This window comes from Polypterus senegalus, chromosome 18 (assembly GCF_016835505.1).
Source record: "Polypterus senegalus isolate Bchr_013 chromosome 18, ASM1683550v1, whole genome shotgun sequence".
In the NCBI taxonomy this organism is placed as follows: domain Eukaryota; kingdom Metazoa; phylum Chordata; class Cladistia; order Polypteriformes; family Polypteridae; genus Polypterus; species Polypterus senegalus.
In genome coordinates, this window is record NC_053171.1 from 40975796 (window position 1) to 41047884 (window position 72089).

Here is a 72089-nt window from a genome sequence, read left to right on the forward strand (position 1 = left end):
AAACATTCAATAAACAAAAAAATAAACTTGAGCCAAGGGAAATACCCTGCAGTACCATAATAAATATAATGTAGAACCCACACGTGATAAATCTGGGAAACCTTGGTCATGAGTGATTGCTGATGTGAAATGTTTTTAAAGTGTTTAATATGGTGTAGCTTTGACAAGAAGATCATTTTGCTCTAGCAAGCGCAGAGTGTGAAGCAGGATTTGCTGATATTAAAATAAGGTGCCACCAAGCACTGACTTCTAAATGCTGTAACTCTATCATATGAGAGTTTGAGTATGAGAGTCAACTGACAGCATGAGAAGCTGGAATGACAAATATATGGGGGGAAAAAACAATGAGGAAGAAGGGCAGCTGCTCTTACTCAAAAACATGTTTAGGGAGGCCCAGTGGTGGTTTGGTGAACATAAGCAGCACTCACAATTTTTTCAGAAGATCATACTACATCAGTGTCAGAGGAGACTATCCAATCCGTGTAGCTCATTTGGTTAGCTAATCATGAAGTTGCCCCAATATATCACTGACCTTGAAATAGTCTGAAACAATACTCGACATGCTTATGTTTGAAATGTCTGACTTTTGACACACTTCTGCCCAGCTTTGTCTGAACCACTCCTCAACAGCATCACTATCCTTCCCACCTAGATGGGCCTGCATCTCCCATTTACGTGGAATTTGTAACATTTGGATTTATTACCCAAATTGGTTGATATCCAGCTTGCCAATTTTTCCATTGGATGACAATAATGTCTGTTTCTGAATAATCTATATCTTTCAGTAGGTTTAATGAAAGGAGTATTTAATGATCTATTTTTAAATAACCCACATGTTGCACCTTTTGCTTTTTCATGATATTCTATGCCACACATATCACAGCACTCATAAGATTCTTTTTATAAAGAATTCCAGCTTAGCTTTTCCACAGTAATCATTGTCATTAATTGCTAGAAACATTTAAAATGGGTCTAGTTAAGGGAGGTCTTGGACACAATTCTTCTCTTTTTTCTTGTTTTCATTTTATGATATTCCTTAAAATTAATTTTTATTTATGTCTTCCTTTTAGGGAGTTGCAGATTGATGACGCTCTTCTCAGTGAAAAGCGCTATACAAAAATAAGTTGTATTGGCATGCATTGTATAATTCTTGCACTTTGTACATTTTGCTTTTGATGAAAGTTCTGAATGAAATTTTGCCTTTGGGTGAACAATAATCACTGTTATAATAATGAAACTCTGACTCAAGTCTTGTTTCTTTTTTATTTAGACAATGTTTATATGACATTGTTCATTCAGTCTGTGGTTTTGTTTTCTCATTATATTTGTATTCTTATTTTTATATTTTTTGGATCAACATGCACAATGTCTTATTATTCTTCTTTGTCTTTGGCATGTTGTGGGTCAAACCCCAAGAGGCAGGGCCACCAAATCACACCCACAAATATATGAGCTGAAGTCATCACAGCAGTTTTGGCATTGTTGGATGGTGGGTTATGTTTTATGTATTATTGTGTTCTTTTGAATTAGATTTCTGGCATTTCAAGCCCTGCTTTTGAAAAAAGGCCACTTTGTTCGCTTTGAAATAGCCTATTTTTGTTGTCAGTCAGTCAGTCATTTTCCAACCCACTATATCCTAAGGGTCACGGGGGTCTGCTGGAGCCAATCCCAGTCAACACAGAGCGCAAGGCAGGAACAAATCCGGAGCTGGGGCCTCATGTATAACGCCGTGCGTAGAACTCGCACTATAACATGGCGTAAGCACAAAAGCCGAAATGTGTTTACGCACAGAAAAATCCAGATGTAGGAATCTGTGCGTACTCCAACTTCCGCGTCCTTCCGCTACATAAATCCCGATCAGCGTGAAAACTAACGCTCGTGCACGCGCATTTTGTAACGCCCCAAATCCTCCCAGAATTACGCCTCTTTGAATATGCAAATCAATATAAATCACCCTTAAGCTCAGCCTTCTGTGAAAAGACAATGGGAAAAGCACGGGGGAAAATATAAGAATTTCAGCGAATACCAAGTGGAGGCAAAGGAAAAACATACTATTTGTTCAAATAAACCGTAGTATAATCAACAAAATGAAGTTGATCGAGTGACATAGCGTGTTGGAGAAACTTGAAAGTTCACATTCACAAAATCGCACAGTGCCGGAAATAAAAAAGAAGTCACATATTAAAGTTGCCGTGAAAAGAAGAGTTGTAAGCCCACTGTCTGAGTGTCATATGAAAGCTTATTAGGGTACAGAGAAAAAAGGCACACGGTGGGGAAAAAGCACGAAATGTCAACTTTAATATCGAATTTTCCACTTTAATCACGTAGTTTATTTTGTCATTAAAGTAGAACATTATAAACTTCATCTTAAAATCATTTAATTAACCAGTTTCTCAAAATTACATCGTAATTAAAGTAGCACGTTAAATGCTTTGTTTTGTATTTGATCTTCTACTCGTATGTGCTCTGTGTGTGTGAATCACTACTTGCTTCTTAAACTGGCTCTCTTCCTCCAACTGGACACAGAATCCATTACATCCGTGATATTACAGCTCTCTGAATAACTAAAATACTGAGATGTATACGTGATGTCATTTTCATGATGATAGGAGCTAAAGCACATTATTAAACATGTGTTTCATGAGCCTCGTGCTCATGACAAGCATTTAACTTTGGCCGAAATTTGTCGCTGCGTTTTTAGCTGTGTTGTTATTTTCTCTTTCTGTTTTATATTCAATATATATTGGCGTAGCCGTCACTGCAGTCAGTGCTTTTCTTTCCCCAAGTAACCGATCGCCATACAATCAGCACTGTAATAGACGTTAAGCCATCTGTAAGTTTAGCGCCGATTCTTCAAAACGTTTAAAGAACATTGAAATATCTTCGTAGTACATGTTTAATTATTCTATCCTTCATGACACTCCCAGTGAATGGTAAATGGCCTGTATTTGATATAGCGCCTAACTAGAGTTCAAGAACCCCCCTAGGCGCTTTACAACACAACAGTCATTCACCCATTCACACACACATTCATACGCTGGTGATGATAAGCTACTTTGTAGCCACAGCTGCCCTGGGGCACACTGACAGAGGCGAGGCTGCCGAACACTGGCGCCACCAATCCTTCCGACCACCACCAGCAGGCAAGGTAGGTTAAGTGTCTTGCCCAAGGACACAACAGCTGCATTCTCATGCCGGGAGCCAGGATCGAACCTGCGACCCTCCGATTGCTGGACCACCCGCTCTACCGACTGAGCTACTGCAGTGAAGAATATAGATTATTTAAATGAAGTTAAAGTTTTATGTGTATAATTTAACAAACATATTTTGCTGCATTTCACCTTAAAAATGATATCGTCATCATATGTAAATACGCGCTTTATAAAGTGGCCCAGGTTGTGAGATATTATATCTGTAGTGCAAGTTTACAGTGGAGTGATTGTACTTATAAGTACAAACAGTTCTACAAGGAGCAATTGATTGAGTGCATTTAAAGTTCTTGGGATGAAACTGTTTCTGAACTGCGAGGTCCGTACAGGAAAGGCTTTAAAACATTTTGCAGTGGCTGAGGTAGCGTGTGCTTAATGCCGTATACCGATAATTCTCTTTCCAATCAGTTGCTGCTGTGATTCACACTCAGATACAGTGATATAAATACTCCGAGTCGTGCAGTGAGAGTAATATGGAAAAAGATGATCCGCTGTGGCAACTCCTAACGGGAGGAGCTGAAAGAAGAAGAAGAAGAAGAAGAAGAAGAAGTGAGAGTAACAACGCTAAAGCAGTTATGGTATTTGGAATACTATGGCTGTTCCCTGGACCATTATATTGTTACGAGTTAATTACAATCAGATGCATTACACTAATAAACAATATGCGGTTAGTTTCTGTGTATTTATAAAGTTGTGTCATGAAAATAATGAGTAATCACACAAGAACAGTACCATTGCTTTGACGCTGGGTGCCGCCAGTTTGCAAAACCGAGCGGAGAACTTGCGTACGACAAGGCATGAGGTACCGTGGAAAAGTGCGTGGCTTTACGCCAAGTGTAGGTTTTATACATCGCGATTTGGACGTGGAAAAGTTCTTACGCAACATTTCTGTGTGTACGCACCGTTTATACATGAGGCCCCAGGACGCCAGCCCACTGCAGGGCAGACACACACACCCACACACCAAGCACACGCACACCCACACACCAAGCACACGCACACCCACACACCAAGCACACGCACACCCACACACCAAGCACAATTTAGGATCGTCAATGCACCTAACCTGCATGTCTTTGGACTGTGGGAGGAAACCCACGCAGACACGGGGAGATCATGCAAACTCTACGCAGGGAGGACCCGGGAAGTGAACTCAGGTCTCCATACTGCGAGGAAGCAGCGCTACCCACTGCACCATCGTGCCGCCCTATTTTTGTTGTTTCATACTTTAATAAATTCTTTAAAAACATTGTAGTACAGTTTTTTGTTTATTTTTCAATCTTCCCTTCGTGGATATTGAGAACATTTAAAGTGACTTTTTGAACTTTTAAGTTCCTGACCTCGTGTTTCTGCCTGGGGTTATAAGGCCTATCTTTGGGCAGGACAGTGAAAGTTCTAGCCTGCTACTGTGTGTCTCTTTTTAGTCCTACACCCATTTTTGCTATTTGTATGTGCTTTTAAATCTCAACATTATCCTTGTGGCATAAATGGATTTTAAAACAGTGGTTTGGTTTCTTATTTGTAGTATTATAACACTAAAGTATGCACTTAGGAAAATTTGTAGCCTTTTCTACTCACCACATGCCAAATCAGATACATAAAGATCTTGTTAACCATTAACAGATCTTAATAAAAACCTGTCATACCCAGATATGTGCGTTCTTCTACACAGAGAATAGCAGATCAGAACCAGTATAAAAAACTAGGTACCCCTAGAGACAAGCTGCAAACATGCAAGGACAAAACAAGTTTGACCAAACCCTAGGGCTACCGTGAAAAGCTGAGCTGGTAGAAGTTTCATTGATATAACTCATGCTTAAAAAAAGGATTTGCAAAAAGAAGCCTGAACATGAGACGATAGTCAACCTTACACTGCAATATCTCATTGGCCTAAAAGGGGCATCAAGGAAGCACAATACCAACATACATTCCGGCTAATATGTAACCTCAGAGTCTCCATCAGTCAATCATTCGATTCAAAGACCAATCAGCTTACTAAGATGAAGAGCCACCCAGTTATCTAGGCCTATTGAATGCCTAGCCACCTAGCAAGATAAATTGATATCTTTCCAAGTTGTACTGGCATTAGAAGAGGTGTTGGCGAGGCAGGCAGAGTATGTTTACCCTTTGGTCTGCATGTGAATCGCAATTTCCCAGTGTGGTGACAGGGACACTGTGCTGGAAGAATTGGTGCTGACCTTTAAATGAGAGGTACAACTGAGGTCCTGACACTCTGTAGTCATAAACAAGTGTAGGGTGTGTCCTGACTAAATAGCCCACCACAGTTTGGTCATTCTGGCTCCTTAATCATCCCTCATCTCTAATTGGCTAACCATCTCTCTCACGTCTTCACTACTAAAAAGCTAATGTGTGGTGAGTGTACTGGTGCAAGAATGGCTGCCATTACATCATCCAGGTGGATGGGGACACATTGGTGTTGGTTAAAGTGGTTCCCCGCTGTCTATGCGAAGTACTTTTAGTAGGTTAGAAAAGTGCTATATGAATGTAATAAAAAATTAAATTATATTATTATTTTATCGCACTCATTATTTTTTTTGGTACATGTTGAGACTGTAAATTAGAGATTGTTAATCCATAATTCAACGTAATTAAAGTCTCTATAAATTTGTGCATCCATTTGATACGTCTTTGTTATGTGCCATTCGGTATTGGATTTATAGAAGCAATGCTAATGTTTGTGTTGTACCATCTATTGGAATGAAAAATGCAATGCATTTTATTACTACATGCATTGCAAAATACATTCCATTAGATGGTGCACTGCACAATGTTAACGCTGAATATGCTGAGGTCTACACTGAATATTTAAACTTCGACCCATTTTTGATGGGTAGCGCAGCTAGTGTAAAAGATAAAAGTGTAAACCTTCTGTCATTTTTCTTTTGTTTTTCTGATGGCTATAGTGGAGATTTGAGACACTCTGTTCAGGTCTATGCAAGAAAGAGTCTAAAAGAGAGACTAAGGTCACCAAGGTCCCATCCACACTAAAACACCTTGTTATTTTTTTTTCTCTGCCTTGGCTATCCCTTCAATAATCTGTGCCACTCACAAATAAACACTCTGTTAGGTCAATTTATTTTTGTGGACAGATCTTGACAGTTGCTTGCTGGCGAGTTAGCATCAAACAGACCCAGGGGACTCACACAAGTAGTAAACCATCCTGAACACACCTTGAATATGCTTCCGTTGGATATGAGTTCAACTCTCACTGCCAGAGGGGCCTGGCACATAGCAAAATTTCACTTGTGGAGGCAGCAACAAATGTTTTTGGCAAAAAGGTGGACAGTAGTTGTCAGCAAACTGTGGTCCGGTCAGTGAAGGAGACTGTTAAGAAGGGCACCTTCCATGGAATTTAACTGAGGGATCTTTGGATCTGATTGCAGGTGTAGCAAGGGCAATACAGAAAGCATGGGTATTTAGTGAGACCATGGAAAATGCCATGGAGGATCTCATATACCATTCTTGACTAGGAGGCATCGCCCCCTGCTTGCTTCGCTTGATAACTCCCCCGGCCTGCTTTACACACAAGCCATTTTGCGCCTCTGCTGCTTGTGAATGTGGATTTCACTTTCACCAAACAACAAATCTTTTAATTATCGTGGATATGCCTCTTCATTGGGAAGAAGCACTACTTTTCCCTGATGGCAACACAAATTAGATGATCTACAAGTCTCCGACTTAAAGTTTAAATCTGAACAATATATTCCATCTCTTTTCGATGTTCCATTATTTCACCGAGTAATAATTTCTGTTTGTTTGCGCTAATGCGATCTTTTTTTGAGACTTTCAAATTTTAGTACTTTCATTATCTCTAACCTGCTCTACATGTGTATCGCACCAACATTTTTGAATTCTTTACGGCGTTCTACTTTGTCATCTACTCCTTGTCTTTTATTTCCGGCCCCGGCGTGGTCAAATCTCTTGGCACAAAGTCTCGTCTCACTGGACGTGGAAGTATCTCTCTGAAAAAGTCACATCTCGTCTCAGGCTAAAAATCTCATCTCGTCCCAGGATTTTTTCATTATAATAATAGAGAGACAAAGAATTAGAAGAGTTATAAGAGTGATATTATAAGGGTGAGTGCTGGCATTAGAGTATCACCTACTATGGCTTTAGTGACACTTAAAAAGCTGCTACCCTTGCCTCAGACACACCATGTAAACATCCATAAATATATCATGAGAAAGTGAATAAGGCATAGATTTTAAAATAAATGTTGTAAGTGAAGGTAAAGCATTTACTTTGAAAGCGTCCTTTGTAGCAGCCTGTGATTACTTAATGATCTTGTAATCAATATGAGCCTTTTACTAGATTATTATAAATCGAGCATTTGCTGTCTGAGCATCCACAGAAGATGCAGAAGTAACAAGCCCAGATTGCATAGATGAGAACAGTTCAATGAACTTGGTTGATTTTTAAGTTTTAGTAAAACTCACAAAATTATTAATGATGAAATTGAAACCATTCTTCAGTGTTCATATGGTTAAGAATGGCGCAGATAATGACAAACTTGAAGTTGGTGCAAATGTAAAAGAAGCTGAGAATGTAGAGGCAGTTAGCTTGGTTGGAACCTGCAATTCTACAACCACCAGGCCCCCAACTTATCAATAAGATGAAAGACGCAGCTCCCCTACAACCTAAGCTAGTAAAAGATGGAGGTAAACCTTAACACAAAAATTCTTCTGACATAAAATATTCAGTAAGCAAACTTCCCAATTAAATGTCCACTGATTTCCAAGAAATCTGTATTTAATTTCCATATTAATACTTTCATTTAAGGTTGTGATGTAAATGTAATAAAGACAAAGTAACATGAAAAACCGAGCTGCTAGGCGACAAACAGTATTAAATAAAAAGATCAAGCCCCCTCATCATGTCACGTAGTCTCGCTTAAGCTACATAAGAGAAAATTATTGCAGGCAGTTTTCAGCAAGAGCAGAAATGTTTGTCTTCAAATGGCATATTGCATAGAGGTGGAAGAAACTCATTACAGGTTGTTTTGTTTCATTTTATGCAATTTTTGAAGTCATTACTCTCCTTAGTTTTATTGGCATTGTCAAGATTCACTAGAGAACATTCTGTTTTGTTCTGTTTAATTCTTGGAATTATTATTGTTCTTATGTTTTATTTTTATTGTATTTGATTCATTTGAATTTCAGAATGACTTATTACTATTTATATTTTTACTGTTATGTATTTCTTAAATTTATTTCATGGGTGCCGCCATGTTGTTGATTGTTGTTAGTTGTGAGGACTGATGGCAAGCAAAATAGGATATCAGCAATATTGCTGTTACAAGCGCCATCCAATCTTTGGATCAACAAAGCCAAAAACCACAATAGCTTAGCAATAATGCATCTAAAAGAAGAAAACAAACCGAAAATGTTTGTTTAGTAACAAGTTCAATTAGAGTTTGGGCTGAGAATTATGATTAACATATATCAGACCCCTGCCTGTTGACTAACCATCCCTTAGACACTCACCTTAAACAACAAGACTGTCTGCTACTCGGATATTTGCTAAGTTCATTAAAACAAACAAGAGTACTGAAGTATTCATTAACTCCTGAAGCTGCCTCATGGTAGGTAATATCTGGAAATATCTGGACAGCCCACATTCTTTTCTTTGATGGAGGTCACTAAGGTGTCTAGGAAGTTTTATTATGGCAGAGTTCCCAACTGGTTGTGATCTAGCTAGAAATTCCAAAAGCAACAGATAGTAGGGTGTCCCGAATAAAATGTCTTTTTATTGTTGCTTGGAAGGTGGAAAGAGTACAGTGGCATCAAAGTCTGGAGTGGTGATTGCCATTTGGAAAAAGCTGGACCTGAGGGTCTGTTTCAGGTAGTAAGGAGTGAAATCCCTTCACCCTACCAGGAAAAGCTTTGCTAGCATATAGGACAAGTGATTCTCGCACCATGGCAGATTGCATTTAAAACAGAGCTCCTTGATCTTGCAGGACTATCAGGAATTTGCATTCTTATTCTTACGTGTTTTGTGGGCTCAGAGAAAGCTTATAACCATATAATCTGGCATAATTTATGGGAGGTACTAGACATTTATGGAGAACATTAAATGCTGCTTAGTCCCTGGTTCAAGGAATGAGTTTTGTGTTCTCATTTTTGACAAATCAGGCTATAGGAGTCCATTAAGGGTGTGCTCTTCCCTAATTTCTGCTTATTTTTTCCATGGACAGGATATGGGATTTCAGCCAGGGCTTGGAGCATATCCACTTTAGAGACCTCTCTGCAGTTTACAGGTGATATTGACCTTTGGACCTCATTAAAGTCTTTTTTCCAACATATTTCCAACATTTTCCCCTCCAAAATTGCCTTTTGTGGTTCTCTTTGGAGCAACTCTTCAGGCAGGTGTGGTGAAATAGCGGCGCTTTGTACTTAGTTTTTAGTTTCGTTCACAAGTGAGAGTAAGGTGCCTTTTAGAGTGACTGCAATGCAGTCATTGTGCAGAAAAGTGGTGATGAGACAGAAGAAGAAATTATTTATTGTTCAGCTGTTATCACTGTAGTAGGCTCTGCCATGACTTATGGGTAGTAATTAGAGCAATGAGATTATAATTTCAAGTAGTGGGTAATACGTTTTGTATAGTAATAGGTTTCCTCTGCAGGATTACAGGTATTACTCTTAAAAAGACATTGTGGATCCTGACAGTCCAGGTTGGTGAAGATCCCTTCTGATCCTTAAACTATTAGTGGTTTACAAGACAAAAACCACCTGGAGCAGTACAAGGAACATAACCTAGGATATGTTATAAAGATTATATCTCCCAGATGTTCTCGAAGAGCCTCATGAAATCCCAGCTTGTTACTAGGGACAGCTAAATTTAGTGTTACCACCATGGTCATCAGCCAAAAGAAAACAAAACTGGAAATGGAATGGGGAATAAGGAAGACTTATTCGTAGGTGGTGATTGTTTACTTAGTGACCTGTTAGTAGTTAGGGGGTCAGGTCTTTGTGTTCTTATGAACATACTTTACCTGCTTTACTGACATTTTCTAAAATAAATAGGACTAAACAATTAATCTTTATTTAGAAAAGGCATACATAAATAATATCAATCATTAAAAATGAATATAAAAATCCACATCTCAAACAAGCAGGTGTAATCTTTCCCAGTTTGACACGCCACACTAACAGAAAAAGCATTGTGGTAGCTAAAGTGCATCAAAAACGATGGGGCGTTGCATCTTCAAATCTTATATACTTATTTATTGAATAATAGCAATAAAAAATGTCGAACAGAGTGTAAAAGAAATATTTTAATCATAGATCTTCATCAAAAGAGTTAGGAGAAGACAAAATGTTCCTAATTTATTTTATTATAAATGTGAACTTTGCCTGTTCTTAGAACGTGAACACAATATGCGTAATCTGCATTAAGTTTAATGCCAGGAGTGAATTCCAGTTCCACACTATGCTGAATGTGGATGAGGTTTTAGACAGAAATGAGGCTGTAAGATGTCTTTCCATTTGTGACAAGGTTCTTTTATAAAGTGTTTTATTCAGTCTGTTGGCTCATCTTATAATTTGCCATTTATTGCTGAAAATGGCATATAATTGATTTTAGCAATCTCTCCGTCTCACTCTATGATCGTCTTAATTGTAGCACTTAGATAAATGGACAGAACAAAAAAAAAGCACTAGGCGCATGATTTTACCTTAATGGAACAAAATCTGTTGAGAAGTTGTTCAATAAAAGAAATTCAACGTACTTCTAAAATTTTAAAAATTAATAGTTCTGTGCATGACTCAATGTATTATGAATGAATGCAGAAGTTTCAGATTTGTCTGGTTTGTATATAACATTACAAAGCAGACATATGGAGCATGTATCTTACTCACTTTTATGATCTGTTTTATTTCAGTCTAGGGGCTTAAGAAGCCAAAGTTAATCCCATAAGTGGAATTCCCTAGAGATGGGCCATTCATTTCCATTACAAGACAGACCAGCTAGGAGGAGAATTTTAGAGACGCCAGTTGACCTAAGAGCCTGCCATTGGACTGGAAGAAGAAAACATAAACAAGGAGAAGCTCCAAACTAACGGACCTTGTGATCAAGGCCTGCATAGGTAAAGCCATCTTCACGTCACCATCTTTGTGCCTTCTAGTGTACTATTGTTCTCATTAACTATTTTGCTGACTTCTTTATTCAGGGTGACTGACAATATCGGGATGCACTACATAGTTCCTACAATTTAAGCCCAGACAGGATGAGTGACTTGCTCAGATCAATTAATGAGTTGAAAGAACATTAGAAAAATGTACACGAGAACACACCATTCAGCCCAACAAAGCTTGCCAATACTATCCATTTCATTCCTCCAAAAAATAACATTAAGTTTAGTGTTGACAGTCTCTAAAATCCTAATATCTACCACACATCTATGGTTCTCTGTGTTAAGAAAAAACTCCTAACATTTGTGTGAAATTTACCCTTAATAGGTTTGCAGCTGTTTTCCTGTGTTCTTTATGAATTCATTTTAAATTAAGGCCAGGGATATACTTAACGCTACCCGATGTGTGCGCTTGAGGACGCTGCTGCTATGGAAGCAGTGTACTGACTATACTTGTGCATGTACTTTAAGGAAATCTAGAGGATTCCACTAGGTGGTAGTGAGAGAAATCATTAGGGTGAGAAAACAACATCCATTTTCACTGTGTTGTGAGTTGAGAGAAGAAAGATGTTAAAGATAAAAATTCTGTACATTCTGTTGCTGTTACAAAGGTGCAAAAAAAGACGGTAACAGTGACACAGAAGGTGGTATGTAAGACCTTTAAACGTATCACATCTTTACAATGGGGAATATCCGACACTTGTTTTGCCTATGAATACATTCGCATGTCAGCATTTAAGTTTGATGATTTGCTTCACAATATCGAACCATTCATCAACCATCAAAGCACGCACATTAGAACTGTGTTATCTTGCAACGGCTGAATCCCCACTTTTTTTCTCGGACATTTTCCATTTTGCACTGACTTTTCTGTCACGAATTTGCTTCCATTTCATCTTGCACATTTCTGCATCCTCTTTCTAACAGCTGACGATTTAATACCGGCTGTTCTGAAAGCCATTCACTATGGAAATGTTGATAGTAAACAAGGATGCTGACATCATGTGCCAAATATTTACTGGTACTGCAACTTGCACACGTTAATTTCTGACAACGAGCTCAGAGGACGCATCAGAAGATTGCTGGGAACGCATGGCAGCTATGATGTGTACGCGTAAGCATTCTGAGAACCAAGTATAAATCTGCCTTAACAGTCTTGATCCACTATATCGACTAATTTCATAATTTTAAACACTTCAATCATGTCTCCTCTTAATTTTCTTTTGCTTAAACTGAAAAGGTTCAGCTCCTTTAATCGTACCTCATAACTCATCCTTTACAGTCCTGGAATCAGCCTAGTCACTTTAATAATATAATAATTGAACTGCTGTCCCTGTGGTTTACAGTCCAATAGTTTATCCATTACAGCAGACTTGCGTCACTGAAAGTGAACGTTTTTCAGGAGAAAAGATGTAGTTTAAGAAAATCACTAAGTCAGAAACACAAGTCCAAAACTTAACCTGAAAGCAAAAGCAGAAAGGAACACACAAGAAATGAAATGCCTAAAGAAACATTAAAATCCATACAAAAAGTAGTTGTTTTATCCAAAAAGTATTCTTTTTATCCAATCTTGGATGTTGAGGAACATCTGGGGTAAGCTTTACACCAACAAAGTCATCGCTGTGTTGCCCCAATGTATTATGGAACAGATTTCCATGAAGAAGGGTAACACATAAACCCCAATATGCTGGCGCCCATTGGCAAAACAAAATATTGTTGAGATTGATGTTAAAAAATTTTTAACTTTTTTTAACATTTCCAATCAATAAATTAACATCAGTAATGAATTCTCTGTGTATGAAACCCACCCCCAAACCATATAACATAATTTAAAAACAAAATCATGTACACTCATTTGAAAAAGTAAGTACACACCATGAAATGTTGTTTCTTTGGTATCGACTCCAATGTTTGGGATGCCAATGGGAAGTCTGGGGTAGCCATTACAGCCAAGGGTCCACTTAGTTTTTCCAAAGACAGAAATGGTATATCTTTTAATTGTTTTGTTGAATAAATCATTGCAAAGTCAATTTTTGATTTTTTTTTTTCCATTGACATTACCTTTATATAAAGATTCTATTTAAATGAAAACTAAATCTTAATATGGCCAAAACTGTCAGAAAAGAAAAGAAACATTTCACTGGGTGTACTTACCTTTTCATATAGCAAGTGTAAATGTATTCTGGATCAATTTTAGACCATGCGGACTGTATAACATAATTTCAAAACACACAGAGAATCCAGGACAAATGCTAAAAAGTGTTATTCATGATTTTCATTTTCTAAGTAAACAAGACTTTTTAAAAAGGTAAGCACATTTTGTGGTTTATTCTATTTTTAATCTTTATTACCTGCCAGTGACTTTTATTTAAAATGCTGCCTGCTTTATGTAGTAAGCCAGCCATCCATTTTCTTTTCCTGCCTTTTCTACGTCTAGGTCATCAAGCTCTGTTCCAGATGTGCTATCTCTAAATTATGAGTATAGCAGATGACCCAGGGAAAATATATATGAAATGTTTTATGAGCTTACAAAGTGTAGGGTAGACACACATTATTATGGTTTACTTTACATAATATTCAGTTCTTTTTTTTGCTATGAATATTTTTATGAAGGAAATACGTATAACTCACATACAGTGCAATAGCTTCAATTGCATGCCATGCCTGTAGGGTGTGCTAGAAGAGATGCAGTGAGAAATAAGAGAAACAAAAGAAAAATAGAGCATTAGATGTGAACATTGATGATGAATAGGAGAAACACTATAACTTGAGAATTAAAAGAAGAAAAAGAAAAAACTGGTTATAGTACATTATTTACATGGTTTAATTAAGCCATTTTAATATCCTTCCTACTAGCAAGTTGTTTTTTGACAAAATGAAATGAAAGGAAAGCAGTGAAAAGATTTTTTTTTCATAACTTAATTACAGAAGCTACTTTGTTGTCTTCTAGATTCAGCACTGTAGCATTTCTATCTCTCTATGTGGACATGCAAATGTGTTTTCTCTTCACATACAACAATCAAGTCAGCAGATACGACAAAATAATTATGTGGATTATTGGCTGCAGTCATGTAAGTCATGAGAGGACTGGTGGCTAATCATGAAACCTGTGCAGCTTTAAAAAGTGAACAAAGTGGTGTTAGTGGCATGTCTCAAGTCTACCTGCCTTATCTTTTTTGAGGCTGTCACATCTTTGGCATTATGCTCAGTGACTAAATTACTGTATGACGGCGTGGTGTGTCACCTTCTTTTGACCTTTACTTGCTGGGTCATTACGATCAGCTTGTTCGCATTCTAACATGAAAGGACAAATTTTAATGGCTGGTATAAATGTATTCTGGCTCAGTTATATGTGCATACAATCTATTAAATCAACATTAGAAGGGGACTTTGGGAGAACTGATGATCATTGCATGCCATAAGTAACATACTTTGGATACTGAGGATACTGATCAAGCAGTCCAGTTTAAACAGACAAATCTGACACTCGTGCTGCAGCTTATTTTAAGTGATTTGAGTATTTTGCTGCAATGTTATAATAATTTTCAGTCATCTTCTAGTTCTTCAGGACGTTTTCTGAGGCATCATAGTTTGCCATGGACCCCTTGGTGAGAATTGCTGTACTAGGTGACCTGGCGATTCCATGTTGGTCCATGTAGATGTGTAGTGAACCCCATGATGAATTAAGGCCCTATTATTAAACAGGTTCCATAATGGATGGATGAATATTTGCAACAATTACAAGGAACATTTCAGATATACATTAAAATATTATTCAGCTCAATTAATTTTTTCATAACACAATGCACTAAGTACAGCTAGAATCCTGGCAAATATTTACAACTATAACATATTTACAGTAAACTGCTAAATTCTACTGTTCTGCGTCAGTTGGTAGAAAGCATGATTTTGAAGGGATCAGAAGCAAAAGATTTAGTCAAAATAACAAGTTGGCCACCAGAGAGACTATGACCAGTAGACAAATACTAAACTCTAACTCAAAAAGCCATGTTTAAAATAGTAAAGCAAGAAGTCTTTGGCCAAACTCTGCACTAGAAAAAACATACACTAATTATTTTTGAGAAACCATATCTTGGTTAACCTGGAATTGCTTAATCTTAAGTTTTATACTGTTGCATCGTTGACGTCACTTGTTGCATACCAAGGGAGAACTTTCCATTGTAAGGTATGGGCAACAGCACCACAAAATGGTGGTGTAGAAAAACAAAATGGCATCAGAAAAAGACTAAATATTTTCAAGCTTATCAAGACAGGTTCCAAACTAAAAACAAATGGCAAAAAGTGAATCTACATCCCAAAAAGTATAATGTTTGCATGTACAGGATTCCCAAATAAAGGTCAAAACAGGAAGATGAAACACCATTCATAATACTTACAACCAAGGTTGCCAGATTTCCAAAATCGCAGATTGGTACAGCCACCATTTTGAGTGACCAAAAAAGATGTTAAGGAACTAAGGAACACAAAAAAATAGATAATTCAAATTATATTTATAGATATATAAACATATAATCTATAAGAAACATACAATGACATGAACACACGATGTACGTAAACACACACAATTCCAACACTCAGATTCAGTTGACAGTTACAAATTTTATTTATAAAAGGTGGTATGCCAGGCTGTCTACAAAAATTTTGCGAGCTTCTTTAACAAATATTCAGTATAAAAAGTGAATTAAGATTTTTTTTCTACATGAACAATTTTTGTTCATTCATGATTTTCAGAGGCAGTGCCGGACTCGGGACTTGTCAGTTGAACTTGGGACAATCCTGCTCAAATTGTGACATCTGTCAACCCTTAACCTTAACATACTTGAAACTTCAAACTATGTTAAACACACAGTAAAGCTGAAAATGATCAGTTTCACTGTAAACAAATTATGACAATATAAAGTCCATTATAACTGAGATGTGTGATATGGCCAGTTGACAACAAATGAGACTAAAACAAAAGCTCCAGTCAACAGCATTGATGGAGAAAAAAAAACCTCTGAGGTGTTCACAATCAGTTATATCTGAGAAAGTCAGCCAACTGGCTGCCCACCCTTTCTTGGGCCTTCAACAATATTAAAGTGCATTTAGAATAAAGTAAAAACAAGATTAGTAATTGTACGACTCCCAATTCTCTGGGGTCACTTCCCAAGTACTAGATATATAGTATATCTTCTTCTTCTTTCGGCTGCTCCCATTAGGGGTTGCCACAGCAGATCATCTTCTTCCATATCTTTCTGTCCTCTGCATCTTGTTCTGTTAAACCCACCACCTGCATGTCCTCTCTCACCACATCCATATACAGTATACAATATGAAAAAAAAATCTAATCAAATTTGTCACATACAATGATACACACAGTGTAAATTGCAGTGAATGCTTGCTTACAGAAACTCAAGAAAAATACAAATAAAAAAACGAAGAACTTCTCAAACATGCATAAGATCTTCTAGCTTGGATCATAAGAGAGCTGAAAGCTGCTGATGCTGCTGCTGACAAGAACAGTCTTATAGGCGTCAGTAAGATGGCCAGACCTGCCCAGTAGTGTGGCACATGGTTAACATTTAAAGGCACTGACATTTAATTAGAGCAGGTCCAGCTTGTTGTGTCCAAAAGTGGAACATACAAATAGAAGTTTGTTCCTTCTAAAGTTCCCCTGGTTCAAGTCACCAGCATTCTAAGATCAGAATGATTCATCATTAAAGTGTTGGTAACAGAGTGAATCATTTGTGTTCTTGAGTTAATAAAATTCACCAGGATCTAACTTTCTTTTTAGGCATTAACATGAATGAATTCAGTCAATATTTCAATGTTTGGATAACACATTTTAGTTTTAATTGTAATGTGCTCACTTTTTCACCATTACTCTTTCACATAAATCACCTGACACTCCAAATTACACTGTACCTACGCTCACCATAAGATGTCAAAGTACTTCATAAATGGAGGTAGGTCAGTTCTGAATCCATTCCACCTTAGTTTTATCCTTCCCCTGGGTCTTCGCCCTTTTCATCTTCAGATGAGCTACTCCTGTGTTAAGGGCAGACAGAGCTCCTTAGATAATGGTAATTGCAATGCTACCAGCTGGTACCATGTAATCTATCTCGCTTTATGTTTCTCAGAGTCTCTTACATTCTCTGATTTTGTAGACATAAGGTAGCCTTCAGATCCTGTATGTTTACCCTGTGACATCTCTCACGTTTGCAACCTATCCAAAAGGCAGTTGAGATGGGCAGATCCTCAGGTATATGTCTGTAATGACAGAAGGTTATCTTCAATTTAAAAATCCATTTAAAAATTGATGGTAACAAACCAGAGGCAAAATTTTAACATTAAAAGTAAATAATAAATAAAATAAAAGTTTATAAGTTGTGGATGCTAGAGGCACTGTTGCCCCGTTGAACCCACCACACAGACGTCCCAGACGCACGTGTAAAAACACCAAGAAGATTTTATTAATATTTTTCTTCAATAAAGTGCCCAAAGCACCACACTCTCCACAATTCCTCAATAAATAATCAATACTGTACAGTACTGCGGGCTTCCGTCCTCGTGACCCAAAAGTACTTCCGGGTTGATGTCCTCATAATATTCCCTTGGATCTTGGTGAGTTCCCCCTGGCTGCACCCACGGTACCCAACAGGGCTTAGAATACAGACTCCATGTCCTGTGCTGCCCTGCGGGAATCTGAGGAGCCATTTCCATCCAGGGGAGCTGCCATCTAGCATTTTGGGGGATGTAGTGTCTTAAAAAGGCTGTTTTCTGCCCTGTAGTGATGTCCCAACCGAACTGAAATGCCAGCTGTTCACCACAGTACTCCTCCCCCAGCCGAACATTATAATGTGAGGCGGCCAGCCCCACTAGGGTAGTTCTTCTCTGGGAGGCACTGTCTGCCCTGACCGGACCATGGCTTCCTCCTGAAAGACAAGAGCAGAAGAACAACAGGGAGACATGGCACTTCTGTTTCGCTTTAATAACCTCCCCGGTTCTCCCTGGACAGTTTCGCCAAAGGTGGCCTGGCTGATGGCATTCAAAACACAGCCTCCTCCCATACTGAATTGTCCTGCGGGACTGGAAGCAAGCCAGAAACTCCTGCGTGGCCCTTTGCCCAGCTGGGGGCGGACTATCTCCCTGCCCACAAGGAGAGCGTCCCCTCCACACTCTCTCTTTGTAAGGAGCTCCCGGTTTTACCTGGGGCTTGCTCACAGTTTGGGTCTCTTTATGGATAAGAAACCCTTTACTGTCTGCATCCCTTTTGATTTACGTGTGACTGAGGCCGATGTCTTAAGGTACAGGTCCACTCGCAAGCCAGTACTATCTCGCTGCTCCGATGGCCCCACCTCTCCTATCAAGCACTTGATCATTATTTCCCGATGAACTGTGAGACGCGAGACCACTTGGCAACCGATACTGGCAACTCACGCTGCCCCTGTGATCTGAGTCCCGACTTCATGCACGGTACCAGATATGCTCACCTGTACCACCAGATCAGACCTCTGTTGGAGCCTCAGTCCACAGCGGCATAAATATTCCTCCACTCGTCTCAGAGGTGCCTCAGCCGTCGCTCCCAATTCCTCGATAACTTTTTTAATCGATGTGATGATCTGTAAAAAGCTGTTGACAGGTTCTATTAATCTTTACAGGTCCCGTACACTAAAGACTTTTTCCTGATCAGCTGGAGGCACGCTCGGGCTTTCAAAAACCCTGCCTTCCAGCTGCAAGCCAGCAGGCTTTGCCTGCACCGTTGGGTCTCGCACAACCTTTTGGGATTTGGAGTTCCGCATGATAGAGGTCCGGGTTGCCGCCACCGGCTGACTGTGATCCGCCTTTTCTAATTTAATGGCAGACCGTTTGCTCCCTATCCCTTTGCCCTTCAGGGAGTTCGGATCTGTCGAGGAAATGACGACCTCACCTACAGAACGACGCTGACCTACTCCTTCCCGTGATGCATCAGGGCTGGTCACGTGTTTGTGACTGTCCAATGTCATGCAGAAGTCCTCCGAGCTGTCGTTCCCCTCAGATACTGTACAACCGTCTTTAGGATGACTTGCCATATTAATGACGACCTCCAGGTGCATGCCGTCTACGAAGTATGAGCAGGGGACAAAATAGGTTATTTTGAATATGTTTTCAACTCCTTCCCAGCACATACCTCGTCTTGGTTATCGGCACCCAGAAAAATTTCTTCCCTTATGATGGCGCTGCTCCGTTGCTTCTCATGGATGCAGGGGCTGTCTGTCATCAGACTTCTCTCTGCACTATCAGTCAGTTTCAATGTCTTCTTTTTCCCCATGAGGACTTATCTAAAAAAAAAAGGTTTGGCAATTGCATGTGTCGCTGTCTGGGGTTTGGTCTACGTCAATTTTAAAAGTTTTCTGACCAAATAGACAGCCAGAATCCTGCTGGCTATGCCAATTGTGGTCGCTAGGGGTCACTGTTTAGGTCACTGAACCCACCAGACACACATGTAAAAACACAAAGAAGATTTTATTAATAATTTTCTTTAATAAAGTGCCCAAAGCACCACACTCTCCACAATTCCTGAATAGATAATCAATACAATAAATACACAACAATCAATCCTCCCCTCACAGCATCTCCGTCCTCTACCACCCAACTCCGGCTTGATCTGCTGGGGTTTCCCAGAGTCCTTTTAAAGTCTCTGACCCGGAAGTATTTCTTCTCCGGGTCACAAACACATGTTTTATTAATCATCCCGGAAGTACTGTGGGGTTCCGTCCTTGTGACCCCGAAGTACTTCCTTCCGGTTTGACGTTCTCATAATATCCCCCTGGATCTTGGTGAGCTCCCCCTGACGGCACCCACGGTACCCAACAGGGCTGAGGATACGGATTCCATGTCCCATGCTGCCCTGCGGGAATCCGAGGAGCCATTTCCATCCAAGGGACCTGCCATCTAGCGTTTCGGGGGATGTAGTGTCTTGAAAAGGCTGTTTTCTTCCATGTAGTGACGTCCCGACCGGACTGAAATGCCGGCCTTCACCTCAAAGTGAAAGGGTGTTGCAACTCAAGCCATTCTTACCTTCCACATAAATTGCATCTCTAAGACCCATGTCCCTTGTGGTTGTCTGGGGATCCTTCACTTCAATACACAAAGCAGAAGTATCACAATGGCTGTGCAAAGCCTCCTATCAAGGGTTACCAACAAGAGCCCTGCAGAGACACTCAGCCCACAAGAGGCTTTAAAGCGCTCAAGTGCTGGGAAATGAGACAGGTTTTTGTCATTAGTCACAGGTTTGTATCTGATGAGTCACAATCAGTGAGAATGATTATGTGAGCTCCTCAAAATAATGCAGCCTCTCCATGTTACTCTGTCTCAGCTGATTAGAACCCACATTTTATCTCAACCTTTTTTGTATCGTGGCTTTGAGGAGTTCTTTTTGAATTGTTGTTTAGTTGAAGCCTAATTCTCAATGGACTGGGCAACTCACTGTAATGGAACCGACTTGAAAATCCCCTCTGTATATTAAAGGCAACAAAAAGCTGTGAAACATGACCAGGAAATAATTCAGAAGGACTTTTAATGTGAGAGCTGGCATGCCGCACTGATGAAACACCTGACAGAATGAAAGGGGATATTAATCAGCCTGCCCTTTAGAAACCTTTCAGAAGGAACTGCTGCTGAAGTAGACATCAAGTGCAATTTCTAGACAAGCACAGAGGATGTCGTGTGCAGCCTTTGTGTGGTACTGGTTGTCTGATGTTTCAGGGAATTATATTTAGGATAAATGTTTCAAAAGCCTTTTCTGGCATACAGGAGATTGGGCCTGGTATTACTGCAGATAGCCCACCTCTTAGGACCACTTGCATAGGCAGTTTCTTAATTTGCTTCTTTATGCTTTGATGTGGAATCTTTTTACTTTTAAGTGTTATATTTACAGCAGTTCCCTTCTGTATAATATTCATAGACTTCTGTTGGTCTGATTTATTCTGTAAAGAGAGGAGCATGTTGAAAATTGGTGTAAAAAATGAAATAGATGTCCACCCAAGTATAACATAAGTTATTTTGATTTGTTTTTGAATGTGTGGGTAATGCTTTTGTATGAGTTTTGAGTTTTGTTTATTTATTCATGTTCTGAAATATTATTTTTTCATCATTTATGTTGTCTTTTTGCACAAACATTTTTTATGTTTCATTTCTAAACACAAGTGTCACAATTTCAGAGGTTTTTCAGTAGTGGCAGCCATTTTGTTATAATCAGTGTAGCTCTGTCATTGAGCCTATTTAAGATGGTGGTTTGCTGTCAGCAGTGTCCATGTTTTGGGAGTCTAGAAAACAAACTTACATATAATAGTAATAATGAGCATTTCAAGGGAGATAAGTTATTTTTAACATTAAAATATTAGGATTTGACTATTAGGCTTTCTTTAATGTTTCTGGTTTAGATGCTTGCACATTTCAGAGTTTATTATTTTCTTCTCAACTCCTGATCCTGGTGCTCAGATATTTCTTTCTGTCATTTAAACCCAGTTTGGGAGCCTCAAGTCATAAGCTCCAGAATGACAGCAATGACACCTGTTAACTCAAGGTGCCTTTTCAATGTAGAATTGAATTTTCTAAGCCTTTGACTCCTGCTCTATTAAGTCACACTTACCAGCCTGCCACAGAAATGAGGCGCCAGTCTGTAGCTCGTCCTGTGCTCACCATCAGTGTGAATCACATTTGACTGCATTGATAACTTGATAGCAGTCAGATAGAGTACAAAGAAAGCAGTGAATTGGGTTTAAACTTTTATTTACTCATAACATTAAATGTGCCCAAAACAAAAGCAAAGTTAAGCGGCCGTAGCAAACAACTCACACAACTTAGATGTTCAGTTCTTCTTTATGGAAGTCCACAGACCCAGTGTGCCTAGATATTAAGAGGATCCTTCAATCTTGCATTGTACCTCTAAGCTAGTCATCCTTTGGTACAGCATGGTCCTTAAATAGACAAGATAAAGGAGAAGATAGAAACAATGAGGTGATGGTGGACCAAATATTTATTATGATTTTTACTATACCTCTTAGACAAATGTAATATTGTAGTTTAGGAGCTGACTCCATTCCCATGTCCATGCCTTGGCTTTCAGCCAATCCTGATCTTCTAGCAATCAGTGCTTTACTTTTTGCGAAGGGTCTTGAGCAAAACATGTCTTCTGGCCTTTACAAGCCTTAACTGCAGTCCTTGAGACTGATGCTGGCCAGGCACGGGTAAGCAAAGCAAACAATTATATATTGTCTATTAACTGAACAGTTAAAATGGAAATTTATGTAGATTGCAAAAAAGTTTTTTTTTCACAATATAACTAGAATTTATAGGTTTAAATCACTATAAGGATATATTTAAATATAAAACAGCACACCAAACACTTGCTTACAACCTGTTGTCATATCATAGAGGTGATCTGAGCTCCAGTAGTCATCACAGATCATGCTATTTAAGATGGCAGCGTGCATAATGGTGTATACAAATCTTTAGATTTCTTACTAAAAAACTTGTGACACGTTCATAGTAGGGGAAAGGGCTATAGAATGGCATTTAAGACCTTGTTTTTTAAATTTTGTCACAAATGTTTGGCTCTATTTTTGAACTTTGGTGCTTGATTTTTGGTTTCTGATTGGAGCCCATTTATTGACAACATTTTTGGTTGTCCTTTAAAGAAATACTTTCATTTTCTGATCTTTATCACTCCAGTCTTTCCCTTGTGGCTTGCCTCAGTCTCCAGGCATCATATTGTTCTAGTAAAGCACAGCAACTCCAGTCCACTCTTTATTAACTCTTTCATTTATCTATTTCATGTTTGACTGGCTATCCTGTCCACAGTTACAGCAAATTGGTGCAAATATTTTTGTATAAAAGTGCTTACCATATATGTCTATCTTGTTGATCTTGGCATGTCTTTTGGCAGCTACGCAAAGACTAAATTAAGTCAAATTAAACTTTCTATTTAAAAAGTAAGAAATTATAGCTAGCATTGAAATATGCAGTTATCCCTTGTCATTGCAGACGAAATTTAAATATGTACGTCAGAAAAAGGAAATTAAATGGTTAAACTGTTGATTTTATTCAAATTTAAAATTCAGAACTCGTTGCATGTTTGTGTTGTCATGATCTAAGAAGGTGGAAAAAATCAATTAATAAAAATGTTTTCTCTAAATGCCTCCAGCATTATTAATGTTATTGGCAAAGGTTAAGCACCTTGTCGTCAGACCAAAGTAGTCACAGCAAGCCTGATTTAACAAGCTGCTTAAAGCAAATAGCTGTTGTTGATGAAGAAGAAGTAAACAGACTATAAGACACTGAGCAGAGTTCCACTGTATTGCTATAAAATCAAAATCAGACATGAAACAGAGATGCCGCTGGGTGGTCTAAATGTCTAAACACAGTTTTCTCTACATCTCCTTGACACATGAGCTGGGAACAGCAGGAAAACTGTAGGGCATAAGACTAAGAGCTCTAGTTGCTTCACAGCATGTTGTTCTCTCTATTTTCAGCAGAAGTCTGGAAACTTCCAAAGATGTACAATACATGTCCCTGGAGGAAACTGAAAAGAGACGAGTCATGGCCCACAACAATAAGGTTATCTCCAACAAAGACATCACTTTTGGTCACCCAATTCCAGTCTGGCATGCAACATTGGCTAGTTCAGGCCTACTCAGTTCACAATATACAACTGCACATGAAGGAGCTCTGCCATATTATATTTTGAGGGTGAAGCTTGAGGAGGTGGGGCCACCCTGACATCACTCCTTCTGACCTCTCTCTCTTTCTATAGCTAAGTAAGCTCAAAGCAGGAGACCATTGCACTTGTGTTTCTGATAAATTAGTTAGTATTGTTCTCGTCTTTGCATTTCCTGTTTTTCTTAAATTATTTTGCTTCTGCCTCTGGTTTTCTCTCCTGGATTGTGATTTGGACTTTTTTTTACTTGATTTTCAGGCAACTCCTTTTTGCCTATTTTTGCTTTTTGATCATTTTTCCTTGTATTTGTCTGTTAAATCCTTTATATGTTAGATTATTTGGTTGCCATTTTCAGCACAAGCTGGAGGTTGAAAGTGACCCTCCTCCTTGTGGGGCTTTAGCTTTACCTTTGGACATTTTTAGTTATTTAATACAGTTTTCTATTTTTAAGGTTTGCTAGGCCAGATGTCTTCACTTAGCAGTTTTGAGGCTAACTGGATTTGGTTTAAGCCTCAAGGGCAGGCTATTTAGGTTATGGCCCTGTATTTATGATACTTTTAGGAGGCTTCACACCCATTTTGTTTTGTATAAAAATCTTAGTCATAACACCATCCCTATCAAGTGGAGAAAGCTGTGGCTTACATATCCCTATTATGATTTGTTCTGTATTTATATTAAAGGCATCCTACTCTGGAGAGTGGAAATCTTAATCAAAAATCTTATATATTGGTTGTGGTCACTGTAGTGATAGGGCCAAAATAAAAAAAAAAAGCATGTAGTTTTCGAATTCCTAACATGATTTACAAACAAGGCAATTTGGTTCACCCACCTAAACCTGTGTGGTTCATGCAAGCATCCTTTGATTTAACTTAAGCAAAACCTCACAATGCTGAAAAATCAAAAATCAGAATTAATATTGTGAATAAAAGTGAAGACGAACAGAGCACATTAAGGAAAATTTCACAAGATGCACAAGACATACATGCAAATGAACCATATTATTAGGAGATGCCACAATATCTGTCACAAAGATACTGTCTACTATAGCTACCTGAAACAAATCTGAGACGCTGACCACTTTACTTTAGATAGTCACCATACTAGGGAGACACTGAAAAATAGTGAGTATACAAACAAACTGATAGCAGTCTCTCATGATTCTGTTTTTTCCCTAGTATTTCATTGATTTGTTTGGCATTTATATAATGTTCTTGGTGTCTTTTCAGAATATGTAGATAACATACTCAAGGTTATTTTGTGCTAAAGGCAAATATTAAAATTGTTAGAAATATTGATCGTCTCATCATATTGCCATTTTGTTCCTTGTGGGCGCTGCCATTTAGAGCTTAGCTTAAGTACAGTTGCTAGTCACATTGCTATGCAAGACATTCAGCTTTCACAACTTGTGATGTCACTAAATAGAGGGTATAAAGGTCAGGGGTCATGCACTTCTTGATAATCTGATTGAACAGAAACCTAAAAACTTTGAGAGCACCTATATTAGTTACAGTCTTCTTTGTTTTAGAATTTGTGCAAAACAGTATTTTGACTACATCTTTGTTTAGAGATTGGACTGTAATAAAAGATAGGAAAGATTCATGGCTTTGGCCTTTGCCCGTTTTGTGACTTACCTCAAATCTCCCACTCTCTATTTAAATGGGCGGAGTGGTGGCTCTGAGGTAGGGATCTGAAGGTTGCCAGTTCAAATCCTGTAAACGCCGAAAGTGACTCTATTCCATTGGGCCCCTGAGCAAGACCCTTAACTTACAATTGCTCTTTCTTGGGTATGACATTAATCTGCATCCAGCCCTGCATGGAGGCCCTCTAACCTGCTGGGAAAAACCTGAGGTTTGGTGGCAGAATTGGAACTCCAGCCACCATAAAAAATACCTCTCACTGTTTCATTCTATCTGAACGAGTGCGGTGCATGGCTGGACTTAAGTCCTAATCTGGGATCCTGACTTGATTTGTCATGTGGTGGGTGAGGCAATGCGCTATATCAGCGTGTGCTCCTAACACATTTTAAAAAATATCTCTGCCTTTTCTTTCTTAAAGCATTTCACAGGCTTTATGATTTCCATTTTTACAGTCCTTGACTATTTTTGTTTGTTTTTATTATGCTTTTCTGGTGATTAATACATTTTACTATTATGTTTGATATGCCCATACAATGCCATTTTGTTTATTTGTTTCACCACTATTTACAAACTATTTTATAGGTTACGGCCATAATATTTATGATATTTTGATTCATTGCTTTGTATTTTGAATACAGCATCACATTATTAGCACGCAAGTATTTAAAGTGGTGGCAAAACCGTTGTTCAAGTTTGTTTATTAAAAACTCAAAAGAGCTTTGTTTTGGCTAGCGGGTTTTCAGGAAAAGAGTTGTTTTCCAGTTTTTGATCTTTTGCCTCATTTATTTAGCTTTTGACTTTTACTTAACATTAGTGATTTTCATTATCAGTTCTTCATTTATATCCTGGCTTGTTACCTTTTTATGTGCTACTTTAGTTATTTCATTTTCAGGCCTTTTTTCCTGAACTATATAACTTACGATATCATTTTCAGACAATACAGACATGAGAAAGCAGGGAGAGAGAATTATATGTGTTTTTGAAAGATAAGGCATGAAATACAAGTTGTTGTCACTGTGGCAGATTTAGACCACTGCTGTATGTGCAGTGCCAGAGCAACTCAACAGACAACACCTTGGAAGAAGGGGCAACCTCCAGAAATACCAAATGCAGTACAGGTTTCCAGCATTTTGATTTTGCCACAGTAATATGTAATGTGACCAACTAAACAGAAGACTGAAAGAAAGCAAAACAAAATGTCCTAATCTTTTTTTCTGGAGTCCTTCCTCCAGAATTTTACTAAGAAGTTAAAAAAATAAACAAATGAAAATATTTTGTCTCCCAAAACAAACCAACAAAACATAATGGCTTTTATGAGTTGTTGTTGATGATGACACATACTGGCAGGATCATCACACATGCGCCACAAAGACAGAACAACAAGACATTAACTTATGACTTTATCAATGCATGATCCCCCTCAACCCCCCAATGAAAACATAAAAATAAAAGACCTAAAGCTGAGAGATGTGAAAGCAGGGCCAGAAGCAAGAAAGCCTCAACGTTCTGCTAATGCTCGGAAAAAAGGCAGAGATAAAATGGACACAGAAAGATTGTCTAAAACAAAACTAGGTTGTTGCTAAATAGAAAAAAAATCAAAACGTCAGAGACAAATATTTAACTCAAAAACTGATTCAAAAATAAAACATGCAAAAAGTCCTAAATACTCAAAAAGAACACGGTCTAGTACCACAAGAGATTCTTCACATTGTCAAGATGACATCACTTGTGGCTTCTTCTGGTCAACAGACAATACAAGCCAAGCATTACTGCTAACAATATAGAAGTTCTCCTAGCCACAGAATGGAGGTGCCTGTATAACTTAAAATGGTGGCACAGAAACAACAAAAATATAACATTAATATATATGTTAAATAAATGTTGTGCGCCTAATAAAAACCAAAGTCATGGCAGCTAATAAAATGAGCCCTGCTATGTTACGAGATGTGCTCAAAGTCACACGGCGAGTGAGGGGTATTTGAATCTGCAGGCAGTTTTATGTTTCAAAGCTTTAGAAACGAGCAAAGTATTATTAGCTGAAATTATTCTTGACGTTAAAGCAATTGCTCAAACTCATTACAACGAACATGTGCACAAGAGATTTAAATAAAAGTGAAGTACGAGTTGGTTTAACAGCTTCACTCTGTACATATAAAACCTTAAATCAGATAGGAGGATAAATTCAGAATTTTTGAAATTAATATTATTTTTTGTACATTTGGTGCACATGGTGCTTTATTTTGCACCAGAGATTTGCTTTAAGTACTTTCCAAACTGAAAGAAAATATCTACCATACCATTTCCCAAGCCCATTTAATCCTGAGCAGGGTCACAGTGTATAATAAAATATCTTTCTAAGCAAATTAGAGCTAAAGTCAAAAGGACAGACATTTTGGTTAGACTGAGTGAAGTTTCTTTGTAACCTGAGGTCCGTGGATGAGTTTCAGGAGGTCTGTGAGGGTCAGATAAAAATGAACATTTATATTCACTATACAGCCGGTACAGTTGGTTTAGAGTAGATGTAGTAGTAGTAGTAGAAAACGTAGTAGATCTATTTAAATTTGCACAAGGAGATTGTGTTTCATGATTATAATGTATGGCCATTACTCTTTGCTTTGCTCGCCAACCCTCTGCCCTGCGCTATGCACCAGCCACTTCACGTCTCTGCTGCTCGCGTTGTGAAGAGGGGAGGCTGAACACACCCCAAGGAGATGCCGTCGCTTCTCCGAAACCCCCTCTTAAACGATTATACAATGGGAAACAAATACAGGGTTTTTTTTTTTTTACCTCCCCTTTGCTTGATCAGCTGCTGGCTTGCTGCTGCTTTCGTGCTGTGCGATCTGTGTGTGTGGCACTTCAAACATTTAAAAGCCTGTACAGCAGCTGTCCTACTTTTTGTCTTTTTTTTCCGGCCCCAGGCGTGGTTAAATCCCTTGGCACAAAGTCTTGTCTCGCAGGATGTTAGTTCTTGATACCTTTTAGTTTATAATTTAAAAATGGAATAAGAATCTTAATATCTAACAACATTACATTAAAGTTTGATAAATTCTAAAAAGAATGATACCAAACATATATACGTAGGTTTTAAAAAAAAGCCTGATATAAAGCATGACAAAAACGTCACATAAAATAGTTGCACAAAATTGTTGCAATTTTAGGCTTAGGATTTTATATATATAGATAGATAATACTGTAGCTGCAGGAAGGTAAAGCAGCATCAAGCATGGGTTAGACACATGCTGAAAGAAACTTCTCGGTCCAAATGTTAATTTTAAAAGGTTTAGTGAAAATTGAAATCAAACAGTCCACAAAGGAATAAAGAAAAAAGTGTTACACACACAGAATTAAAAAAATAAAGGAAAAATGTCTCCTCTCTAAACTTTCTCCTGGTACAGATGAGACCACGCTCCGACTAATGTTTGAAGAGTATTTATTTGCTCTCTCTCTCTCTCTCTCTTTTTACCGCTCTCAAGCACCATGAAAAACTAAAATTAAATAAAGCTAGTAAATTAGACAATTAATAAATTACACAGGTGTAAGGATAACAAAATTAAAACATAGCGTGTGCACCTTCTGACCAGAAATTCAAGAATCTCTCTGATTCTTCACTTCTTACTATCTTATTAAAACTAAACAGCTCAGCGTCCATTAATCGTGTCACTATGTGCATTTCCGCTCCACTCATGAACCTTATGTGACCACTGTGCCCTTCCGTTCAGACCAACTTTGTAAACTTATGTACAAATACATTACGATCAAAAATAAATACAATTACAATTAGAAAAGTAAATATTATCAACAATTCGATTGCACCACAACTATTATGATATACAATATAATTTACAAAATATATTTTACAAATTCAATCATCAAATTTACATATAAATATATACACACATTTTGCAACAGCTACACTGCCATCAAAATTACAAAGATTTATGTTAACCATGTTCAAACAGAATTTAATAAATCCTGTAATTTTCCTTTTACCCCTTTTAAGCCAAAAATTAATCTTACATCTTGTATTTTACCTCAGACTCAAACTTGCGAACGATACCATGACTTAAGTGTCTAAGACATCTGTTTTAGTACTATCTCTATAGTAATTTAGGAATCACTCTCTACTAATACAACTAATTTGTGAACTGGTCGTTCTAGAAAGGATGGTTGCATCAGACTTCACCTTGCTTTTCAAAATCCCTTTGTCCTATTTGAATTTTAACCTTTCGTACTAAGCCATCATCATCTTCAATTGTTTCTATGACTCTGGGAGTACTGTCCTCCTTGACAATTACTACATACCCAACTCGTAGGTTTCTTTTGGGTGTATGCCACTGTTGTCTAAGGCTTAGGTTGGTCAAGTATTCCTTGCGCCATCTGCTCCAGAACTGCTCTGACAAGTATTGCACTCTACACCACCTTTTCTTGGCATACAAATCTTCTCTGACAAACTTGCCAGGAGGTGGAAGAGGCACAGAGGCCTTCATTGTGAGCAAATGATTGGGTGATAAAGGCTCAACGCTTTTAGGATCATTAATTGTATTAATAGTGAGTGGGCGATTATTCACAATCAACATGGCTTCATAGAAAAATGTCCTCAGTGAAGAGTCATCTAGTCTTCCTGCAGTTTGTGTCAGGACAGAGCTCATTACACTTCTAACTGTTTGTATGTGGCGTTCCCAAACTCCTCCCATGTGACTTGCCTCAGGAACATTCATTAGAAAGTGGCGTTCCCAAACTCCTCCCATGTGACTTGCCTCAGGAACATTCATTAGAAAGTCACACTGGTTTCTTGCAAGATAAGCTGTGATTCTTACCTTGTCTAACTCCAACAGAGCTTTCCCTAGCTCATTCCTTGCACCAAGGAAATTCGTACCTTGGTCTGATCGAAGCTACCTCACTGTTCCTCTAATTGCTATAAAACATCTCAAAGCATTTAAAAACGCAGCGGTTGTGAGATCTTCTACCATTTCTATGTGAATGCCTCTAGAGCTTAAGCATGTGAACAACAGACTATATCTCTTGAATTCCTTACGCCCTTATCTTGTATGGAAGGGTCCAAAACAGTCGATTCCAACATATGAGAATGGGGGAGAAGGTTCGACTCGATCATCAGGTAGGTCTGCCATGTGTTGCCCTTCATTCTGTCTTCGTGTCTTACTGCAAGTGACACAATATTTAATGTGCTTGGCCACTACCTTACTGTTACCTATTATCCAATATCCACTTGCTCTAAGTTCATTTAGTGTTTGCCCTCTACCTTGGTGCTGAGTTTTCTTGTGGCAGTGATCAAGTATTAATTCCATAATAATACCATCCTTAGGAGGAATTACGGGATGTTTCAAGTTAAATGATGTGGAAGATTTTCTCAATCGACCTCCATCCCTGAGCAGTCCATTTTCAAGGAATGGGTCAAGTTGGAACATCTTGTGAATTTTTGATAGCTTGGCAGATTTTAGACTGAAACACTTCAACTCCTCTTCAAAGGCTTCCCTTTGTGCTGCCTTTATGAGTACAAAGGCAGCTATTCTTCGTTCTTCTACACTAATGGGTCCTGTTTGGTTTTTATTTGCCAGCCTTAGAATTCTAGCAACAACATTAAGAGCTGCGTTCCAATCTGAGAATCTTGAGAACCTTTCAAGAAAACTTTCTCTTTCAGAAACATCAGACTTCAAGACCCTTACCTCTGGGTCACCTATAAGTAGCTGCGGGGATCCTAGGCTTGTTACAATCTCCCGTTCCCATAAAAATTTAGGTCCTGTGAACCAATGCCAAGCAATGAAGTCTGCCACCTTAACACCCCTAGAGGCTTGATCCGTTGGATTTTGACTTGTTTCAACATAGAACCATTGACTTGGATCTGTTTTGTCTCTTATTTTCTGAACACGATTAGCTACAAAAACATTGAAGCGCCAAGCTTCATTTTTGATATACCTAAGCGCTACCTGAGAATCTGTCCAGAAGAATTCCTGATCTATCTTCAATTCTAGCTCCTCTCTAAGGATGCCACTCATTGCAGCAGAAACTGTAGCTACAGTCAGCTCAAGGCGAGGTATGGTAAGAACCTTTATGGATGCTACTCTGGCCTTACCCATGATCAGAGCACAGTGAACTTGTTTGTCAGTCACCATTCTAATATATGAACACTGACCATAACCATTATTGCTAGCGTCTGAAAAGTGATGTAACTCAATTTTTTGGATTATGCCAAGGTTCTCAGGAAAGATACATCTTTTAATGCAAATTTCTTGAAGGTTTTTCAATGATCATGAAGCCATGCCTCCCACTTTGGCTTTAGTTCAGGGGAAAGAGGTTCATCCCATCCTACACCCCGTTTGCACATCTCTTGAAGTATTTGTTTCCCAGTCAAGATATAGGGAGAAAGAAACCCTAATGGATATACACACTTGCAATCATTGATAGTATTCCTCTCCGAGTGGCTGCCCTTTCATCGACAATGACACTGAATGTAAATGCATCAGCTTCAGCATTCCACTTTACTCTGGAAGCTCATTATAATTCGGTCTACATCTTTCACTGAACTGGCACATTCATTCTTTGGAACTGCATTCAAAACATCTCTGTTATTGGGCACAAATTTGTGTAAACGTAATTTTCCTTTAGCACATACTGCCCATGCATCCTTAATCAGCTGCTTGGCCTTCTGACAAGTCCATCATCAACATAGGAATTTTTTTGGATGAAACTTGCTGCCAATGGGTAGTCCTTTTCATACTTATTGGCAAGGTACTTCATGCCATAATTAGCACATTCTGGAGATGAAGCTGCCCCAAAAACATGCACTCTCATTCGATATTCCTTGGGTTTCATTTGTGTGTTCCTATTTTCCCACCACAAGAACCTCAGAAAATCCCGATCTTCTACGTTGACATGGAAACGGTAGAACATTTTTTGCACGTCACAAATAATTGCAATTCGGTGCTGCTGAAATGTACAAAGCACTCCAGTCAAGGCATTAATTAAGTCAGGTCCTGTAAGAAGGTGGTCATTTAGAGAGTTACCTTCAAATTTTGCAGAGCAGTCAAATATGACTCTAATTTGCTCTGACTTTCTAAGATGATACACTCCAAGGTGTGGAATGTACCATGTGTTACCCTCCTTTGGTGTGGCAGTTACTTCTTCTGCATCACCATCTTTCAAGACACCGTTTATGAATTTCACATAATCCTTTTTGTACTTGGGACTTTTCAAACGTATTTCAGGCAGCCTCTTATTTTTAGGCAGCAGAGGATGCTCTTTGAAGGGTAGAAGCATTTAAGGATGTCCTTCATCATTGTGGTGAATTTTATCATTCAAGAGGTTTAGAAATTGAATATCTTCTTGAGATATTTTCTGTCCTCTGGGCTCTGTGTCCAAGAAATCAGTTTCTAGTGCCTTAATCACAGTGGTAACAAACGGTAACTCCTTTACAGAGATGTGCTGACAAAATCCTTTCACCTTCCTTAGGTTTATACAGGGTGTTATGGTTCTTACTATACTCCAGCCTAGTTCAGTCTCGACTGCATATGGCTCATAATCCTCCCCTGATATCACTTGTTTCAGTTTCAGGGCTCTTGCACAGTCATAGCCAATTAAAAGACCTGCAGGACAGTTCAACAGATCTGGCATTTTTTCTGCCACACTGAGAAGATGGGTCAAATCTTTCGCTGTTTCACAAGTAGGGATGCTACTTTGTTCTAGTGGGATGTACTCTCGTGTATATACAGGTGGTAGTACAATGTACTCTTGTGAAAATTGCCCTCCTAGTCTAACTGCTCTTTGACAATTAACTATTGAACCTTTGTCAGTCGTTGTTGACAGCTTTAATCTAACAGGTTCTGTGTCTGCTTGAATTTTCTCACAAACATCCTGGACAATAAACGTATTATTGCTCTGTGTGTCCAGTAATGCATATACTAAGATTTCTGGACTGTTCTTTGCTGCACAAGAAAGCCACACTGGAACAATCATTGAAGTGCGCTCGCTGTTGACTACATTCACGCTGCACAAAGTAGTGCAAATTTTATACATTTATATATAAAGTGGTTCTATTGACAACAGACACATTCTACTTGCCTCAAGTTTTGAGCGGCAGAAGAGCTAGTTTTGAAATCTTTGTTACCCTCTGATCCATCCGAGTCTCTTAAAGTGGATTTTGGATCCTGAGATGTCTTTGTTGATATCATTAAGGTGCTTGCCTTAAGACGTCTTTGTTCCTTTACAGGTTTTTCTTCCGTATGTTTTTCAATGCATAAAGTGAGGAAAGTGGATTGCATGCAATGCACGCTTCCTCTTCCACAAAGTCTGAAAATTCCTGGAAGCTTGGATATGGTTTGTTATCACTCAGTGCTTTAGTAACATATCGATTTCACTGGGTTTTTAGCCAATCAGGTAGCTTTTGCAATAATTTCTGATTCTCCTCACAATCATCCAAAATCTTTAAGCCCTGTATATGCAGCATTGCATTCTTGCATGAGATGAGGAAACCACTAAAATCTCTCAATTTAAGAGATTCTCTTGGTCCAGTCTTTGGCCAGGAACTCAGTTTGGCTCTGAATGCTCTTTGGACTACAAAGGGGTGACCATAGTGTTTGTTCAATGCAATCTAAGCTTGCGTGTATGCTTCCCCATCACTTCTATAAAACATTCCTTCTACTACGCTCAGTACTTCACCACTTATGTATCTTTTCAAATAGAACAACCTATGTGCTGGGTTCGTGCAGTTTGTTTCAATTAAGGCCTTGAAGGAGGTGCTCCATTCAATAAATTTGAGTGGGCCCTAGAGGTGTCACCAGAACATCATGTGTGGTTGGACATTTGGCTTGTTTGGGGGGGCAAAAAATATCCATCCATCCATCCATCCCCATTTTTGTAGTGGGGGTCAAATAATAATAACAACATAGTTTTATATCTATACTAATAAAAGGCAAAGCCCTCACTGACTCATCATTAATTCTCCAACTTCCCGTGTAGGTAGAAGGCTGAAATTTGGCAGGCTCATTCCTTACAGCTTCCTTACAAAAGTTGGGCAGGTTTCATTTCGAAATTCTACGCGTAATGGTCATAACTGGAAGCTATTTTTCTCCATTTACTGTCAAGCCGTGGGGGGCAGAGTTTTGTGAGACATCGTCACGCCTCCCACGTAATCATGTGAACTGACTGTCAACGCAGTGCGTAGAAAACCAGGAAGAGCTCCAAAAAACTCTGAAGAAAACATGCATTATATAATTGAGAAGGCAGCGAAACAATAAGAAGCGAGCGAGTGACATATACAACCATATTCATGAGTGCTGCTACTTCGGAAACAAAGCACGGTGTAAACCTAAAGTTTAAATTAAGTTCATAGACAGGCTGCCACTGGCGTTTGTCATGCCCACAGGTAATGCGGAATACAAGTTTAATGAGAGGACGCAGGATATAAACGAGAGTTTTGATTACTTTGTAACTAAGTTAAAATTGCACGTGAAGGGCTGACGCTGACTTTATATATTCAAGTTTTCACTTTATATATTCCAGAGATGACTATACGTTCAAGTTTTGACTTTATATATTCCAGCGCTGACTATATATTCAGAAAAAAGTTTTGACTTTATGTATACCGACACTGACTTTATATATTCCGACAGTGACTTTATATATTCAAGTTTTGACTTTATGTATTCTGACGCCGACTTTATATATTCACAAAATCTATGTATTTGCCTGTTTAGCACCCCATAGTATATGCGTGTGTATATATATATATATATATACTGTATATACATATATATATATACATATATATATGCCAGCAACACTCATGACAATGTCAATCATGTTACGTTATTTTTAAAATGTTTCCTTTTCTTTTACTTCTCGCTGCCAAGCTGGTATTTTGCTATATATATATATATATATATATATATATAAAAGATAGATAGACAGATATGAGAACAACACTCATATCAATGACAAACCAATTACATTAACAATCATGTTACGATATTTTTACATTTTTTCTTTTTCTTTTTCATAACTTCTTTAACACTATAACATATAAAAGCAAAAATTGCGGCATAAATCATAACCCATTGTTCAATAAAATTAACAGAGGCAATGGAATTTGTATTATTTTTGTGAACAAATATAGAACTACATATACAAGGTAAATATCAATAAAGTCAAATGTATACAACATATGAGAGCAAGAACAGAAACGTGGCTCATTGTAGTCATTGGGGAGGATGTAGGATATCAGTTTCCAGTGTTTAACCTGGATATTATCTACAGGACCAGTCTGCAGTTACTCTTGGCAAATTCTGAAATAAATTCATTCATGTCTAGATTTTCTGTGATGTTTTTCTCATGTGCCAGAATGACTACATTTCTCTTCCTTGAATGCAGCATTGTTCGGCGGAGTGGAGTGAGAATGAAGTTCAAAGTAGAGAAAGAGCTTTCACATGCAGCTGAAGACACACCAATGATGAGTGCTGTGACATGAAGTGAATGCAACATAGGGAAGTCCTCTTTGTACTGCTGAATGCATTTGCATGTTTCAGAGAGATTAGCATCAGCTGGCAGTTTATTAATCAACATTGCTTTTGCAATTTCATTTTGCAAACTCATATTGTTTTGCTCTGTGCCTGCAAGTGCCTGAAGTGGTTTCAGGAGAGAATGATCAAGAAATAATTCTGATTTTGGCAGGAGAAGCGATGTGGCCCTCAATAATTCAACATTTCTCTAAGAGAATCTTGTCTCCATTTCCACAATAGCTCTATCAAGAATGCTAAACATAGCCCTTTTAAAAGTCTGATTAGGAGCAATTTGTTCATCAGAGACACCATGCCCAAGAGTAGACATGCCAATACTATCATCAAGCTGTGAATTAACTTTCCGTTTCCTTTTGAGTGAATTGGTAGGCCTACTTTCACAGTGAGAGAAATGCTCCTCCCAGAATGAGACACATCTCATCTCCTTCAGTGTGGCCAGTGAAGCTGTCACCACCTCCCCAGCAGTGCACAAATCCACTGCATGTGCCTGTAGAATTGCATTGGCTGGTTTCAGCACACCAAGCACATGAAGGAGGAATTTTCCTGTATTGAATAAATTTAGCTTTTTTCATTGGGTCAAAAGACCACATGCCTCTAAGCAAATGTCAAAAGGAGCAGTGTCAGCCTCTGCTACCTATGAGAGAAGCCCCCTTATAGCTTCCTCATTGTTGACAATGGACTTTGTGACATCATAATGACTGCTCCATCATATTTCTAGAAGTCTTGCCAGTGTGGGAATATTGTATGTGTGTGAAACATAATGTCTGTGACAAAATGTGTTCAATGAATTTGACCAGTCAAAGAACTTCTTAGCCAGAGGTTCTGATTCCATTGCATGTATCACTGCTAAATGGAGCTGGTGGTGGTTGCAGTGTACATATGGAATATACTTACCAACTTTGTTTTGTAACAATGTCTGGACACCACCCCTTGCCCCAGACATGACAGAAGTACCATCAAAACACTGACACACTAAATTGTCTGGGCTGTAACCTAACTCAGATAGATGTGACAGAATTTGGTTACAAATATATTCAGCATCAAGCTGATGCAGGTGTTCTTCAGGGATGGAGTTCTGGACAAACCTAATCACTACAGACAACTTCTCAATGTTACAGCGATCCCTGGTACCATCACTTTTAATGCAAAATCCAGGAAAGTCAGCTTTTTCATATTTGGTCCTGAAATCTTTTACCACCATTTTGGCAAGAGTCTCAATTATTTCATTTTGAATTACATTGGATGTGTATTTTGCGTTGTCTGGGATGTATTTTACAATTTCTGCAAGTTTGGCATATTTTTTGATTGTGTAATCAAAGAACTTAAGGAAAAGTCCCTCCTCCCCACCTTCGTGATTGTGACCACACAAAGCCAGTTCATTGACTGCAAGGAACTGAATGGCCTCCCCAATGCTTTTCACATAATATCTATTCTTTTGTATCTGGGTTGGACCCAGTAGTTGAACTATGCTTTTATGCCGATACTCTTGCCATGCAGACATGGCTGTGACGTGTGGGATACTAGACGCGTGTTTGTGGAAGCCGCCACCGTCTTTTTCTAGAGTTTTTTTTTCAATTAGTGTAGCCGTGTTTGGTGAATATGTCCTCGCGGTTCGAATTGGAAACACTTGATTTGCGTAAGGCAAAGCAAAGGCTGGCATCACGGACAACAGAATATTCAAGCCATGGTCGATACTGATACCAGCTTACACTAAAACATCTGAGTGTCTTTACGAATGCGCGCTTGGGATAATTAATTAAAATAGGCTGGGATGGGCTATCCATATTTAAGTCAGGCAGACCGGACTGTATATTTTGTTGAAGGCAGAGGTTTGGAATACCCGACACGGGCGCAGAGCTGGAAGTTTGTGTAGGCTTATCTACATCTATTGGGTTTTCAGTTCCCGACGTGGGTGCGCTGTGCTCCGTGTTGGTAAGCAGCGGTGCTGTGCTCAACCGTGGAGCCAGCAGCTCGCGGAGGAACAGAGGTTGAAGATGTCTGCTTTTTAATAAGTCACCTATGCAAGCCTTTGGTGTTACCAACCAGAAAATAAAAGAAGAATGGAACGTATATGCTGTTTTAATTAAAGAATGCGATCAACAGGTTCAAAACGTGCTGCAAAATGTGCGGTGAAGTGAACTGTGAAAATCAAATGTTATTCTTCTCCAGAGTTTTCATTGGACAGACAGAGCATTTTGCAGGGTGGGCACGGCTTGTCTCTGGGAGGGCAGTGCCAACCCCAGCCCCCCCTGTGGTCACGCCTCCGGTGGGCCCCCTGTAAACACAAATGGTTCTGGTGCTGGAAGTTTAGTCACTGCCAGGGATTCTCTTAATGCCTGAACTAGCAAGGCTTCCTTCAATGTTTATTCCATTTTACCTTCAGGAACTGAAATGCTTTGAGGAACTTGGGCAGGAGGAATGCTGTCATGCTGCATTGGAGACTGGCTTGGAGGCAGTGTGGTTATTATTCCAATATCTCTTATTTCGGCACTCAACTTTAATTCCTCTTCACCATAAACACTGTATTCTGCCTCTATGACTTCAAGATCCCTTTGATTTTCCAGCATTTTTAATCTCTCTTGTTGGGCTAGGACCTCCTTTCTCTGAATAGAAATGTCCCTTTCTCTGTTAATCTCAGTCCGTTTTGCTGCCAAGCGTGCTGCAGTCTCTGCCCTTTTTGTTGACACGTGACGTCCTTGCTGACTACTACGTCCAGCTCTTGATACAGTTGAACCATAAATCAACCTGGCTTCTTCTCTTTGGAGTAACTGGAGGAGAGTTTATTTCTCAGCAACTGCATCAAACATTTTGGTACCTGCTTCCATATTGCGCCTTTTCAGAACTACCATTATTTCACTAATTACTGAGATGCTGCTGTCCATTATCCTTCTTATATCTTGAGATGGGGTAGCCAGTGCACGTAAACCCTCATATTCCCTTTTCAGATATAACTCCTATTTCTCCAAATCCAATATCATTTCACTTAACTCAGCTTTGGATAATTCTTCCTTGAGTTTAGACCTGATAAGCTGAACCTCTGCTTTGAAATTTACATACATCAGCATAAGCTTTCTTTCCTTCTTAGCTATCTCATTATCTTTGAACTCCAGCATTTTTTCTGTTGGGCGTCTAGCTCTTTCTGAGCGCCTAACCTGCTGCTCGATATGAGATGGTTGCTCCAGCAGCCCTACTCTGTGTATTTCAAGTTCTTCATAAATTCCAGCTATGCATTCTTCAACCATTTGTATTTCTGAGTTCAGTTTCTAATTTCTTTTCTAATTGTGCCTTCTCATTTTCTAAGGCCTCAATTACTTGTTCTAGTAAATGATTTCCTACTGTACCTTGTTCCATTTTCACTAACAAACTTATAAGCACTGCATTAAATATTAAACAATCAAATGTGAATTATATAATTCTCATGAAAATATACAGTATATAATCAATTATCAAACAATCCATACATTTCTGCTCAACTTCCAAAACAAAACAGCATATTAGACACAATATGTAATTAAAACTTTCCTAATATGAATAACAAGAAACGTTAATATCAAAAATTAAGAATATAACTATATTTCCAAATTTAAAGTTGCCTAACCTGACATCCCAACAGCATTATGACTTATTGTAAACAGAATAGTCCAAAGATGTTAGAACGATTCCCTTTTGTTGCTGCACTTCATTTCAAAACCGGCTTCTTATTAGTGATGGGTCGTTCTTGAACGATTTGTTCATTTTGAACGAATCTTTAATGTGACTCGGGAAGAACGAGTCGTCTCATGGGAGTGATTCGTTCAGTCGCGCATGTGCATTTGCGCAACTTCCTATAGTTTCTGTATTGAAATATTGATTGAGTCTTCGGGTTTTTCGAGTCGTTCGTTCATCACGTGACAGCCCCATAAGCTTAACCTATGCAGTAGGAGCCGGAAAGAGAATTGAACGAAACGACTTGATTTGAACGAAAGATTTGTTCATTTTGCTGAACGAGACTCAAAGGTCTGAGTCGGTAAAATGATCCGAACTTCCCATCACTACTTCTTATTGCAAGCCAAACCTGCTTCGCGCTGAATCGGGCATTGAAGCTCCTGACGTCACATGCAACGAATCCTGGGATTTGTAGGCAAATCCTCCCATGGAACGTGGTAATGGAGTATCGAGACACGTGCCCTTCCAACCTTCACTGAAATGCTAGCGAAACTCTTTGCTGACTCACTCCCATAAACAGCAACTTTTTTCACTGTAGCTGCTCCTGAATGTTTTCTCCTGATACAGATGAGACCACGCTCCGACCGATGTTTGAAGAGTATTTATTTGCTCTCTCTCTCTCTCTTTTTACCCATCTCAAGTACCGTGAAAAACAAAAATAAAAACATTTGCATGCTTCAGAGAGATTAGCATCAGCTGGCAGTTTATTAATCAACATTGCTTTTGCAATTTCATTTTGCAAGCTCATGTTGTTTTGCTCTGTGCCTGCAAGTGCCTGAAGTGGTTTCAGGAGAGAATAATCAAGAAATAATTCTGATTTTGGAAGGAGAAGCGATGTGGCCCTCAATAATTCAACATTTCTCTGAGAGAATCTTGTCTCCATTTCCACAATAGCTCTATCAAGAATGCTAAACATAGCCCTTTTAAAAGTCTGATGAGGAGCAATTTGTTCATCAGAGACACCATGCCCAAGAGTAGACATGCCAATACTATCATCATGTTTGAAGAGTATTTATTTGCTCTCTCTCTCTCTCTCTTTTTACCGCCCTCAAGTACCATGAAAAACTAAAATAAAATAAAGCCAGCAAATTAAACAATTAATGAATTACACAGGTGTAAGGATAACAAAATGAAAACATACCGTGTGCGCCTTCTGACCAGAAATTCAAGAGTCTCTATTACAGTCTCTCTGATTCTTCACTTCTTACTATCTTATTAAAACTAAACAGCTCAGCGTCCATTAAGCGTGTCACTATGTGCATTTCTGCTCCACCCATGAACCTTATCATGTGACCACTGCGCCCTTCCGTTAGACCAACTTTGTAAACTTAAGTATAAATACATTATGATAAAAAATAAATAAAATTACAATTAGAAAAGTAAATATTATCAACAATACGATTGCATCACAACTATTATGATATACAATATAATTTACAAAATATATTTTACAAATTCAATCATCAAATTTACATATACTGTATATACACACATTTTGTTACAGATGCTTTACTTTACCTTCTGTATGTGCTGAACGTATGGCGCTGTACATTCAGTAGAGCTTGTTGTGTTACATACAACTGGGCACATTAAGGCACCATTTGAAACTGTGTGCTCTCCATGCCTCACTTACTGAGCCTAAGCTGTAGTCAAAGTGACAAGAAATATTTAGAATGTACCAACTCAATTCAACTTGTAGGGGTTATAAGAACCTCTCCTAGACTATCCTGTTTTTATAGGCAAACATTCAACATAACTAAGCAAATACTTCTATCCACTTGTTATAACCTAAATAACTAGCAAATGGCTCTTACAAATACTTTGTACAGTATGTCATATATGTATGAGACAATCAAATCTCGATAAATAAAGTCCATTATATTCATTGCTTGCAAAGTTGTGTTTACATGAATATTTCTGGGGAAGGGAATCTATAGCTTTCATCAGATTCTTAAAGGGGTCCGTGACTCAAAAAAGGTTGAGACTAACCTAATGTTGGATCTTTTTTCTCTCTTGTGATGGAAAGATGGGGAGAGAGATAAGATGGCTGGATTCACTACACATTTTCCCATGTGCAAGTATTTTAATGGGAGCTGAAATTCAATCTTTCTTTAGGGGATAACACTGGGAACACCTACAGTAGGTATTTGGGTGTTCCACACATTGAGCTTGCATTCAGGTGTAATAGTACTAATATAAGAGTGCGAAAAAAAATATCACAGTTAAAATGTTCAGTGTTATTCACACTGCAGCAGGCAGGAGTTCAGAGAGGAGGGCTACTGTTGTGTGCTTGTTACAAAAGATAAAAATAACTGACACAATTACAAACTAACAGATATTACAGGACTAATGTTTACAAAGTCTGATAAGCAATAGTTTCATTTTCACTGTTTTATTTTTCAGTGTGTATATAACTTTCATCATTTTCCTCTGTTTTATGAAGGTTGTAAACAATGAATGGCTTGCTGTAAAGGCTGAATTTCTGTTTTCAAGAACTGAATTAGTTCACACCAATACTGGGCCAACAGTTTAGAATGGAAAGTCAAATGTTGGTCTGTGCTGTAAATCTAACAATTTGACAGTAAAAGTGGACATAAAACGCCTCCTGTTGATGTTTCATATCCTTTCTTACCTTTCTGTATTTTTCCATCAGGCACTGAATCCCATTCTTGCCTTAATGAGTAAAAACAGTGATTTTTTTTCACTTTGAAAAGGCATCATCATTAAATAAAAATGTAATACATACAGTATAATGTGTAATGTAACTGGCCCACCTGGAGAGAATTCACCCAGATCACAAATTCTACAGCTTTCATCCGCTGTCAACTTAATAGGCTTCATCTACAGATTATGAGTAGGGGTATGCAGTTATGTTCTAAGGGGGTCACCTGGGGAGATCATATTGTTACTTGACTACATCTATTGTGCCTTCTCGGCTATTAATTTCCATTCTTCAAATCTACCGTGACATTGCGCATTGATCAAGAGTAGAGTGCAACTTTCTAACGCTCACGTTCATGTCCATGCATAAAAATAATAATTTAAAAAAAACATAGCAGGCCTTCCTGTGCCCATGCTGTGCAGAGTACTGGCAGCTTTGTTTATGTTTAATTTTTTTTCCCCTGAAAATATTACAAATGTTATAACCACATATAAATGCATTCGGAGTGGTGGTACGGCCAATTCAGTTCTAGCCTCCAACTCATTGACCAGGCCTACCATGTGCCGGTGATGAAGAAAAATATATACGTAAAAAAAATCTGACCAGCATACAATAAAGATTATTAATGAAATTCATTGTTTTATTTATTCATCATCTATTGATATGCTATGTGTTATGAGTTAGGCAACTTCAAAAATGAAATTCATGCCTAATAAAAAAACAAAAATAATCAGAAGTGGTAGCAAATCTCAAGAAGAGACACAATTGGTAAAAGTGATGCCATTTTAGACACTTTCTCATCCAAGATTGCAGATTCAAAAAGGCTTTTTGATGATTTATCTTCTTTTGAAAACAACCCTTTTTGTAAATTTCTTATTGCTCCTGAGTCAATTTGGAAAGAAAGAACAAGAAACCCAGAAACAAATGAATTAACTTACAATGAATTCAAATAATCTACTAAAAGAAAAGCTAAAGAAAAAATAGAACAAAAAAAAAAAAAACCCGAAAACGCTAGGGAAGGATGATCCCTGAATAATAAATAATTAAATTAAATAACTGAAGTAGAAAAATTACAACAAGCACTTAATCCAGATAACCAAAAGATAAAGACAAAAACACAACACATTAGAGGAAAATATCTGAGAATTTAAAACCTAATCTCAGAACCTGGTTAAAAGAAACAAATCAAACTCTAAATCTGACAAACAAATCTAAAACTAAAATCAAACGACAAAAAGTTTCATATGTTGTCAGATTTAAAGTGGTAGAAATCATAAACAAGCCTTTTAAGTTTGATAGAATGATCACTTGTAGCTGAGTTCAGTGATTAGGAAGTGACAAATCAAAACACCAAAACCAAAATGGCAACCAAAACTTTCATCAAACCCAAGTAACAATTCTATTATCTTCGTAAATCTTTTCTTCTTTGACTTATCTGCACAAGTGATAGTCCCTTGCAAGTCCTTTCTAAGTTTGTCAAAGTTCAGATGGTTGATTAATGAGAGTCTCCATCATGTATTATGACTGCCAAGATGTCTGTCACTGGTCATGTAGTTTGTGCAGAACAAACATTCACCATTGTTCTGATCAGACACAAAACGGCTTTGTTATGGTCAATGTTGCTGTATGCTGGATATTTTCAAATGTATTGTCTCTTTCTTTCAGGTGTGTAATAGAAACCACAGCATAGAGAGAAGTGTGTACATTGCTTCTTACAGGAAAAGGCGATGGAAAAAGTGCATTTGAATAAAAGTGCACTTTTGTTATACTTTTACACCAATATATGTTCATGTGTTTGAGCGACACGGGCAGATGGGGAGTGTCTGATTATTGCATATAGCGCCGAAGTTACTGCTCTTTACCATTCTTTCCTCTGCATGTCCTGGAGTACAAAAGAAACAGCATACAGCAGCATGCGGGGACTGGCAGGAACACTCAATAAAACTGAATAAAAAGAAAATCAAGTGACGGTGAGATACAAAGAAGGCAGCTTCGCCAGCGTTTGTGTGTCAGAAACCCCCGTGCTCGGGGGGTGGTTTGTGGGTGTGCGTTAGTATGCATCGTGGTACACTGCAGAGCTATAGCGCGTCTTTAGTGAAAACAGCCGTGTCAGATGGGGTTGTATGGATTGATTCTGAACGCGACTGAGAGAATGAAAAGTGAATAAAAAAAGCTAACCTTTACAAGGATCATAAATTGCACCGGCTGTTACAGACTGAAATCAAATGTATGCTTTTATTCTAAAACAGTAAGACTAAGAGCAGTTTACTTCTCAAAACGGAGGGGCGCAGGATCGAACTTGTGACCTCTTGATTCCGAAGCGGGAAGTGATTCTATTGAACTACGGAGGCAGTTACAATAAACTGCTGTCAATGTCGCATGTTAAGGCGGCGTTTTGTTTCTGCAGTTATATTTTTGAATAAAAGCGCAATTGTGTTATTCTTGTGAAAATGTTTCTTTGCTATTTGGACTTCAGGCTTCATACATTATATAGTTTATGCCTACATTTTGTCATCTACTACTAGAATATAAAAAACGTTTCTGTTTTAACAATGTGTTTACACAGATTACTGTAGAAACGGAACAGACATGAAATGCGTGTGTTCCAAACAACGATCTATTATTTCCACTCTAAAACTCCACTTCACTCCCAGATACTCAATCAAGGCATGAGCTGAGAGAAGTTCGTCCACGTTCTAAATTGGTGGGGGATGGAATAGCCGGCTGCTCTTTATCAGCACATTTAGAAGACAAAGGGCGCTGGCAGAGAGGTGTGAAGGGATTTAAGAAGCAGTTTAAGGTGGGACGGAATTACGAGTTTTTTCGTAGGCTCTGGTAATTCTAATGTTAAAGATATCTTGTTGACTTGGACAAGTACATGTCTCAACCCACAGACCCACAGGAGTTTTTACAGCTCTCCCCCTGGAGAGATACGTACCTGTACAGTATACTTCAAGCTTTTAATACTCTGTGCTATTCCTTTTCAATTTAAAAGTCTGACATCCAATTTGAGGCCTGCTGAGAGTCAGGCTCACCTTGGTGACAGACCTGTCTTGTGGCCTAATTTTGAAGGCCTCAACCTTTGCTATTTTTGGAGCCAAAATATTCATAACAGAAAGAATGCATGAAGAAAAAATGTAGAAAATGTATGTATGGTATAACATTCTGTTGTTTTATTTCAAGGGAAAAAAATCACATTTTTGTTAATTAAATGTCTTGCAACAATGAGTAAAATCCAAATATAACCATGATAATAGAATGAAATTACATATGCAGCTAGAGTACGTAAAAACAATAGCACTTTACTGAATCATGTAGTTAAAAACCGAGCCCAAATGAGCTTGTAGCAGATGCAATAATTTTAACCAATACCAAATTCCAAGTCAAGTAAAAAAATACATTTTTTTATTCTAGTAGTTGTTGGTTGTGAGGTCTATAGCTAATTGCAGTTTATATTTCATAAACATAATTTTTTAAAGGCATTCCCGTTGAAGGTTTAATATCTATGTTAAGATCTTAAGCAAAATATTTGGCTGCAGTCAACCATGACTGATAACAGGTCATTGTGCTGCTTTGCCAATAAATACTAGTGTCAGCGAAAAATTAAATCATTATAACCTGCATTTTTTTTAGCGTACATAAAAACCAAGGACATGTTTTTTCAGTGTTTATATGATGGCTTACAAAGCTTTTTTCCAAATTGATTAATTTCTAGGGAAGATAAGTGACCTTTTCTTTCCTTTTCTTGCATGTTCTGTATATTTATGGGTACAAAGATCACCAGACTAAACTGTTGCAACTATAAGCAGCAGGAAAAGTGAGTTGGTGTAACAAAGGTTTACATAAGCAGCTTAGATGATGGGGAGTTCTCTGCTGTGTGTGCAGCTCTGTGCTTCAACCACTTGTATTATACACATAGATATGTTTTGCCATCAGCAGTGGCTATCGGATTAGAATCTAACTGCTAACTTGGCGCCGGTCTCAAGCCCAGATAAATAGAGTGAGTTATAGTCAGGAAGGGTATCCGGCTGTTAAAGACAGCTGAAACCTTAATGATAGAACCAGCTTCAGATAATGCCAGGGCATACCCCTTATGTGACTTTCAGGGGCTTCACCTGACCCCTGTGGCAAGTGAGCAAGATCTACCAGGTCAAGGGCAAGCCTGGCTAAAGAAGTTAGTTTGGAAGAAGGAGAAGAACTAGTCAGTGGAGAGGATAGAAAAAGGGTAAGTTAAAGGTCAGAGTGTGGACACTGAATGATGGGACAATGACTGGAAAGGAAGAGAGCTGACAGCTTTGATGAAATAGAGGAAAGTGGGAGTGCTGTGTGTGCAGAAAACTAGATGGAAGGAGAATAAGACAAAAGAATGGGGAAGAAGTTAAGTTGCTGTATAGTGGAGCAAATGAGCAAGGGAGAAATGGTGTCGGTATAGTAGAACCCAAAAAACTAAAAGACAAACTTGTCAGTGTGAATAGGAGGAATGACAGGGTGATGAGTGTCAAGCTGGACCTTGGTGGGACTGTAGTTAATGTCATTTGTGCATGTGCTCGTCAAGTGGGCTGGGAGGAAGAGGAGAAGGATGTTTTCTGGGCTCAAACGGATGAAAAGTTTAGGCCAGTACAAGATGGAGAAAAGATGATTGTTGGTGGTGATCTAAATGGACATGTGGAAAAAAGCAGAGAGATGATAGAAAGGGTACATGGTGGGTGGGGAGGAAGGAAGAGAAATGGGGAAGGGGAGAGGATTAATTGAAGGGGACAAGGTTGATCAAGCACATCAACCCCACATAGTAGTGGGAAAGGATGAAGGGGAAGAAGAAGAGAGGCTATCTGAATAGGAAAAGTATGCTAAACATTCATAGTAAAATTAAAACAATAAATTACAGCAATCTGCATTTGAAGTTGTATAAAGTATTTCTGTGTTTGAGATAGGTGACTCTGAAAAGTCTCCAGTGCATTTAAAGGAGAGGTATTCAAATTTCAGTGCACTCTGTTTGAGATAATTTAACAAAAATTGAATACATTTCCTTGAAGAAAAAGCATATCAAACTTCAATGAAATCCGCTCACTGGGAGCCAAGCTCTTTCATGAAGGCAGACAGACGTGATACCAACAGTAGATGCAATCTAAAAATAAAGGTACCAGAGTGATGACATGGGAGAACCATCCACATAAGGTTCCAGAAAGAACCATTATTTATTTAGACCGCTAACACGTTCGAAAAATATGGTAACAGATTTGTCAAACACCAATGGGTTTCTGATTTTTAAAAGGACTCTTGCTGCATACAATAACACATGCTAAGCTCAGGTTTACTGATTCTATTAGTATCCTTCTAGGTAGCCAACAATACATTCAATTGTCTTTTCTGTCCACTTATTAGGAACCTTCTCGCAATAGTCTCTTTTATTTGACCTCAGGTGACTGCACTGAAGTAGCAGCAGCACCTGAGATGTAGTCAAAATCGGAGTCTCAATACTACAATGCACTTGAATTGCACTAACAGAACCCAAAAGAAAACAGTTGTGAAAAGTAGGACTGGAGAAGTCAATGAGGTATGCAGAAGAATGGACAATAATAATAATAATAATAGTATGACAATCTACTTCTACAGCTGTGTAAAGTGAAGTTCTTAAAAACTATTTACAGATTCAGATTATTAATGGCTCTTCTTGCGCATGACCTTCCATAGCTATTTTGGGATGGGTCCTCATTTGTCTGTAAACTGCTCACTTTATTAAACCATTTGGATACTCTGTTTCCTTGCATCCAGTTCTTACAATGCAGCTGCCACACGTGTTCTGTGCAGCTACTGTGAGTGACTGTGAAGGCAGTCATTGTAACATAATAATATGGCAACAACATAAAGGAATCCTAGAGGTATTATGATTTGAGATTAAAGGACAGAAAGACAGTGCCAAAAATGACGAGATGAAAGCTTGAATTACAGACCATTCAAAAGAGGTCAAAAATACAAATTCGGCAATAGTCAAGTAATCCATGAAACCAAGATACAAAAAAAAAAAAACACTACAATGACTAAAAAGCCAAGAAATACAAAGGCCAAAATGCAACAAAATACAATAGTTTAAAAAATGCCAAACAATAAAAGGTCCAAAAATACAAAACAAATTATAAAGAAGTGAAGGCCAAAGTATACAAAAGGCAATGCAATACTTTATGGGCCAGCATTGAAGTATACAAAAAACACTATAGTAAAGGAAAGACCAATCAATAAAAGAGAGCAAAATAGTGTACTGTAATTAAGGAAAGGCCATGCAATACATTAAGCACAAGCAATTTTTAAAAGGGAACAAATACGAAAAGGCCATGGAATACCAATACAGCTTTTCTGTAGAGTTTTCATTTCCATGAATATTTTATCTCACGTATTACAGAAAATACCCAGTGTTGGGAGTTGGACTTGGCTTTATTCATTTATTTATTTTTTGATTTTAGGCATGTTTTGTTAGTTTAAATATTTCAAAATACGTATTTTTGAGCTCTATTTATCATTATGTGTTTAGTTTGTATGTTCTCTGTTACAACAACTCCTTCCATTCGCGGTGCTTTTTCAAGTCATGAATGTTCACCTTTTAGTCACAGACAATTTCAGTAGTTTTGTTTTTTGTGACAACAGCTCACCTTCCAGTCACAGTAGTTTGTAGGGTGGTGAATGTTCACCTTTCTGTCTCGGAGACCTTTCGGGTTTTGATTTTTTTGTGAGAGCTGATTGCATAAACATTTGAGTTTTTCCAAGTGTTATTTTATGGAGACAGTGTGTCTCAGTATTGTGGTGCGTTTTTGAGTTTTTGTGTTTGTTGCAGCAGTTTGCCTTCAGTTCCTGACACAGATTTAACTATTAAACTAGTGCTCATGGAGAGATTAGTTTTCAATTTTCTGGCTTTGATTCTCTTTCCTTTGCTTTTGGCTACGGGTATTAAATAGGATTTTGTTTTGGTAAATGACTTTTTCAGTTCCTCTCTGTCTACAATCACTGTGAAGCTCTCTGGTCAGAAAAACTGGCTTATCTTTCATTTTCAATGTTTATTTCTCAGTCTTCAAGAAAAACAAATATTTGATTTGGTTTCTAAAGTAAACACTAATCAGCTTGATAAAATATAGTGCCATTGGCAAACTTGGTGTGAGGGTGGTTTAATAAACAAGTGGGCCATTTGTTTAGAAAATGGGCAGTGAGTGCCTGCATTGTGGGTTTTTGGACCATTTTGTGTTTTTCATGACTGGCATAACACCCAGGACCTGGAATTTTCCTGGCTCTCAATCAAGCATTTCCTTCATGATTCTACAAATCTTGTGAAATCATTTTGGATTGTGAAGCTTTTTCACATTAAAGTAGTTAGTAATATAATGTGATTAACCAGGGGCACAAGACTGTCATTGCTAACACTACATAGATTGTAATATTCAGTTATTGTCCCATGCTGAGTTTATGGTTCTTTGCCCTTCAGACATAGCACCACGTTGAAAAATCATTGAGGTTGACTATGAGGTGGCATATATATTGCCTTCTCTTTAAGAATCCAACATTAAATATTAGTGGCAAACCTATTGTTTTACTTATTGGTCTAAAAGGTTAATTTGCATATTACAAAACATCTTTAGAACTTCTGTTGTTCTGCCTGTGCCATTCAAAATTGACTTTAAAATACTTCTTATGGTTTACAAAGCCTTAAATAATCTCGCACCATCTTCTATTTTGGAACGTCTGACACCCTATATTCCAAATCGTAACCTTAGATCTTCAAATGAGTGTCCAAGAACAAAACTTAAAAGAAGTGGCGAGGCGGCCTTCTGCTGCTATGCACCTAAAATCTGGAATAAAATCTGGAATAAAATCTAAAATCTGGAATAGCCTGCCAGTAGGAATTTGCCAGGCTGACACAATGGAGAACTTTAAAAAACTGCTAAAAACACATTACTTTAACATGGCTTTCTCATAATTTCATTTTAGTTTAATCCTGAAACTCTGCATATTCAGTTAATTATCATTACTATTCATGGTAGCTGCAAAATCCGTACTAACCCCTACTCTCTCTTCTGTTCTTTTTACGGTTTTCTGTGGTGACGATCTCCTCCACCACCACCTGATCAAAGCACCGTGATGTCCCTACATTGATGGATTAAAGGCTAGAAGTCCACGTGACCATCATCATCAAGTCCTTCCTTGAGAACCCTGAATACAATGAGGACTGATCATTTATGTTAGGTAGAATGCCTAGAAGGGGCTGGACGGTCTCATGGTCTGGAACCCCTGCAGATTTTATTTTTTCTCCAGCCGTCTGGAGTTTTTTTTTGTTTTTTCTGTCCCCGGCCATCGGACCTTACTCTTACTCTATGTTAATTAGTGTTGTCTTATTCTAATTCTTACTTTGTCTTTTTTCCTCTTTCTTCATCATGTAAAGTACTTTGAGCTACATTATTTGTATGAAAATGTGCAATAGAAATAAATGTTGTTGTTGTTGCTTCAGGCACAGGTTTGCCCTTTCCACTTCCTCCTTATTCTTTTGGCTTTGGCTGAGTTCTGCACTTAGAATATGCAGAATTTCCCAGACTTCACCTCTGCCCTTCTGTCATTTTATATTTTTGTAGTTTAATCTGTAAATCCAAACCTGATAGCCTATCACTGTTCCTTTCTATGTAAAGCCTCTGACAAACTCGTATTGCTTTCTACTCTTGTCCAGTATGTAATTCCAGTATTCAGAAATGTTCACAACTCGTCTGAAAATACCAACAACTCACACACCCAGTTCGAAGTTATATATAGATTACAGTATATCCCACTCCCAGCAAGCGCCACTTAATGGGTTTGGCTCTTACTTTGTCATCTCTGTTCCTTAAACACCCCTGGCACTTCCTTCCACTTGTTCTGTCAGTGTTCCCAAGTTGCTTCTTTCAGGTTCTATATAGCCAAATCTCTCTTCAGTTCTCTCTGTGAACATTCTCCTGTCACCTCAGGCTCTTCTTCTTTTGGAGTTCTCCACTCTCTTCCTTTCCCCACTCCAGCAGAGTGTAATTGCTGTAGCTACAATTGCTGCAATACTATTGCTTCCTGTTATGTTACAGCCAGGGTTTTTCCCATGCTTTTATTAACTCACTGTTTTATTATTGCTTTTGTTAATTTTGAGTTATTATTTTTCATGTTTTTTGCTATTTCTGTTAAATTCACTTATTATTTGTTTTCTGTGTTCTGGCTCCTTAATGTGCCGCTATTTCTTGAACCTTGTGGGTGGAGCCCCAGGAGGCGGGGCCACCCTGACATCCCTGCTGCTGGATTATCCTTCTGGCTATTTCAGTCTCCCAGAGAAAGGATTCAGCAGCAGTTCATTGACTTTTTATTGAATTGTTTTCTGTAAATATTGGTTTGTTTGTTTGTTCTTGTTGTTTTCTGGATTTTCTTTGTTTTCTTAGATGGCCTTTGGATTTGTGTATTGGGACTTGTTTGCCTCTGACTGTCATTTAAGGCACATACTTTTTGCTCTTTTGAGCATTCTGTTTTGTTTTTTTTTTCCTAATAAATTTTTCATTTGCAGAGATTTATCTTTGCATTTTGTTGACAAGCTGGGGATTTTTTTTAAGGTTTCCCCTCTCTTATGAGGCATACTTTGATATTTTGGACTTTAAATACTAGTTTATCCATTTTGTGGTCTAGCCAGGCCAAAAGCCTACTTTTAATATTTGGAGTAAGCTAGACTGGATATGTCTATTCTAGGGTGGTTAATAAAGTTCCTGGCCTGTTTTTATGACTCTTTTAGGAGACATCAAATCATTTTTACCATGTTTGTAAACACTGTGCTTATACAACACTGATCACAGGCCGAAGATTCCCTATATTCTTTCACCAGAAGGCAATCTTCTGTAACTTAGCAGTCCTGGAACTCTCTACATCACAGATCAACATCTATGATTCAGTGACGCTCAATGCAGTGTGAAGGACGGCCAGTGTCCTTTCCTGGCTGGGACACCTTCAGGACCCTATTGGATCCCGTGGGGGCTGCCAGGGGGAACCACAGGATTGAGGAGTCCCTATGTCATGGGATTTCCGCCTCACCCAGAAGTGCTTGCAGACCATGTTGGTGGAAGAGCGGAAGCACTTCTGGGGCAGTTTAAATAAAGGGAGCTGCCTGCCTCACATCAGGGAGCCGGAGTCGGGAGGAGGTTAAGAAAGCTTGTGAGGAGGAGTTGATGAGGCAGCTACTGAGAGAAGACAAACTATTGCCTAATTTTAATTATGCATACTTAATGGCTGTGGTGGCAAACACGTTTAGGAAGAATTTGCCATAATAAAGACGCTTTGGCTTTTACTTTGTGTCTTGAGCTGCCTATTTATGTTGGGTGTTTGAGGAGCTAAGGCGCCCCCTACTGTCCACAGCAGTTAATTTGATCAAATGGGTAGCAGTTGCCCCGTGATTTATGCTGTTTTATTTTTTCACTGATCTACAGTCTCCTCCATTTACTGGCAGACTGCTGGACTTCTGTTTTTGTTTTTTTTTCATTAAAATGTAATACTTTCCCATGCTGGGACAGAGGGTAATAGCTTGAGCACTAGGAGGGAGTATTTTCATGGGTTTCCTTTTCTCTCTTTGTTTTGGGTAAACAAAAAAGGGGATCCACAGACAAAGACACTAGACTCGGAGCCGTACCACTTGGGGCCTGTTAAAACCTCAAATATGGCCGCCTCCTGGGGCTGAACATCTTCAGCAGTGGCGCCAGAATTTGAGCCCACAAATCTTTAGCTGTGAGTTAACCTTGACCCCTGTGTTACTATTACTCTTGTGACAATTATCCTGCCCAGCAGTAGTGTAGCTCCACCAGGTGTCACAATGTACAGATTAGCAGATTGTCTTCAGCAAAGGTCCCCTTATGAAAGTTATGTACAACCTGACCTGATGGAATGAACTCTACAGTGTGTGATCAGAATATTTTGAGTTGATCTATTAGCAAAAACACCACTAAAAACCAAACACACTTTATTTTTCAAAGTAATCCTTATGAACATCATTATGCTTAATAAAGTATTTCTTCTGTATCATTCAAATAAAATGTTTTGTCTTGCTTGTGGAGCCAGCCATCCTTAAGTGACTAAATGGCAGTAGCCATTTAGGGTGATACTCGCATGAGGGCACATCTGAAGAATAAGGTGAGTGTAGCATTTTTAGTATCCACATTTTTAAAGAGCAGCCTTTAAAACCCAACTGATGCATTGTCTTGATGTAGAAGAGGGGGTTGGCAGCTTTTCTCACTGTTTTTCCATGACAAGCAAAAAAGAATTTCACTTCACTCAGAACATTTCACAATATTATTACTACTAGTACTATTACTATAACTAGTACCGCCACAAACGCCAGTGCAGTCAGCGTAATATTGATCAGTTACGTGGGCCTTTTTAGCCATGCAATCAATATAGGTTGCACCCTCAACATCATAAAGTATTGTGTAGATTATCTTAATGACACTGCCTTCAACCTCAAATTTCTTTGACATGCTTCCACTGCATTCTGCACAGTTCACAATCTCAGAATGATGTCACAGTGTTTTTGTCAAATGTGTTAAATAAACTAATAATTTACTGTACATCTCCTCTGCAGAGTGTATTGGAGTTACAAGGGTTAATTTCTCATGGTAGTACAGTGGTTAGTGCTACCACCTTACATCTGTTGGATTTTAATTCCTATGTTAAACTGAGTTATACTGGACTTCAAAGGCAGCAGTTCTGGATAATCACACTCTTCTCTATTGCTTACATTTAAATTTATTCAGAATACTATATTTTGCTGTGCAGTCTTACCATAAAATTATTTTTCTTTCTTGTAAAGCCACACATTTTTAAATGGATGATGACTGCTCACCCGATGGCTAAAGAGAGGCCAGGACAGTCAATGTTCCACTTTCCTCACACAATATACAAGTTAGGCAGACTTGGAATGTAGGTAGATGTTTTGTCAGGATCAAGTATTTGAACGCTTCCATGACTTGATTCAGACTCTAATAATCCTGTTCAGTATCTGTCTAAAGCCAGACCCACTTTCTTTATTACATCTCAGATCTGCTTCCTTTGAATTATTTTATTATTGCTTTTCTGGTATCTACCATACTGACATGGACACTAATGTGCTGACTATCAATTCTTATGGTCAGCTGGCTCCTGCTTAATTTCAGGCCATTCATTATCTGCACCGTGGCAAGCCCTTCTAAAAGCATGACAATTTTCTGGTCATTTAACTTACACATTTACTTCATTTCAGTTATTGCTTACATGGTGGCACAATGGTGTGCAGTGCTGAGTACCAGCCCAAAACAGGGTGTATCCTATCCATGGCCACAATTGTCTTTCTGTACAAACCCCACTTTGCTCCCATATTCTAAATCAATATTGGTGACTTAAAATGCCCTGAATGATTGTAGATGTGTGTCACTACTGTACCTTTCACAGGTTTAGGGCTTTTTTGTTCTTTTTTTTTGTTCTTTATTTTGCCTTATATAATTTCTTGTATTAGGAATTTGTTATTTTTTGCATACCCCTTGAGGTCAGAGCGCAGGGTCAGCCATTGTACAGCGCCCCTGGTGCAATTGAAGGTTAAGGGGCCTTGCTCAAGGGCCCAGCAGAGTAGGATCTCTTTTGACGGGGATTCGAACAGGCAATCTTCTGGATACCAGCACAGAACTCTAGCCCAGAGCCACCACTCCACCCATTTTTTTTTTTTAGGCCCCTTTCCTCCTCATTACTATGAACTCTCTTCCTCTGCCAGTTAACATCACTTCTGACTCTCGACACCATGAAAATCTGTCCTGAAAAAGTTTTTAAGTTTTGGCCAGTGACCACTTCCAGGGTCTACTCACCTCTAAAGTTACTAGGGTGATCTGTGCTAGAATTATTCCTAGTGACTCAAGATGTCATTACATTCCTGAATACCAGAACTCATTTAAAGGGCCGGGCCTATTCCAGGTCATCAATCCAGTATAATAAGAAGCAGGAAGCCATTGTTAGAAATGGAAAACACTTTGTCTGACTCCCACTACCTGTAAAAGAATATTTAACAACTTCCATAGCATCATATGCACTTCATAGACACAGTACTCTTCATCTAGTTTAACCTTTATTTAACCCAATTAGAAACTACAACAACACCACTCATGGATCCTGGAGATTCATACAATGCCTATAAAATGTATTCTTTGCCTTGGAAGTTTTCACTTCTTTTATTATATAAAACCAGTAACGTCGGACTGCATGATAATGTGTAGTGAATACACTTGACTTATAGTTTTCATCCTCTTTCTCTGTATGTTTAACATTTGTTTGCTCAGAGGTTGATGCGCTTCCTGCTTCCTGAGCAGCTCTTGTTTTATCCACCCTAGCGGCCTGCTTCTTCTCTTCTTCCGTCGGCACTGATTTAAGTCAGTTTTTGTGTTTCAATTACTTAGTATGTTTTTCTTAATTTTTCACTTAAGCTAGCACTTAAGACTTAAGTCTTCAATCTGCCTCGAGAATGAATTAAGATATAAAGAGGTAGAGGAAGTGACAGCAAAGGTGGTAGGAATGAGAACGGTGCCTGTACATATGCGCCACACGGCCGCTCTGCTGCCTACTACCGAGAGTTGATTCTACAATAAAATAAAATAAAAATAAAAAAAAGTAATAAAAATCAACACCCCAAAAGTGGACAGTAGACGTCACGTAGTATACAGGGTGGTCCAGATCTAATTATGCAGATCCAGATCGTCTGGATGACTTTGATTTATGTGGGGACGATTCCAGTTCAGAGCAAACGCGATTCTTCATGTCGTCAGTTCGCACACTTCTCGATGGTCTGGGATTTTTCGGGTGATTTTCTATGTAATAAAATTAATAAGTTATAGTGTAATGAAAATAGCATAATTAGATCTGAACCACCCTATATACAGGGAGTGCAGAATTATTAGGCAAGTTGTATTTTTGAGGATTAATTTTAATATGGAACAAACACAGTGCTATCAGTCAATCCAAAATGTTAATAAACCTGAAACCTGAATGTTTCACAACGGAAATGTGAGTGTGAACATCATCAGGGGAATACATATGTGCACAATTATTAGGCAACTATTAGTGTGCAGATTTATTATGCAACTAAAGGAAAAATGAAAATTTTCCCATCTCACTTGTTTATTTTCATCTGTTATAGTGAGAATAATAAACAAACACCTCAAAATTTACAAATAAACATCTCTGACATTTCAAAAAATCAATCAATCAATCAATGACCAATATAGCCACCCTTCTTTCCAATAACAGTCATAAGCCTTTCCATTCATGGAGTCTGTCAGTTTCTTGATCTGTTGACGATCAGCTTTTTGTGGAGCAGTGACTACAGCCTCCCAGACACTTTTCAGAGAGGTGTATTGTTTTTCTCCCCCGTAAATCTAGCGTTTAAGAAGTGCCCACAAGTTCTCGATAGGGTTTAGGTCAGATGAGGAAGGGGGGCCATGTCATTATTCCTTCATCTTTAAGGCCTTTACTGGCTGGCCACGCAGTGGAGAACTTCGATGCAAGTGATGGAGCATTGGCCTGCATAAAAATCATGGTCTTTTTCCTGTATCACTGTTTGAAGAAAGTGTCTTCGAAAAACTGGCAGTAGGTTTGGGAGTTGATTTTGAGTTCATCTTCAATGCAAAAGGTCCAACTAGGTCATCTTTAAAAATACCAGCTCATACCAGTACCCCACCTCCACGTTGGAGTGTAGCTCTGTGCCCATTACTGATCCATAGGGCCATCCATCTGGTCCATCAAGAGTCACTCTCATCTCATCGGTCCATAAAACCTTTGAAAAAAATCTGGCTTCAGATATTTCTTGGCCCAGTTTTGACCTTTCAACTTATGTTTCTTGTTCAGTGGTGGTTGGGTTTCAGCTCTCCTTACCTTGGCCATGTCTTTGAGCACTGAACACCTTGTACTTCTGGGCACTTCAGGTAGGTTGCAGCTCTGGAATATGAAAGTACTGGAGGATAATGGGTTCCTGGTAGCTTCACGTTTGATTCTTCTCAAATCTTTGGCAGCTAATTTGAGTCTTTTGTTCTCAACACGTTTCTTGCGACCCTGTTGACTATTTGCAACAAAATGTTTGATGGTTCTGTGATCACACACCAATATCTTAGCAATTCCAAAAGTGCTGCATCCCTCTGAAAGACTTTTTACAATTTTGACTTTTCAGAGAGAGTTAAATCTCTTTTTGGCCCATTTTGCCTGAGGAAAACTAGCTGCCTAATAATTCTGCACACCTTGATATAGGGTGTTGATCTCCTTAGGCCACACCCTCCCTCATTACACAAATACACATCACCTGACGTGCTTAAATCCAATAAGCATTCAAGTTAATACAGCTTGGAGTTGGAATATACGCATTAAAAATGATGATATGGTCAAAATACTCACTTGCCTAATAATTGTGCACACAGTGTATGTACCAACTTTCAGGTCAATAAGTCAAACGGTTTGTGAGCTACAGGTGATTTAAAATCCTGGACAGACAAACGGACAGCCACGGTAGCGTAATATATAAGAAGATTGTGCCACATTGGATTTCATTTGGCTTTCTTGACATTGATAAACAGAAAAAGAAAGACACTTTAATGTTAAAATTAAAACCAATCTCTACAAAGTGTTCGAAATGAATTACAAATAATACACACAAAATAATTTGACACAAAGGTATTACTATGACACTTGGTGGGGCATCTAATAGTGTATAGACTGAGGAGCACTGCATGTGAGGGGACAGACACAGATATTCTATGTGTGAAACAGTGCAGCTTGTTGTACAGTGCATTGAACACTAACATATTTGGGAAAAGAACAACGGTGCTTTTCAAAAATTAATCTCAATGAAAACAGTGTCTATATATACTCAATAAATATTTTAAATCAATTAAATTCAATCCCTCATTCATAATGTAAAGCCATCCTCTCTCAGGAATCCAGAATGAAAACCCCAGCAACATCCCATATCTCACTCTGGCTCTACAGCCCTGTTGCCACAATATCTACAATTCCCCTTCTCTCGCTGCCACCTCCTGCTGTATCCACAAAGATAAAGCCACGAGTCTTTACAGCAACCATCTCATCTCTCCTGCTCTTTAAGAAATCGGCAGCAAGCTCAACCACTTGCTGCTCCCTGGACTCGATATCAACTGTCAGTTCTGCTACAAAACAAACATCAGCAGAGACAAAACTGTCCATCTTGCCATCCAGGAAGGATTACATACAAGGTGTTCTTCTTCTGAACACTCATTCATCTTCCATTTTTTGCAACATTTTGATGGTCAAAGGATCGGTCTTACCTACTGTATGTCCATGATGAAACATGCTGGCACAGGACCGCCCAGTGTACAATTTCATTGTAGTTCTGTACCCAGGCAATAAAAGTGGTGGTTCTCCCGGCTCCCCCATATGCTGTTATATTAGAGTATGACTGGACTCAAAATAATAGTAATGAAAAACTGCTGCCATCTGACCAAAAGTGAAGCTTGGTGGTGGAAGATGTCTCAATGCTATGCAAAACACCAGTACTGTATGAGGCCATATAGTGTGATGGCACCAACTTCCAGTTGGATGACACATTGACTCCACCCACTACTGCACCAGAGCCTTCCATGGAGGCGGAGCCACTGCCAGAGGCCCCACAATACCTGCTGCAAGCTCTGCAACTTCAGTATAGGCCAGCGAGAGCAGTGGAACGATGATTCACTGAAGTTATTTTCACAATAGTTTTATTTAAATAAAGCCATCAATAGCTCAGTCTGTGTTTACTTAATGTGACTTTTTGCTTTGTGTTAATTTGAATGTCCCTCTTCCCAAGTGTATCTTACCTGCAAAGTGAAGTGGGTACAGAAATGGAAAGCAAATCACGGTCTCTTGTTTGTACGGCACAGGGCAGTCTAATGATTCTGATCAAGTTACGTCCTTATAGATTTATAGAGTCCTTACATGCTTCTACTGGACAGACTGGCCAAGGTTTATCTTTCTGTTTCCTCACACAGCCACTGTGTGCTGACCAGTTTGGCTAAGGCATGTGAGGCATAAGCTAAACAAAAAAATGTAGCTACTCTAGCATGAATTAAAGCCCCTTTAAATGGCTCTCTGACATGAAGGGATGGGTACAATTGAACTAACACTAAGCTCACCAGCTAAAAAAAATCTCCTGCTCCAAGTGCTCACCTCTGGATTCAAAAATTGCTTGGGTGTTATTTTTGTTTCATTTAGTTTGGCTTTTTTCTGTGATCTTCATGTCAGACATTCCCAGTGGCCGTCTGAGTGGTAATGAATGGTTTCAGAAAAAGCATAGCAATCAGTGCGTTCGAGTGCAGGGTGCTTCCTCTCTGGAATCACTGGCTCATTTTTGAAAAGAAAGCTACAGCATAGTGTTTGCAGAGATTGAGCCATTTTCTTGAGACTATCAGCCGCGGGATGTTACATTTTTGTAATGACTGGATTTCTTCCTGACACTTTCCTGACAAGCTGTTTCTAACCAAATCTGTGCCAATGGCAGATTTCAGTGGCTGTATGACAGGCGGCTTATGCTGTGGATGACAGCAGTTTTATGGCGACTGTCAAAATCAAAGCGCTAAAAGAAAGAGGTGCAAGTGCCAACAAATCAGAACTAAGAAAACTGCAGAGTAGGCATGAGACTGCCAGTGCTGCCAGCTATGTTTTGCCCATTTATTCTAAGCAGATTTGGCATTAGCTGCTTTGTCACTGCCTGGACTGTGCTCACAAGTTTGTGAGAAAGTGTTTAATTCTGGGCTTTAGGGACATCAAATGAGTTCTGCTGCTTCTCCAATGAGGGAGATGTCAAATAAATTCTGAGAGAGTTATGTATGCAAAGACTGGCATCGGTGAAGATTGTACGGTACATAGCTGCTTCAGGGTAAGTGGAAAATGGTGAAGCAGTCATTTCAAAACTGACTCTTTCTTCAGATGTTTCGTTTTGCTGACATCATGGCCTCGCTTGTGTATTAGCGGCTAAGTTTTCTATTTCATCTGAGGTGGAGCCCTTACCCCCGACTCCACCTCTCACTTCCAGGCAGGAACAGAGAGACACACACACTTCCATGCGTAGATGGTTATATATAAGATGACAGAATGATAAAAAAAATCATAAAGAGTAGAGATTACAGCTGAACTCGCTGTACCTGATTACCCTTTGTGTGCACTGGTTGCATCAGGCAGCACATTTTTGCCTTACAGTTGTTACATTTGATTTTCAGTTGTGTAAATTGACATAATCCACCAACAACATCAGCAACTGCAGTTGGTAAGTCTGACAAACCCTAAGACTATCCATTCATCCATTATCCAACCCGCTATATTCTAACTACAGGGTCACAGGGGTCTGCTGGAGCCAATCCCAGTCAACATAGGGCACAAGGCAGGAAACAAACCCCAGGCAGGGCGCCAGCCCACCGCAGACCCTAAGACTAGAAGTTGCATGATATCACATTGGACTTACTTTGGTCTCTTGGCTCCAACAAGGGTTTTCAAAACACATCAGCATTTTCAATTTGATTTCCATCCAAGTGGGTCACTGGACATGGAGTGCTTGAGTGTTACTGGTGGTCTCTGAAAACATATGCTCTTGCCCAGAGAATTTATTACATTCATTAGCATTAAATTTATTCAACCCTGAATATTTTTATGGTACTCATTTAATTAACATTGTTTTCAAATGAATAGAAAACTGTTTTATTATTATATATTATTTATTTTTTTTAATAATGTGTATCCTTTTTGGATTATATGTTATTAATGGACAGCTATTCTTTGATATGAATATTTTGTGGAATGAAAACCAGAGTACCAGGAAATAAAAACCCTTGTAGATAATAAAGGGGTGTGGGAGGTGGACTGGGCATGCAGAATTCACAAAGACTGCAACCACGTGCTGGATTTGAACCTGGGACCCTGGAAGCTGTGAGGCAGTAGCATTAATTACTGGGCTACCTGCATGAGAGCACAAATTCAGTACTTTTATTTGTGCATGTTATATACAGAAAATAAAACTGAAAAAGAACCTGAACTTAGTTTGGATTGAAATTAGAAATAGGCCGAGAAAGAATAAAGCTATAAAATGGAGACCAAGCATTGCTTGGCACACTGCTATCGGCTCTTCACTGATAAACTTCCAAAATACCAATTGTCTGTGACTTGACAGTGACGCTTGTTTGTTTCCAGTTGTTGAATAAAAGGTCATTTGAAATTGTTAGTCACCGTGATTTTGACACCTTGCAAGTACATGCCCAATTGTACCATGTTGCAGTTTGAGCTTGCTCTCCTTCCTTAAATCAGAGTGCTGCTCTTTATGTTTTAAGGGCCTGAGGTGGTGGAACGGTAGCCAGAAATCACACATTCAATACTCAGTGTGGCCTTAAGCAGATCTCTTAGCTGTTACTCCAGTTGTACAAATATATGAAATTACACACCATTCTGAAGCCTGCTTAATCTCAATCAGAAAATTTGAACAGCACTTACTGTCCATTACAGGGCCCACTCAAGCACACATTTGGAGCCAATTTTAAATCACCAATTAAGCTAACATGCATGTACTGAACAGCAAAGCGATGAAACCAAAATACAAGCAGAGAAATCCATTCAAACTCCATAGAAATAGTTTGGGTGTGAGATTCAAACTCAGGACAGTGGATCTGTATGGCAGCAGTGGTAATCACAACACCGCCACGTCACACACACCAATATTTGAATGTATGAAAGGTTTTAAAAGAATGATCGGTGTTCAGTTAACGTTGTTGACAAAGCCACATGTTCCCACAACCTTGATAAGACTGAAAGATGCAACAGTGGGGTGCCAGTCTTTCCCAGTGTCCAGTTAATCACATGGGCATGCTCATTTCTACCAGTCATCTAACACATAGGTCTTTGGGAAAATGAAGAAAATCAGAGCACTCTGAGACATAAGAAGAACATTCAAATTCCACATAGGCACAATAGTGTCAGGATTTGTCATGTTCAGTTTGGTTTAACTTAATTTCATTGTTACATGGCATCTTTCTTAGACAGACTCACTCATGTACAGGCCTTATTTTTTTGTAGCTCCCTTTTCCTAAGCTGTAAAGCCGTAACAGGACAATTTGGAACCATAAAACCTGAGCCAGCCTCTGCACTGCTGCTCTCCTTTCTTTAGCTGGTCTTCCTTCATGTAAGAGGTGAACAGCTTTGTTTTATAAGCCTCCACCACCCACACTACGGTTATGCATGTTTGTCATTATTTTGTTATTCATATTAAACTTTACAAGGAAAATCACTCAGTTTGGGTTTGGATAAGGAAGGATGTAAATTTCATTATGTTGAAAAAACAATTACTTTCCCTCCATTTTGCTTTACCATCTTCAAAATGGGATGAAGGAGCTGTAGACCACATTAAGAGTCTGCAGTCCTCGCCGACTATTGCTGCTGAGAAGCAGACGCCTCCGCTCAGCGGATGACGCTTTGTGGGACACACATCATTTATTCATTAATCAGCTATGGAGCACAGACAAAAAAAATAAAAATAATCAAAATAAAACAAAAGCCAGATTGTCTGCTTGCATTTGAAATCGCCCAGGAAGATTAAATATTAGGTTGGCATTTCAAGATAGTTAATAAAGCCTTCTGAAATCAGTGGGTGGAGTGAGGAACACAGCCAGGGAGATATTTTCGGAATAGAAAATTTACAATGAAAGGTCAGTTGAGCAAAAATGTGATTCTGTGCAAGGCTGCAACACCCCCAACAGACTCACAAGCACTCACATGTAGGCAATTAGGCTGGCATAGGTCTGAATGACTAAGCATTTGCTGCCAGGAATTAAAAATGTGGCACTAACATAAGAATTCACTGACACACTCGTGGTAGAAAGACCTACATCAATGTGCCAGTAGCACCATGGTCTTTGGTAGGTTTGGGGTTGGACAAACAGAAGGCATTAAGTGGGACTTACGCAAGTAGCCATTAGTCACGGGTGGTACTGATCAGCTTCACAGCACCTGACAGCTGGCACCGTAATCATTTATGAGTTATTTGGATGTTCTGTTAAATAATTCTAAAACGAGTGCAAATGTTGATGTGGTGCTGTCACATTCACACATGTCCAATCAGTTCAGCCTTCCCAACCACCTTAGCACCCTGTCTTTGATTGTTTAAGGAAAACAAACATGAACATTATGAGAATATGCCAACTTGACAAATAACTGGAGCAATGATTCATGTGCTGTGAAATGGCACTCACTGTATCACCATGCTGCTAGCTTAAATACATGTACTCCATTACAGCATCCATCCATCCAATCTCTCAACCATTTTTTATTAGTTTCACAGGAAGCTGAAGCCTATTATGGTGAGTAGTAGGAACCAACCAGGATGGGATGCCTGCCTATTATAGAACTCAAATGACACAATTAAAATAAGAATGGTTCATTTGCCAGGTAATCTAACATGTGAATTTTGTTGTTGAACAGACTACCGTTATCCATACTGATCCGTCTGGGACACGGGAGCTTGGCTTAGCAAGCCACTGCCAGACATTCATAAGCTTCCTCTTGAATAGACCTTTCTTAGGAATGCAGCCTCTTTGTCATCTCTAATAAAGTAATTAGTCACTCAGTAACACCCCAGAGATGGATCTGTGAGGCTCCATCTAAATACTTGCTCAGAGACAAAGGACCATAACTCAAGGATGGGTAATATTGAATGACAAAACTTTGCTTCAGTTGTCAACCAAAAAGGATGGAGTTATGTGCACGCAAGAAACCAATGGCAATGCCTCTATTGCTTCCTTTAAAACCTTTGCAAAACCAAACATACCACTCTCACATTAGTTGTAATTTTGGCTGTTCAGAGCCGGACCCCATAGCCTATTGGGTGTGGCCGTAACAGAGGTTGGAGCAATACCTTTTACTCCAAAGGGCAGCTGTGCTGAACTGGAACAGTGGAAGACTTGTCTGTATTTGAGGTGGACAAGGATGCCATTAGTCCAAACCTTGTTGAGGAATAGCAAGTGCATAAGCAGAGAGGGAGTGAAATACACCTATGTAGAGCTATTTGTTTGCCTTGCTAACAATTGGAGTTGACTGATCACCAGCCAAGCCAGCAGATATGAATTTGCTAGCAACAAGAGTACTGTCATGGTGTGTTTGAACCGGAAATAGAAGGTGCAACACCACTCATAACAAGAAGGTCCAACCATGGCAATGAAGGAAATGCACTTGTGAACAAAGTAAGAAAACGCACTGGAGGTTCTTCTACATATCTGCAGAAAGATAACCAGAAAAGGAACAAAGCGTTACTTACATGAGACCATAAGTACACGTAAGTGCTTTGATTCCGAGAACTGTACTAATTGTAACTTAATAGATAGGTTAAAGCCAAGTAATGTGTTATGGTATTGCTGTCACTTTAACTTACAGGTGAATGGAAAGTTCTAGCTGTTGTAAGTTTCTTCCTATATCTAGTAAGAAACAGTGGCACAGGATCTTGCACACAGGCATACATCGAAACTCTGTGAAAGGAGGTAATCCTGTGCAGACTATCTGTGAGTAAATCAATGCCGCAGTGCAGGCAACAGATGCCTTATAACTCGCTAAAGAACATATCCATCTAAACAACATGAATTGAATGATCAGAATTCATAAGTTATAAAACATTTTTTCTATAGGAAGAAAAATATCTATTTAAGCCAAGAGATAGAATTCCTAAGTTAAGTGTCTTTTTCTGTAGGAATAAAAACATCCAATTAAGCTAACATAATTTTATGTTTTGTGTTGTTTATTATTGTCCTTTGTCTATATATCCACATACATATCTATATATTGTATATTAATATGCTTGCATATGTCCATCTCCTATTTTTATTTATTTATGAACCTTGCTTATAAGTTGTACAGTTTTTTTCATATTTCTGGCATCCCAGCTGGAAAGCGAAACAGAGACCCCTCACTCAATTTGCATTCATTTGCCGTTCCTGATGTGGGTGTCTTGTTAATTGTTTTAATTGATTACTAGCCTTACCAAAGGCAAACCTGATCAATAATTAACTGAGTGACCATTCAACCCCTTCCTACATTGTTCAGATGACTCAAAAAGAGTAGTGAGAGTAGAATTGAACCCACATCCCTGGAGCTGAGAAAGCAGTAATGTAGACCAGCATGACTCTCACTGTAATGCATACTGGTGATAATTTACATGTTATAATGTAAATGTAATGTCAGTCCACTACCTGGGTGAACTTGGCACTGCCCGTCATATCTGTCAGTCACACCACTGTCACCTGATACCTGTTTATCCTTAAGCGAACCAGCTGTCGTGGTGCAACATCTGAGGCTTTGCTTTGGGTGCTGACGTCAAAGGTTCGATTCCTGCAAGGGGAAGCAAAAGTTCAAACACCTGATAAGCCCCAAATAGGGTGAAGCACATGTCATGTACTCTTTGTATTATTTGGCAGGTACTATATATCATGTCTATGATCTGTTTCTTACAACTGAGAGAGCGTGGTGGATATTGATTGGCTGACCAATCACATGCATTAACTGGTAGATAACCACCCAAATATCATATTGTGATCAGACCTATATGTATGTAACTATTCAATCTACTCCCTGTCAAGTAAGTGCAACATCTACGGCTTTGTCTTGGGTGCTGATGCGCAAGGTTCGATCTCCACAAGGGGAAGCAAAAGTGTGTACAATCTGGACGGAACACGTGTTGTGTACTCTTTGTATTATTTGGCATGCACTACGTATCATGTTTATTATAATTACTACTTCTTACACCATTTATGTTTTTTGTTTGTTTTCTTTTAAACTGGATACATCTATTTTTTTTCTACAGCTATAACTTTTGCCTTGCTCATTTCTTCCTGCTTTTCTTCTGATCCATGAACATCCTCCAGCCATCTGTCTCACACCTCTGAACAGCAAAAGTACAGGATCAGATTTTCTCATCTTGGCAGCAGTCTTCTGGACCTATGTAAGAGCAAAAACCCAAGTGAGAAAAGAAGTGGGTGGTGCACAAGTGGCATGACATTATAGTCACGTAGGTAAGCCAGCTGGCAAACAAAACAAAATATCAACATACGCACAAAAGTGCCATCAGCCACACATAGCCATGACACATGTGTGCCAAAACCTATGAAAGTGCAGTCAGCCATAACAAATGCAGGCTTTTCTCAGCATTTCTTTCCAGGCTAATACATGCACACATTAACACTGAACTGGGATGTCAATGCTTAGCGTGTGATTGCCTAGGGGAAGATAGGCAGTTTTTGGGGCAAGGTAAGTGGTAAACACTTTCAGAAGGCAATCTGTAATAGGTTCAGATCTAGGCATGAGACAGTATGTCTATTCTTGGTTTTCTGGAGACTAACACCCTTAAAACATTTTGGGATTTAATATGGTTCAAGGAGGACACCACCCAAAATGGCTGCTTAGCCATAGTGATGATGGAAAGACAGCACTTAAGGGGTCATTGTGTTGCTGCTAATTACAGTAACCCTCTTCTGTAAGTCACATTGGCCCCCAACTGCTGAAAATTAAAAGGGCAGTAAATAACAGGCCCTAGATCACAAAGTCAGATTGACTGTCAGGATGAATGGTAGCCAAAATACAGAAATGGTAGGTCATAGTTGAGTGTAATTACTAATTTGTAAAGTTTGTATTTGTATCTATCCCCCTGTAAACTCGGTGAAAAACTATACTGCGGATCCAGAAAGCATCAGATTGATAAATTTGATATTTTTGCCCATCAATCAACACTCAATAACCCATAAGGACAAAGTGAAAATATATCTTCAGAAAGGTTTGGAAATGTATTAAAAATGAAAACCTAAAATCTCTTATTCATTTAGGTATTCAAACCCTTTGCTGTGATACTCCAAGTTATGGTCAGGTGTGTTCTGTTTGCTTTATTTCTACTTGAGATGCGTCTAGAACTTGGATGGAGTCCATCTGTGGTAAACAGAATTGATTGGACATCATTTAGACAGGTGCACACCTGTGTATACAGTATAAGGTCCACAATTCACACTGCATGTCAGAACAAAAAACAAGCCATGAATTCCAAGGAAGTCTCTGTAGACCTCTGTGATCAAATTGTGTTCAGGCATAGATCATTATAATGTTATAAAACCATTTCTAAAGCTTTAATTGTTCCCAGAAGCACAGTGGCCTCAAAAATTGTGAAATGAAAGAAGCTCCAAACCACCAAGACTCTTCGTAGAGCCAGCTATCTGTCCAAAATGAGTAACCACCCAAGATGGGCCTTGATCAGGGAGGTGACCAAGAACTCAGAGGTCACTCTAACAGAGCTTCAGAAGTCCAATACTGAGATAAAAAGAATCTGTTAGATGGATGACCATCTCGGCAGCATTCTGTCAATCAGACTCCCCACTTGGAGTTTGTCAAACTCATTCAAAGGTCTCCGGGACTATGAGGAAAAAGATTCTCTGGTCTGATGAGACAAAAATGGAATTCTTTGGGGAGAACTCCATGCACTATGCTTGGGGGTAAACAAGCACTACTTATTACCTGCTTAATCCCATCTCAACAATGAAGCATGGTGGTGGCAGAATCATGATGCGGAGGCTCTTGTCATCAACAGTAACAGGTGGACTGGTCAGAATTGAAGGTAGGAGGAATGCAGCCAAATACGAAGAGGTACTTGAAGAAAACCTGCTCCAGAGTTCATGCCACCACTGGTTGGGGCTACGGTTCATCTTTGGCTTGACAATGACCTGAAGCATACATCCAAGGCAATGCTGGATGGGCTTTAGGACAAGTCTCTAACTGCCCTTGAGTGGCTCAGCCAAACCCCACAGAGCATCTGTGAAGAGACTTGAAGATGGCAGTTTACAGACATGCCCCATCCAGTCTAATCGAAAGTGAGAGAATCTTCCAGGAAGAATGGTATAAACTGCCCAAATCCAGAAGTGTAAAGCTTGTACAGACTTACCCAAGAAATCTGAAAGCTCTAATTGCTACTAAAGGGGCTTCCACAAAGCATTAAATTAAGAGTCTGAGTGTGAAAATGAATTCTAGAATGCCATTAAAATATTCCTAACAAGCACAGGAGAGTAATACTTTCAATCAAGTTCACCTACAGGTCACTGCTTGTGATGAAAATGAAGTTGATAAAAGTTCCCATCTTCTTGTTTCCACTGGTACACATTGCCTTCTGCTTTCATGTTACCTTTCCATCCTTTCCCTATTGTCACATTTGAAAATGTCTCCTCTCTCCATCAGAGTGTCTGTCCCTATAGCAGTGAGGAGAAGTGAAGGCTCACAAGATTCTGAGTTACTGAATCCACAGGACTCACTAAGATTCATAATGGTTAAGGTTTGTGACATTCAATAAAGGAAAGAAAATGCAGCATCTGCTCATTTGGATGGCTCCCCAGTTGGGAAGCAGTTATACTAATCTGTTCAGATCAGTTGAAATGGGTCTTACTCTATCTCACTGTGATGTTGTGCATCACTCGGCTCAGAAAGCACAAAAAACCTTCAGAGAAACATGAGGGCTCAGCGGTACATTCCATTGGATCTAAAGTGGCCTGCCACTCTGCCTAGGATTGGCTCCTGCCTTACACCCAGTCAACCCTGAGGGAAGTAGCATATGGCTGAAACAGAATAAAGGAAATATCAAACTCACACAAAATGGTGTGATGAAAACAGGAAGAAGAAACACAGATTCAAAGTCCAGTTGCACTAAGTTCAAAGCCCCATTTGTCTACTAGCTGAAGTGGCCTCTTCATAAACACTAAATACTCCTTCTCACCTCCAATCACAGTCTCTGCCGCACCCCTCCAGTTGACCCCCTTGTTATTTTATAGGCTGATGCTAAAATCATTTAAATTAATTTTTTTCTCATCAAGCAATACTCAATACCCAAAATTTTAGAATTTTTTGCAGATTTATTACAAATTAAAAACTGTAGTACTGTTGTACCAAGTTAGCCATTATGAATATGCAAGGTTTCAAGGTAACTCAGGCCCCTTCTTCAGGCAAGAAGGGGCCTGAGTTGCCTCAAAAGCTTGCATATTGTAATCTTTTTAGTTAGCCAATAAAAGGTGTCATTTTGCTTGGCTTTTCTCTAAATTAAAAACTATAATATGCTATTGTCACTAGTATTCAGAGCCTTTACTATGATAATAGAAATCTGGCACAGGGGTACCCAATTCTATTGATTATCATTGAGATATTTCTACACCTTGTTTGGAATCCACCTGTGGTCAATTCAATTGATTGGACATGATTAGGAAAGGCACACACCTGTCTTTATAATGTCCCACAGCTGACAGTGTGTATCAGAGCAAAATCCACGCCATTAGTTCAAAGGAAGTGTTTGCAGAAACAGGATTGTGTTGTGGCAAAGAAGGCTACAGAAAAAATCCTGCTGCATTTTCTGTAACACTCCACCAATATGAACTGTACAGTACAGCTTGCTTGGAGTTTGCAAAAAGCCACCCAAAGGACTCACAGTCTATGGGAAACAAGATCTATGGACTGATGAAACCAAGATTAACTCTTTCAGGGCTAATTATTTTTTTATTTTCTCCCAGGTCTGAATATTTTTCCTAAAAACTCAGTTTTCTAAAAAGTATACAAAGCAAACACTAAATGCATTTAAAAATTAAAGATCAGCTTTCTAAGATCGGCTGTCACACTGCTTACATACTACATACCTGTTTCTCTAACCATTTATATTCTGAATGGCACTGTCTGGAAAAGAAACAGCTACCTGCCTTTCATTTTTGATTTCCAGATCACTTGCATCAAAATCGGAGTTTGGTAAGTCACTGTCTGATTCAGCAATAATATACAAAAAAGAAAAAAATGAATAATGCCCACAGAGTATTTTGCTTTGCATATTCACTTTGCTCTTTTGCCCGACATCAATGCCATTCTAGACGTTGTTTACTCTACGCTCCTCATACACACACAAAGGGATTCAATGTCAAGTCAATGAGTCTACCAGTCCTCCTAGCAAAGAGGGTCTACTCGTAACGTGATGGTGAGTTTTGTCATCATCTCCAGCTGATTATTACCCTCTGCCCCTGGATGTCAACTAAGGTCAACATTCAACAAAAGTCGACATCAGCCCTAAAAGAGTTAAACTGTTTGGCATCAGTTCTAAGTGTCATGTCTGGAGGAAGCCAGACACCGCTTTTCACCAATGGCAGCATCACGCTCTGGGGATCTTTTTCAGTGGCATGGACTTTGAGAATAGTCAGGGTTGTGGGAAAGCTGAATGGAGCAAAGTGCAGAGATATACTTAATGAAAACCTCAGACTGGGCTGCAGGTTTACCTTCCAATAGTATAATGAACCTAAGCAAACAACAAAGAAACCACAAGATTGTCCAAGGGACAATTTTGTGTATGCCCATGGATGGCCCAGCCAGAGCCTGGACTTGAATCCAACTGAACATCTCAAGAAAGACCTGAAAATAGCTGTCCACTAATGGTCTCATCCAACTTGACAGAGCTTGAGAGGGTCTGCAGAGACGAATGACATGGAATCCCCAAATCCAGGTGTGTAAAGCTTGTCATGTCAACCCCAAGAAGGCTCCAGGCTATAATCACTGCCAAAGGTGCTTCAACTAAGTACTGAGTAAAGGGACTGAATACTTGTGTCAATGTTATATTTCAGTTTTCTTTCCATAAATTTGCAAAACAATTCTAAAGTTCGATTTTTGCTTTGTCTTTCTGAGGTATTTAGTGCTTCTTGATGAGGAAAAAAAATCATTTAAATAATTTTAGTGTAAGGCTGCAACACAACAAAATGCAAAAAAGTGAAGGGGCCTGAACACTTTGTGAAGTCGCTGTATATACTGTCAAACAATCCTATGCACTTATGAAAAAATGCTGTAAAGCTGGAATGCTTTCAAAAACAATGTCATGGATAGTTGTAATTAATAAACAAACGTCCTAGAAAGTGCAATAAACTGAAATCACTATTTGGTGTGAGCACCCTTTGACAATTCTGTTATGTCCACTTTCATGCAGTTTCTGAAGATCTTCACATGGTTGTTGCTCCAACCCATTCCACTGCTGACTTTGGCAGTCATACTTGTAATCTCAGACTAACTCAATGATCTAATGTTCAGGGCTTGATGACATCTGGCACAGTATTTTCTGCTCCTGTTTTCAATTCAAATATGTTTATATAATTTTGGCCTGTGTTTGGTATCATGGTGTCACACACGTGTGCATGGGAAGCAGCTGAAGGGCTTAGACAATACTGTTTATACATCTGCCCAGGGGGGGGCGGGGTACGCTGACGCTCTTTCTGAGTTCTCTGCAGGTCTTACCCGGGAAATCCCACCAGGAGCCGCCATTTCCAGGAAGGACACACCACCTCCGGTTCCGGCCCCAAGAATGAGGTCACTTCCGGTTCCGGCCCCAAGGGTGATGTCACTTCCAGTTCCGGCCCAGAGGACGACATCATTTCCGCCCTCTGAGCTATAAA